The sequence below is a fragment of the Malus domestica genome, chromosome 16 (genome assembly GCF_042453785.1).
Source record: "Malus domestica chromosome 16, GDT2T_hap1".
Classification (NCBI taxonomy): domain Eukaryota; kingdom Viridiplantae; phylum Streptophyta; class Magnoliopsida; order Rosales; family Rosaceae; genus Malus; species Malus domestica.
Genome location: NC_091676.1, coordinates 23,799,071 through 23,871,159, shown reverse-complemented (window position 1 = coordinate 23,871,159; position 72,089 = coordinate 23,799,071). Strand labels below are relative to the sequence as shown.

The window sequence follows — 72,089 nt, the reverse complement described above, 5'->3', positions numbered from 1 at the left end:
AAGCAAAACTGTGTGTGTGGTTGCACTATCTAGCAGACAACTAACTTTCCCACTAGTCATACCTATAATGAAAAAATTAATTTGAATCGGTCACATGCATAAAACTTCGAAAAACTAATATCAATTCAAAATAATTTCATTTATTCAAGGATGGTAATTAATTAAAACTTGATATCCAAAAAAACAAATCACCAACAAATAATCCAAACATAAAGGAAAATTGTTCAAAAATCAACCAAAAACAAAAGAAAGGTTCGGCCACTAGGTGGAATTCAGCCTCATTGTCTTATTTCAACTAAAAAATAAGTTGTCAGAAACCTCCATCTTTGTATTCTCCAGTTCGTCCACTTGCATAAAGTTTGATTCAAACTTCTTACAATGAGAATGATATTCATCTACAACCTTCTTAGGAGCTCAGCAAACACAGGACCAATGGTCCTTTGAACCACAGGGATAACACATGTCCACATCCATGGTTTCAGGTGCTTCGCCCCTATTCTTGAAGTTCAGGGCCTTATGAGCAAGGTTCGGGCGCTTCTGGGCTTTGTTTCCTACCTTGGATGGGCCTTGACTCTGTTGACCTTGGTGGGATAGCTTCTGGCCTCCCCTACCATGCCTCTTTTGGCGTTTTGGACCTTGGTTTGTGCTATAATGTGTTTCAGGCATAGCAGTCGCCCTAGTAGGTTGAGCTTGATAATTCTTCATCAACAGCTGGTTTTACTTTTCAGCGAAAAGTAAAACAGAGATCAAATCTGAGAACTTGGTGAATTTTTTAGCTCTATATGTTGCTGCAGGACAATATTAAAAGCAACGAATGTCGAATAGGTATTCTCCAAGAAATCCTCTTCGGTCAAAGTTTCATTACAAAACTTGAGAAGTGATCGGATTCAACAAACTTCAAAATTATATTCATTCACAGACTTAAAGTCTTGGAAATGAAAATGCTACCAGTCATGTCTTGCTTCAGGCAATAATATGTCCTTTTGGTGATCAAAACAATCAGTCAAAGTGACCCAGAGTGCACGTGGATCCTCCTCCGTAAGATATTCAGTTTGCAAGGCATCATGGATATGTCTTCAGATGAAGATCATAGGAGTGGCTTTTTCAACTTCTCCAACAAGGTTATATGTCTCTTCTTCAATAGCAGGACACAAGTTCTTTGAAGTGAGGTGAAGCTTCACATCTTGGACCCACTTGAGGTAGTTCCTTCCAGAGACCTCCAAAGCGGTGAAGTCGAGTTTGTTCAAATTCGACATGTTCCTATCACAAAATAGATGGACAAGATGTGGTTAAGGTAATGGAGAAAAATCGATTCATTCACATAGGAGTAGAACATACAGGTTCTAATATACATGTATTGGTTTAATTTTGCATGAAAAAACTTCGGGTTTTCATGGGTGATATTTTTAAATGAAAACTTTAGGTTTTCAAACAAAGCATGTTTATAAGAAACTTCAAGTTTCAAAATAATTAAAAACTTCGGGTTCATATATTCATGCAGGCAAACACAAATATATATATACAGAAATATGCAACAAGAATATGCAAAATATAACTTTAGGTCTATAATTATAATTGAATTAATTATTTGGACTTCGTGCCAATTTAAAGTGTGGGTGAAAAATATAAAACCCATTTGGGCCTAAAATAATTAGGCGAATAAAACTCGGGACCCAAAAGAAAAACTAAGCCGCGGGTGGCTTAAGAAAAATGGTGATGTGTGACCTAGGCCTAAAAAATTGGGCTGGGTTTGTTCTCAGGTGGGGCTGCAGGCCCAACAGAGAGGGCACAGATTGGGTGCGGTGCAAATAGTGAAACCAAGGGAGGGGGAAGAAAAAACAGGTCGGGCTTAGGTAGTGGGCTGCTTCGAGTGAGCCCAAAAAAAAACCTTATGTTTGCGATAGCCCCTTCAAGCGAAAACTTTGTTTTTTCTTTTTCTTTTTTTCTCTCTTTTTCACAGGCCGGTCTAACAGCTTATGGGCCAATACAAGGGGCCCAAAAATTAGGGAGCAAACCGAGAGATGGAGTCCAATGGAGCTTGGGTTGGGTCCAAAGACACCTCAGCCGTAGTTGGGTGCGTTCGCAGGAGAAGAACGCCAGACTTGTCGCTCCTGGTAGCGGTGTGGTTTTGTTAGGACTCAGGTTGAGTCATGGTGGTCGTTAACAACCTTGGTGGTGAACAGAGACGATGTAATCTCAACGTTATAACAACCAAACCCTAGAAAATTTAAGTTGGATTTTTGAAAAAAATCTGATAAATTTAATCTAATCTCAGTCTAATTTCCGGTGAGGGACGACTTCTAGTCGTCAGCGACAGGAACCAAAGGTTCATGGCAATGGCTACAGGCCATGCCTGTGGTCGTTGTGGACATGAACACCATAAAAGGTGTCGAGTTTTCTGGGTTGTAAAGCTCGAAGCTTTTGGCTTCGTGGTGTGATAGTTCTCGGCTTGGCATGGAGAGCCCAGCGACATGGGTGAGGTCGGGGATTTGAAGAACCCTAGTTTTCCCAATCAAATTTTTTTTTTAAATTTATATAATTAAATTCAAAGCATATGCAATTCAATAGTATAATGCATGTATAGATATTTGATGCAATTCATGGCAAATATCAAATTCACATAATTCAACAATTATGAATATAATGCATGCACAATTTATGTATAATCTAAAATTTGAAAAATGTAAAGTTGGGCCATGCATTATGGTGAATGTTCATGTTATCAGGGCTGCAAAAATATCGAGATAAAAACCGTTGTTTTGAAAGAACCTGATTGCGTGATGATATGGATGAACTGGTTTGATGCAGAAAAATTCTTCAACGTCAGATTCCTAAGCGTAGCGGTAGGAGTGTGTTGATAACGTGTTGTGGTCTATTTTATCTGACAGGGTTAAGGGGGCCAGCGGCAAGGAAAAGAGAGAGTGAGACAGATGTGTTTGTAGAATTGTAAGGGAATGTGTGTTGTTATCCCTCCTACATTGTGCTTTTATTTATAGTAGTAAAAGGAGAGAAGATATTCCTTCTTCCCCAAGTAATACAAGTTGTAATAGGAAAGGACAACTAGAATCAAATCTAATATAAGATTTACACAATCACACTTAAACTAGGAATGTTTACAACATGAACCAAATATACGATTGACTGTATGTCATTCTTGCTCTCATAAGGTTCTCATTCTGAGGATATGTGAGGACCAAATGCATATTAACCACAAGATTGTATTATTTTAGATCTAAAAGTTTAAAATTTTGACAACTTAATAAAGCAAAACCAACTTAAAATCCATGTTAAAGACTCATTTTCTTGTTTTACTTCGTTTAGTTGTCAAGTATTTTGCCACGAAACTTAAACTTTCTTCCTTATTACTTGTAATAGGATTTTAGAATCTCCTTCAATATTGACATTATTACGCCCAATATTTTTGCATCCTCAAATTCTACTAATATTCTAATGTCAAAAGATTCAATACCTTTTGTATCAAAATTCATTAAACTCGTAATTTTCTTTCTATTTATAATTTCAAAGTCATTCATGCACTTAGAGCATTTCCAATAAGAAATATAAAATAACCACAAGCTGGTGGCCCAGTAGTAAAGGGCCGATTATGAGGCTTCCTTAAAATTAAAATTTGGAGGTCTTGGGTTCGAAACCCATTGCTAGTGTGGAGGCTAGACTTGTGGCCAGGGGAGGCTGAAATGCATCTTCTCAGCCTCCAGAATGGGTGGATAACTATAGCTTGCCACCAGTTGTCCCATTTTAAAAAAAAAAATTAAAAAAAAAAGAAATATAAAATGTCTTGAAATGTGTATTTATATTTTTTTTGTTGGCCGGAAAACTCTCCAATGAGAGATGCAAAAAGCTTGATTTATATCTTTTTAAACCCTTTTGGCGGTAGATTCCGCCATTTAAAGAGATGAAGTTAAATGTGATCTCAAATTTACATTTCTTACATCGGAGTAGAACTCCAATTTACATATGGAATTGTTATTAACCTTTCAAAAATCTCATTCTACACTCTTCACAAGTGTATTTTTCTTTCTAATTATAGAAAGTTTGGAGTGCATAATGAGATTTTTGGAGTGCTAATAGTATTTTCCATTTACCTATTCCTATTTGAGATGCTCTTCCTAAACCCTAACCCTATACCTATAAGTGTGGATGCAAATTTCGGACACGACTGATTTGACGAAATTCCACCTATAAGAGAACAAACACCGTTAGCCTAATTGACAAACATCCAGAAAAAATGGAGGTGTCCGCCAAAGGACCTTCGATGTCCAAGTTAGAAAGGTAGTAGAGGGAAAAATAGAACTTGAGAGGTTTTTGAGTAGTGAATAGGAATTACCATGTTCTTTGATTTACTTGACTATTTATAGGGAAGAAGCCTTAGCATGCGGTTGGAAAGGGAGGCTGTTGAGCATATTAGGAATTCCTTTATGATGCAGGCCGGTCTCTGTAGTCTTGCCAACTAACAATTCTAAAGGTCTTGTTGATACCATATTTAGGGCCTCGTATATTTGGGACTTGGGCCTTGTATTTGGGCCTCACACTAAAAGCCCATACTTTGTAAAAGAGGAGGAGCCCCTTATTCTATAAAAGGGGACTCCTCCCCTCATTCTGAGGGAGGAAGATAGCCAAGCCATCCTACAAGGCTCAAAACTCTCATACATTTAGAGAGAGAGTCCTCATACAATTCAGGAGGCTCTCTTTCCTTCTCCCCCACCCTCCTTTCTCCGAGGGACTTCCCCAAACACTTGTATCCATACACATACAGAGAAACAATATCAACTACAGTGTGGACGTAGCCCATACATTGGGGTGAACCACGATAACTCTTGTGTCATTTACATTTCATGCAGATTCACGGTCGGATTTACGTTGTACCAAGACCATCCGGTTTTGTGCATCAACATTTGGCGCCGTCTGTGGGAATCGACACGAAAAGCTATGTCGGTTCTCTTTCAATTTTTCACCTCCGACGTGAAACTGCAAAAACCAAACGGAACCTAAAGCTTTCCCAGAAAACCCAACGATTCATTCTCTCTCTCTACAAACAGCCTCCTCACCAAACACCTTCTTTCTCTCTCTAGAAATTCCAGTTCTCTTCAGACAGTAAGAGAGAAGAAAGAAGAAGAGGGGAGAGAGACAACAACAATGTCTCTCCCCCCAACGACCATAAAAATTTCAGATCTCTGTACCCTCGATGGCTCGCTACATTTTCCCTAGAAAATAGGAAACCCTCAAAAACATTTTATCGAGAAAATATGTCCGACGCTTTGATCAATGGACTCGTCGGAGCTGGCGGAGGGATCATTGCCCAACTCATCACCTATCCTCTTCACACTGTGAATGCTCGTCAACAAACAGACCGTGATCGGAAGAAGGAGAAGAAGAAGCTCGGAACTGTGGAGCAAATATGTCAGGTTATAAAAAATGGAGGATGGGAACGGTTGTATGAAGCTTTGACGTCATCGTTGGTGGGCATGGCAGCAGCTCAGCTGCAAGTCTACAACTCTCAGATCCCTCTCATGGCGGCCAAGGCCACGCCTTACTAAGTTCAACGAAGTCAACTCTCTTCGCCAGGGCCCCACTCAACTTCTCATTCTCCACCTTTGGAAAAGAATCGTTCTCTCGGAAAAACCTCGTGGTGTATGCTCAGAAGCTGTCGGGGTTGGAGGAGGCCATGAGAATCAAAAGAGGCAGCTGCAGCCATGGAGGCTGAGCCAGCATTCATTAGGAACCAACAAGAAGAGAGAGGTGGTGATGAGCTCCCTCCACAAGTCTCTTGTTAGTACATCGTCGTATCTGGTACCACTCTTACTAGAACCACCGCGGCAACTGAACGCATCTAGCAGCAGACTTTTGCGAAAACACAAGGCAAGTGACTTTTGCTAAACGGCAGGCAGGGCTGATCAAGAAAACTCATGAGCTTTCTGTGCTATGTGATGCCCAGATCGGCCTTGTCATTTTCTCAAGCACTGCCAAGATGTTTCGGTACTGCAGTGAGTCATCAAGTGTTCTTATACATGGTGCTCGACAATAATAACAAAGAGTTGCAGATGCCACCAACGCCATCCATGCCACCGTTGCCGGACCTACCAGCCACCTTCAGCTGATCGCCGAGCCCGGCCTCAACCTCCTCGGCTGCTGCAACGAGCTCAACGCCAGTTATGCTGCTAAAGGCTACGGGCGCGCCAGGAGGATTGGAGAGAACGTCGTTGCGTTCACTGTCGGCAGGCTCAAGTGTGCTGAACGCGATCGTCGTTGTGTGCAGCGAGAACTTGCCGGTCATCTGCATAATAGGTGGGATGAACTCCAACGATTACGGCACGAGCCGAATCCTTCACCACACGATCGGGTTGCCCGATTTCACTCAAGAGCTTCAGTGCTTCCAAACCGTCACCTGTCACCTTGGTAAGAGATTGAGGGTGGTACTGCAAACTATCGATCATGGCGACTCGGAGGGTCGGCTCGCTTTTGAATCGTTCCTTCACTTCTGCTTCTACATTTTCCGAAGAGATTTCAGAGCCTGCTGCTCTCTAAGTTAGGTCATTTGGTAATTTTATGTTAAGTGGAAGGGCAAACGACTAATGAGGAGCCTAGAAATTGGCTCTGCTTTTTGATTCTGGCATTTACTAGTGCTGCTCGGTATGATGGAGAAGGGAATAAACTTTTTGATCCAAGACCTCACACTGTGTCACTCTTGGAGTTTGGAGCAGTTGAGGACGGGACCCAAGGTGATGGGACCCTGCCAGGAAGTAAGATGCTGATGGAGATACCAAGAAAAGCAAAAGATGAGATCACTGTCTGCTGCCAATGATGAAAGTAGAGATATAGATAAGCTGTCTTATAACAATATCATTATTGTTCCACTTTGGCGTTTGCCACTTGCCAAAAGAGAAAAGAGAAAGAACAGGAGTGGGAGAAACAAAAAAAAAAAAAAACAAAACAAAAACAAGAAAGCAAAAGTAGAAAAGAAAAAGAAAAATGGAGGCTCTCCTCGAGAGCATATGGGGACAACGCAAAAGAAAAAGAAAAAATGAGATCTTACTAAAGCCAAAGAAGATGCTCACACTTTCATCATGCATGTTCCTATTTTATGAGAAAGCTACGGAAAGACCTAGAAGGAAGATAAAGGTTTCCTTACATTAAAGTGATGTAATTTATTTTTCTTATCTTTCGAAGACATATGTATAAACCCCATCAGAGGGTAAAAAAAAAAAAAAAAAAAAAAAAAAAAAAAAAAAAGGCAAAGCCCAAAATAAATGGGCTGGAATGTTGTGTGGAGGGCGAAGGCCCATAAGCCCAAAATAGCACCAACAAGGTGACCAAAAGTACGCCCAGTACTCCAAAATTATTTGGCAACCTGCCTCGATTATCACCAACCAGGTGACCAAAAGTATGCCCAGTACTTCAAGTCATACATGAGCATTACTCATGTCAATCATACATAAACATTTATGAGCATCACTCATCCAATCATACATAAACATTCATGAGCATCATTCATGTCAACATCCATGAGCATCACTCATGTCAATCAACATAAACATGCATGAGCATCACTCATGTCAAATCAGCTTCAAGGACTTCATTTACAGAGCTCTAGCTTCAAAAGCTTCATTTACAAAAGCTCTAGCTTTAAAAGCTTCATTTACAGAGCTCTAGCTTCAAAGCTTCACTTGCAAAGCTTCACTTACAAAGCTTCAGTGCAGGGTATACAAATACCACATCCGAACAACCGCCACTTCGGCCCATACATGGATTCAATTTGAAGTCTCCAGCCAACAGACTCTATTGACCGAAGACTTGGGGGACTACATTATGTACCATATATTGGGCCTCAACTGGGCCTCATGAAAAATACTTGGGGGACTCTAGCCCATTATTTATGTATTGAGGAGCGAGCCCTTATTCTATAAAAGGGACTCCCTCACCACCATTAGAGAGCATCGCCGCCTACTGAGCAACCGCCTCACCGCGAGCATCAACTGTAGCCCATCATTTATGTATTGAGGAGTGAGCCCTTATTCTATAAAAGGGACTCCCTCACCTTCAAACGCCACAAGCCAAGCCAACCAAGGCAACATAAGCTACAAGCAAAGCGGCCTCACAACATGTGCTACTTCTAGTTGAGCATCATTTCAGATTGGGCACCGCCTCATATCGAGCATCAGTTCTAGACAACATTTAGTTACTTCGGCCCACACATGGACTGAATTTCAAGTCTCCAGCCAAAAGACTCTCTTGACTGAAGACTTGGGGGACTACTGTTTATACCATATTTAGGGCCTCGTATATTTGGGACTTGGGCCTTGTATTTGGGCCTCACACTAAAAGCCCATACTTTGTAAAAGAGGAGGAGCCCCTTATTCTATAAAAGGGGACTCCTCCCCTCATTCTGAGGGAGGAAGATAGCCAAGCCATCCTACAAGGCTCAAAACTCTCATACATTTAGAGAGAGAGTCCTCATACAATTCAGGAGGCTCTCTTTCCTTCTCCCCCACCCTCCTTTCTCCGAGGGACTTCCCCAAACACTTGTATCCATACACATACAGAGAAACAATATCAACTACAGTGTGGACGTAGCCCATACATTGGGGTGAACCACGATAACTCTTGTGTCATTTACATTTCATGCAGATTCACGGTCGGATTTACGTTGTACCAAGACCATCCGGTTTTGTGCATCAACAAATTTCAAAGTCATTCATGCACTTAGAGCATTTCCAATAAGAAATATAAAATAACCACAAGCTGGTGGCCCAGTAGTAAAGGGCCGATTATGAGGCTTCCTTAAAATTAAAATTTGGAGGTCTTGGGTTCGAAACCCATTGCTAGTGTGGAGGCTAGACTTGTGGCCAGGGGAGGCTGAAATGCATCTTCTCAGCCTCCAGAATGGGTGGATAACTATAGCTTGCCACCAGTTGTCCCATTTTAAAAAAAAAAATTAAAAAAAAAAGAAATATAAAATGTCTTGAAATGTGTATTTATATTTTTTTTGTTGGCCGGAAAACTCTCCAATGAGAGATGCAAAAAGCTTGATTTATATCTTTTTAAACCCTTTTGGCGGTAGATTCCGCCATTTAAAGAGATGAAGTTAAATGTGATCTCAAATTTACATTTCTTACATCGGAGTAGAACTCCAATTTACATATGGAATTGTTATTAACCTTTCAAAAATCTCATTCTACACTCTTCACAAGTGTATTTTTCTTTCTAATTATAGAAAGTTTGGAGTGCATAATGAGATTTTTGGAGTGCTAATAGTATTTTCCATTTACCTATTCCTATTTGAGATGCTCTTCCTAAACCCTAACCCTATACCTATAAGTGTGGATGCAAATTTCGGACACGACTGATTTGACGAAATTCCACCTATAAGAGAACAAACACCGTTAGCCTAATTGACAAACATCCAGAAAAAATGGAGGTGTCCGCCAAAGGACCTTCGATGTCCAAGTTAGAAAGGTAGTAGAGGGAAAAATAGAACTTGAGAGGTTTTTGAGTAGTGAATAGGAATTACCATGTTCTTTGATTTACTTGACTATTTATAGGGAAGAAGCCTTAGCATGCGGTTGGAAAGGGAGGCTGTTGAGCATATTAGGAATTCCTTTATGATGCAGGCCGGTCTCTGTAGTCTTGCCAACTAACAATTCTAAAGGTCTTGTTGATAACATAGCAGGTGTGTCGGACAACCAAGGGGATACTCTAGAGAGCCAGTGGCCTACCACAATTGGACCGTGTATGGCCCGATGACAGAAGATATTATAGGCGGCCCGAAGAGCCCATAATATGTGTCATGGGCGGCCTAAAAAGTCCATCATCTATGAATGTCATAAAAGCCCAATTACTTTAGGGCAAACTACGTCTTATTCCCTTAGATAATTTTGTGGCCTACTCATGACATCAAGGGTAAAACTGTCATATCATATAGTCCATGTGCCATTTTCTTATTGGATGTGGTTAAGTTATGTCTCTACAATAGGAAGGAGTACATTCTGGTCAATAAAAACACAAACAAGCAATTAATAAATCTGGTGGTAATCCTTCTAACTTTTAAGTTTGATGTCTTTAAGTTCGAGTGTTTTGAATTGTGAAACCTGCTCGTTCATTTTGGATTTAGCGTAAACACCCTCTTGTCACAGTAAAATAATAAGGGGTAATTGACAGGGTTAAACACTAAAATTAAAACGTATTAATGAAAAGAGCTTCACACAAATTTAAAGTGAAAAAACAGTGAATTTTATTGATAACAAGGACAAAAACATGGGAGCAGTAGCAGCATCCAGTGCCACCACTGAAGAAAATTTATGAATAAACATTTGACGCCAGTTTTAGGAAGAAAGGTGCCACCAAACAGATGCCACATCGCCCAAAATTTACACCTTAATCACGATAGTGTCACCTCTTCTTGTCCATTAAGTGGTTTTGGGTTTGTGAGGCTTTTGTTATTCGATTTATGTTAATATAATTGTGAATTTATTTGATACACTCGAATGACTAAACAATTTTTTATTTGAATATTTTGGTTTTTTAGCCAAAATGGTCTCTAAGATTTACATAACTTCTTACTTTGATCTCTGAGATTTGAAATTAATAGAATTGGTCCCTAAGTTTGTTGACGATCAATCATTTTGGTCATTTCCTGAAAAATCTCCATAAAATAAGGATAAAATGATAAAAATACCCTCAACTTTTGTCAAATCATTTTACTTATTGTTTATTATATTGAGGGTAATTTTGTCATTTAGATCCTTATTTAACATAATTTTTCACCGAATAACAAAAATAATTGATGGTGGACAATCTTAGGGATTACTTCTATTGATTTCAAATCTTAGGGACTAAAGTGAGGAGTTAAGCAAATTGCAGGACCATTTTGACTAGCTGAATATTTTTGTAGGGAAGGTCTTTAAATGAAGATTAAGAAATTAGACAATTCCAATTATGAAATTTCTATAGTGAAGGTTTGTTATTTGTAAGTGAGCCCAAGGAAGGGAATGCAAGTCTTATCCTTTCTTTTTTAGTACAAGTGATATTATACAGTATTCTACCCTAAAGGAAATGGAGGAGGGTTTGAACCAGTGACGCAGTGAGTTAGGAATGTCCTAACCACTAGAGCAATCTACCACTTGTCTCTTTTTGTTTTTTACTTTTCATTTTTTTGAAAAATTAATACTTACAAACTAGTTTCTAATTTTCAAAAAATATAAAACAAAAACAAAATAGTTTTCAAATAGGCCTTAAACAGTCTATTCTCTTGTTAGCATTAATTTTCCTTTTGCTTCACGGACTCTGATACTAAAATGATTCAACTTCACACATATTTTCTTAAAAAGAGCAAAAGTGGCAAGATCAAGTTGCAGAAGTTTGTAGTACTATAATTTGTATAGGTTTTGTCTCCCTTAGATGATATGCAATGGTTGGGATAAAGCTTAAAATTTAATCATTAAACCGCCCCAAATTATTTACAATTATTGTGCCTTAATAAGGGCTGGTTTGGTATTGCTGTGCTTTGAAAAAAAACTGCTGTGAGAATAAGCGGCTGTGCTGTGAGAATAAGCGGCTGTGAAATAAATCAGCAGAGTGTTTGGTAAACTTTTTTGTAAAAGTGCTTTTGGAAAAAAAAGCAGTCTGATAGTGGATCTTTTCATTAAAGGAGCACTGTAGTTCTATGTGCTTTGAAAAAAGCCAGTTTTCCAAAGCTACAAATTGCAGCTTCAGCTTTTTCCTTTGATTTCAGCTTATTCTCACAGCAGCTTCCAAAATAAGCCATTTTTTTTAAGTTTACCAAACACCAAAAACACTCCCAGCTTTTTTTCATAGGAGCTTTTTTTAAAATCACCTCAACCCCAAACTGGGGCTAAGTCATAGGAGAGGAGGTAGGCATAGTTTCATAATGAGTTAGCAATAATATAGTTCAAATTCGTTTTTTGTAACAATTAAACCTAAAACCTTAGTGTAAATAATATTATTTGTTAAAAAATAAAAATAAAAATAAAAATTCATGGGAGAAAACAACATTTTGGGCAGATTCTCGACAATTTAAGTCAGGGTCAATTGAGCGGCCTACCATATGCGTACACGCACTAAAAAAATTGCCACCCACAGTAGCTTGACGTGCCACATAACCCACACATGACAAAGCTACAACACTGGGTCCCAATTGCTCACAAATTTGTCGGCCAGTCCATCAGAGCCCAACGACTCTTTCCTTCATCGAACAGCTAACATTAACTAGTCGTTGGTTCATCTAACGGTTCATATTCAATTTTTTTCCTTTTATAATTACATTTAATTGAACGGCTAACATTAACTAGTCGTTAACTTTCCTCATACAGTTCTCTTATTTTTTTTTTCCTTCTACCCACTTCCAAAACTATTTCTTCCTAATTCCGAAATTTTCAAAATGTCAAAAGATCATGTTAGAGGACCTAATTGGTCACACATGATGAAGTTGTTGCATTGTGCTTGGCATGGATTTCTATTAGCGAAGATTGTGCAATCGGCACAAATCAAAATAAAAAGGAGTTGTGGGGTAATATCCTTGACAAGTTTAATTCTAACTCCAATATCAACCGAATCTATAAAGGTGTTTACGATTGGTAGAAGACTATCAATAAAACGTGTAACTTGTGAAAGGGAAGCTTGGATAGAGTAGTGGTTAGTGCCGCTAGTTGGACGTAATTTCATGTGTTTCATATGTGTAGAAAGGGTTTTCCATGTCGTTACGTGACTTTCATGTTTCATGTGGAAACCCGCTACTGGTGTGGAAGTCAGACTTGTGGTCAAGGGGATGTTGAAATGTCTCTGTGAGTCTTTTCGGCCTCTAGAAGGGGTGGATAACCATGATTTGCCACCAGTTGTCCCTTTTTAAAAAAACAATGTGGTGCATGTGTATGAACTTTATGTTTAAGAATAGGAAAGATTGTGTGAATTTTAATTAGTTATCAGAATGGGAAGTGTACTCCAAAAATCTCATTCTACACTCCTCACAAGTGTATTTTTCTTTCCAAATATAAAAAGTTAGAAGTGTAAAATGAGAATTTTAAAGTGCTAATAACAATTCTCATCAGAATTTAAGTATTTTTAAGTTGAAATATCCATAAAAAAATTAAATTAAGATAATCTACATAAAGTTTATTTATGAAAAAGTTACCCAAAAAAAAAATAGGCTAAAACTAAAATTTTAAGACAACCATTCTGGATATTTTAAGGATTAACCCAGACCAATGCACATGGTCTTAACGTTCAATTCGATCCGCTGTAGCACAATCCACAAACCACAATTGTTTGAGTCGAACAACCAGGTTCGACTCTTTTATCTCCTGCTGCTTGACAATGAACATTCATTCAGGTTCTTATCTTACCCAGATCATTAAAATGGTCACACGAAAACCGGCCATTAACAATAACCTTCATTCCACTCTCTAGCAATTCCATTCCCTTCCTAATTCCATCTGGAAGTTTCCTTTTCTTATTGGTTTGCTTCCCACCATTGATCTCCGTTTGCTTTTCACAGTTGATTTCCATGTTTTCACTTTCTGATGTCTCCACAATGGCATCTGAAATCTTCTGAAACATTTCTTTCAGAGTTAGACCCTCCCTCGCAAGCAGACGAAGTTGGTCAGAACAAGGTTTCACTGTAAGAAGCGCTGTTTCCTTCTCGAGATATATCTTAAACTCTGACATGAATCTCTCCACAGTTGCCTCATTTCCAGAATCTAAAACATATGAAAGCGCTGCATTCTCCGGCACAAATCTCCAAAGCTCATTGCAACCTGTCCGAGCAGAAAAATATCCAAATGCTGTAATCGCCAAGTGAACAAATGCCCAATGATGTTCTCTCAACAGCATGTGATACAACTCGCACGGAGAAGAGATCTTGGCACTTTCATTAGTTTCATTGATTTCCATACGAGCCAGGCCTGCCATGAAAAGTGCCAGATTTGGTTTGCATTCATACAATTGTGTATCAGTAGCTACAGGTCCTGAGATAAACAGGTTTTCGAGCTCATAGATTACTTTCACCCCATTTTGTCAGATGCATACAGGTGCTTCATTTTTTAGATGATAAAGAATGTTTCACTCAAAAGCTTACAGTAGTGGTCCTTCATTAGTTTATCTGAAGAAACTTTGTAGTTATGAATGATGGACACTAAAAGCTTCAGGGTCTTCACGTCGTTATTGGATAGACTGATCTGGTTGCAGGAGAGGAAAAAGCTTTGTTAAATATATTGGTTCGTGAATGCTATTATGAAAGGTAGACAATAAAGTGCCAGGAAAAAACTTTACACAATTATGGAAATGGATAAGAGTAAATGATAGCTAGCACCCACAAAAGAATACAAAAAAAAAAAACCTTACTCACAATAAATGATCCAAGAAGCAACGGATACGACAAAGAACAAAGTTATTGAACTAAGAACAGACATATTCAAGAATGAGTCGAGGTTTTTAGTTACTTACAGAGACTGCAATGAAGCAGACAAAGCAAAAACTGGGACACCATACACACCAGAACCAGAAGATCTCATAAACTTGCCATCAAAATTTTCTATGAAGACATGGTAATCAGTAATGATTCTTTGAGTTGTAATACTTCTCAATTGTCTGAGAGTAAATTCAGTGGAAATCCTTCCTTGAACAAGGCTAGACGCATAACTGACAATGACTGAGTTCCCTCATCACTAACAATGGACAAGCAAACCTGGTCTACCATAGATCGTGCGCCAAAAGTAAGAAGCATGCTGATTGATCTTGCCAATTTTTGCAGAGCAGAACCAGGTACAAGAACTGATTCAGAAGATGCCACTAACTTCAATAATGAGCACAGTTTACCAATGATGCCACTCACCGTCCCTGGCTAAGCATACCGCAGCATAAAGCACCAAAGTTCCATTACAATCTCCCAGCAAAGGAAGTGAGGATGAAATATATTCTCAAGAAGGAAAGCCTCCAACTCCCTCCAAGCAGGACTAAAAGAGACCACAAGCATGAAGAATTCCAATACATTCAAAAGCGAAGAAAACATAGGCTGCCAGACAATTTCCACGGTTTCTCCAGAACCATATAAGACGGGAACTTGCAAAAGCAAAATGGAAGAATATACCTCTTCATCAATTAATATATCCAAGAACCAACCAAGCTTTCTCGTAATCCCAAATATTACATCTACTTCAAGACAACAGAAAATTTCAACAAACGTTGAAATAACGAAACCCCACCAAGCAACAAGTCTTTTTCTCCAGACACTGCTTCCCCACAAAATGAAATGATTTCATCCAATGAACTTATCTTATTAAATTTACTCACATCTCCAGAGACAGCATCTGTGCAGCTTCCTCTTTTGAACAGAGAGTCTAGAATCTCAACCTTGCACCGATGCTTCACTTGAGATGGATTCAGTAACAAAAATAGTAGATCCAAGGATGCTTTCTCCAAGAGTTCTGTGAAAACTTCAGTGGCAATTTTTAACAGGCTTTCATTGCTCAATGAAATTTTAAAGCTTGAGATCATCAGGATGCAATTTGTTATCTCCCTCCGTACCAGATATGCTTGAAATGGTGATACATGGTAGATCTTTTTATTGCATTAATCAGATAAAACTTTACTGGAAGAAATGTCTTTCTAGCTTCTGTCATGGAGATGGTTTCATTCAAAGATGATGACCAAGCCTCAGCTGCACATCTTAAAGATTCATTGACCAATGAGACAAGATTTGGCTACATTCACCTTTGTTGCGCATACCCCCTCACCAATCTGAAGCAAAGTGACTACACCTTTCCACGAAAAATTGAGGACCTTTACCAGACTGCCCCCATTATTAGCAGCAACAACGCCTATCTCACACATTTTTTCTGTTGTATACTTTATTACATTAATAACGTGATTCATATTACTGACCCCTTCAAATTCCATTCCAGATTTATCCATCTCAAGCTTTTCTTCCCAAGACTCCCAATCTACAGCTCGAGCATATGCTCCACATAGTCTTATTACAGCATCAATGACCTCCAATGTGACTTTTCCTACTGATTCAAATGACTGAATTCTCTGCAATTAGATGTTAGAAAGCCCCATGTGAGACATAAGCGGTGTTTTAAAATATATAATAATTTGTTTTAAAATATAATAATGTGAGACATGAGCGGCGTTTTAAAATCAATAAAACTGAATATTTTAGGTTCAATAAAACATAAATATATATTGCACCAGCATGCTCACATGTCAGTGAAAGAAATTAAGGCAGTTAAGAACTAGCATTCTCCTCACTCATATCAAAAGTTCATAGACGAACATCAAACTCATTCACACCATATGCACAAAGAGATCAGTTTTCGATAAATAACAATATACATGCACAACATTTTATGCTTGAATTGTTTAGTCATGGCCCATTTATCGAATTTTCATTTAACAAATTAATGAAAATGTGCCTTCGATTGCATATGTATCAGTCATGCACAAGTGCTCAATGTGCCACTGACTTGCATAAGTTCGTGCCTAGGAAACCATAAGGTTGGATCAGATATGAGTAGGACATGGATTATGGACAAATTCAAAGACAATGAAATACAGTATGACCCATTTTAAAAGCACGGGGTCCATTTGAATAAATATACATTTAGAAAATTAAAAGAAAAGTCATATTTCAAAAACCAACAAATAGCTATATAAAATTATTTATGGAATCCATACGTATAATTGAGCTGAATCTCTAATACCCAGTAAAGATTCCCAGGCACTTCATTGGATGTCAATCTTAGCTTCTTTCCTTGTATTAAACATCAGAAATTCATAAGTCCCGACTCACGAAGTACTTAGCAATAGTGGATTTGGCAAAGCATTCTTTGGTTATTACTAAAATTCATTCCACAAAGAAAATATTTGATTAAGTAATTTCTGTATCAAAAATATCGAAAAGAAAAAAGTGAAGTCGCCCTTTTCATTAATCGTTCTGTAGCATCTCAAAGTTGTGACATCTTTGAATACAAATTAGTACATAACATATAAGATCTAGTACATAAACTAAGTATTAAATACTTATATCAAATTAATTATCATAAAAATTAGCACTGGAAACACAGTGCAATTAATAAGTACCTTAATCTCTGATATTGAATCTTTGATCAAGTTTAACTGTTCCACTAAGAATTTCTCAACAGTATCCACTGACAGCTTGTCGACAGAAACAGGGAACCTTGCCCTGAGAAACTAGCACCAGAGAAGATCAGAAGATCCAGAAGCAGCTGCAAAAATGAGTACAATATGAAGAAAACTGAATTTTTACAAGACAGTTGGTGCACCATGCAGCAGACAAATGGTGTAAGCAGTTCATGCATATGGTATGGCGTGTTATGGGAAATATCAGCAACTAAAAGAGCGAAAAGTTACGCACGTCAAACATGTCAATGAACTTCAGAAAAATAACCCTTTAAGGAAATAAACACCAACACAGACCCTCCAATAAAAGGTATGGCTTGGTTCAAGAGAAAAGGAGAAGCTACTTGAAGACATTCCTCAAAGAAAACTAACAGTGTCCACCACTATTTACCTCAAAGAACAGATTGCCGTGCTCTTCCGCTTGAGACTCCTCACTTGACATAAGAGTCATTTTTACGTGCTTACCACACCATATGCTAACCTGACAGATAAATAATCCTCAAAAAGTTAGAATTTAAGATACCAAGGGTTCCGTTGAGGTATAAGAAACTTACACCCTGGCTTTTAATACAGGCACACTGCACGAAAAGACATATTACCTTGATCCTGAGGGCAAGGAGTTGTGATAGAACATTGGATATATCAGATTCTACGTATTTTACAGCCACATGTAATATAGCCTTGTTTAACATGCACTGGTTTACGTCCAAGCAAGTATAGTCCTCCCAGAATGTCAAGCTTGTTCTTAAGAATAAAACAATGAACAATAAAACCATCGCGAACAGGTCACGAGAAGATTGCATATCGAATTATGACCACTTGCAAAAGACAATCATGTCCTACAACATAGCATCAAATTAAACTTACAGGAAACCGTAGGAGCATTGGAAAAGAAAAGGGCAAATAAAAAGTAATTGATCCTTATGCATGACAAATTGGACAATCCGATAATAAACACCGCTAACGAACATTATAGAAATTAATCCTCAGTTTCTCTCTGAATTTGGGCCACGCATGACTATGGAGTGTGCCTGAAAAGTAAAGCTCGTTCAAAACAAAATTTGAGTACATCTCCCTTGCAATCCTTTCTTAATTTCTCAAACATCAAACGGTATAATAAAACCTAAACAGCATTGAATTGGATACTGTTAGACATTCCGCAAGGGATGCCGATTCAGATTTCTCTGATATGTTCAAGTCACCAAGCTCCCTGACTAGTTCAATACGATTCTCCACTACCTGCAGAACACACGATTTCGAGCCATGATTAAATAAATAAATAATAACGTGAACTTAAAAAAATAAAATAAAATAAAATAAAATTAACCTCAGCAAATCCTCAAATTAATCGAAAGAATAAAAATCCAATATTTCCCAAAGAAATTGAAACAATCTGAGATTTTATAAAAATCGAGTTCAAATTTCCGTCACGTTACTACAAGAACCCTAGCTGAACACAGTGCAGGAGAAAAAGCACAAAGTGAGAGAAACGAGATTGGAGTAGAAAATGGAAACCCTAATTAAAGTTAAAATTGAATTCACTGAAATTGGGGAAATTGAAATGGAAAACTGGAATTACTTACATCTGAAGATCTAATGGCGTCTTGTATACTCTGCAATTTGTCACTTGAGCTCCCTCCTTCCATCTCTCTCTCTCTTGTATACTCTGCAATTTGTCGCTTGAGCTCCCTCCTTCCATCTCTCTCTCTCTCTCTCTCTGAATTTTGGTTGCCCGCCTTTTCAAAAATAAGAGGCAAACAGCTAGCGAAGAGGAAGCCGTATCGTTTTAAATTTCTCAAAAAAGGCAAAAGACTGTTACTACCCTCAAGTTTTAAAAAGGCAAAAGACTGTTTACTACCCTCAAGTTTCATGGTTTTCAACATTTAGTACATCAATTTTTTTTCATCCCAGAGTTATACCTAAAGTGTTAATTTTGGGACAGTCTCATACATCCGTTAGTCAAACTATTAACTTTACTGTTAAATGATGATGTGGCACCCACGTAGACAATGACTAGGTGCCACGTGTCATTAAAAAATTTAAAAATAATTAAACTATTAAAATAATTAATAAAATGAAAGTAAAAAATAAAAAAAATAAAAAAAAACCCCAGATCCCCATTGTCTTCCCCACCCCGACCCCCCATCCCTTCTTCCTCTACACATCCATCCTTCCCCTCCCCCTTCTCCCCAGATTCCCTTTCATTTTTTCTCTCGTTCCTTCTGCATAGGCCTAGTCCTGTCCACTCCCTCTGCACATCCAAGAACCTAGCCATCCACTCTGTCGAGGTCCAGGAACCCGACAAGTCCCTTGTCCTCGGATGGAAGCACGACGACCCTCTCTTCCACAGAAATCTCGCCTAGCTGCAAAGATTCAAGAACAACAACCAACCAACCAACCAAATCTCAATCAAACAACCAATCAGTCAATCAATCAATCCAAATCCAAAAATTCAAATTGTAGAGAGAGAGAAAAAGAGAGGGGGCGTACAGAGATGGCTCTGGGGATGGCGTAGGGAGGGCGGAGCTCCGGTGAGGAAATCAGAGAGAGAGGACGGGAGGGAGGGAGGGTGGTTGGTGTGGGTTGTAGAGGAGAGAAGAGAGGGAGGGAGAATGGGTGCTTGCAGAGGAGAGAAGAGAGGGTGGGGGTTGCAGCAAGTGCCAGAAGGAGGAGTGGATGGAGAAAGGGTGGCTTGGGTAGGCAAGGGGTGGGTGATAGGGGTGCTCGGATGGAGAAGATGAAGGGGGTGGATGGGATGAAGGGGGCGGAGGGGATGGGGGAAGGATGGATGTGCAGATGGAGAATGGAGGGGGGTCGGGGTGGGGAAGACAAAGGGATCTGGGGATTTTTTTTTTTTAACTTTTAATTAATTAATTATTTTAATAGTTTATTATATTTTTAATGACACGTGGCGTCCATCATTATCCACATGGGTGCCACGTCACAGTTAACGGGAGACTTAACAGTTTGACTAACGGATGTATGAGACTGTCCCAAAATTTACACTTTAAGTATGACTCTGGGATGAAAAAAAATTGATGTACTAAATGTTGAAAACCATGAAACTTGAGGGTAGTAAACAGTCTTTTGCCCTATCAAAAAATGGTGGTGCTTTTGGATTTTAGGGCTTGAATAAGATGACATTTAGATTATACGAAACTTTAATGAAAAATTCTCGTACTGTTCATTTTAACGAAAAATCATATTTTTACACTAAAAAGTTAATATTAATATTATTCACTTTAACCTTTATTATGTCCTTATCGTTAAAACTAAAAGTTTTTAAGCCATTTTTATTAATTTTCCTTATATTATAACACGAAGAGTTTTGTAATTCTAAATTTGATCATTCTTTTTAAAATACACCATTAGTGGTAGATTTATGGTGAAATGTAACTGTATTCCAGCCATGAACGAAATGCTATTGATTATAGGAGGACTATATTAAGGAGGATGATAGACCCACTCACGATCTACTAAAAGGCAAGTAACTTGATTGGTTTGAATCCTGCACTAGTACAAAAACACACTTGCGCGATGGCAAATTGCGCAACGAAGCATATTACGTTGCGCAAAAACGTTTCACACAACATTGATAAAGAAGCATCACACAATGACGTTTTGCGCGATGGGCCATTAGGGGACGAAGCTTTCCGTCGCGAAAATATTTTAGCATGACAAAGGCACACATTTGTTACGCAATGTTTGAAAAAAAGGCGGTAAAATAAAACTGCACAACGAATTAAATGCATCGTGCAAAGGGTTTTTGCACGACATTTTAGTTCATTGTTAAGCAAAAACCCTTTGCGCGATGCAGTTGGTCCGTCACGCAATTTTCTAGCCCCAAACCAAGATTTTACCGCCTTTTTTCCAATCATTGAGCGACGAATGTGTGCCTTCGTCGTACTAAAATTATTTGCACGACAGAAAGCTTCGTCGCGCAAAGTCGACGAGTATTTTCAGATCACAAAAGCAATATGGGAGGCAGAAACTGCAAACCAAATTGCAGCGGTTGCCTCCCTCCCTTATCTCTCTTGAAAACCTTCTCCAATCCCTCCCTTGCTCTTAAATTTATCATACAAATCTTCCATCTCTCTTCTCCTCCTTCACCTCTCCCTTCCTCAATCTATCCTTATCCGATAAGCGATTTGATTTTGTATATGTAACTTTGAATTAAGAATTCAAACAAAAACAATTAAATTTATTTTGTACAAGATTTTTGCATACAAATATCATTGAAGAACGAATTTGAGGATATTTTCTTCGCTAAAGTAATCTTTATTAATTTTATCTATTTTACTTAGTTTTAGTAATTACTGTGATTTAATTTATTTGTATGCACATATTTTTGTATATCACAGACAAATTGTTTTGTGTTGTATGAAGTTAATACTACTTAATTTTGTACACTATTTTCAAGAAAAGCTTAGTTTCCTGTTTGAGAATTAGTTGGATTTCGTGCATGGATGCGAAAGCATGATTGCGGTCCAATTAATTCTTGAATTGTCCCATTTTTTGGACAGTTTGGGAATGCATAGTTATGTGTCGTAGTTTACGGTTCACGGATTAGGTTTCAATAGTGGGAATTTTGGTAACATTTCCTGATATTCTTCGAGTGCACAATAGATATTATATATCTATGACGTGCACTTGAAGAACTGTAAGGAGATGCTGCCGAAATTTGCCCACATCGAAATTTAATCTAATGGAATCGTAAATTACGACACATAACTGTGCATTCCTAAATGGGATAGGGCCCTTACCGAAGGCATAAGGTGACAAGACATTAGTTGAAGTTGTTGGGATTCTTGTATTTTTATTGTGATTGCAGACAAATGGACAGACAGTGGATACAAAATCAGAACAGATGTGTTGTTGAGTACTTGGATGGAATATATGAGTTCATTGAATTCGTAAGTAGGCACAACCTGGGTTCAACTCATATTCGGTGTCCGTGTAGGAGATATAACAACTCAATGAGGGAGACATTAAAAAATGTTCGATTTCATTTAGTAAGAAATGGGATGATGGAGACCTATACTACTTAGAATCATCATGTGGAATGATTAGACCATGCTTTGTCTTCATACGTGATACGAAGGAGACTGTTGAATCTAATGTGGATCATAATGAACAAGTTATGGATATTCTAAATGACGTTTATCCATACGTTTCGCCCAACACCAATCAAGAAGGGGAGATAACGCCCTCCAACCATGGATAGTAAGTCATTAAAAAACTATGAAAAACTATTGAAAAATGCCAAGCAAGAATTATATCCGAGTTGCGAGAACTTTTCATTGCTCACGGCAACTGTGGAGTTAATGCACGGCAAGATCAAGTTTTGTATGTCAAACAAGTGTTGTGATTACTTTTTGGGAATTATCAAGAGGATGCTTCCAAAGGACAATTGTTTACCTCAAAATCATAAAAGTGCCCAAAAAGTGTTGAAGGGTCTCGGATTGGGGTATAAAAAAATTCACGCATGTGTAAATAATTGTATATTGTTCTATAAGGAGAACAAACAGTTGGATAAATGCCCTGTATGCAATGAGCCAAGGTTTAAAATGACATCACATAATAGAAAGACCAAGATTCCACAAAAGTAATGCGTTATCTTCCACTAAAGCCAAGGTTGCAACGATTGTACATGTCGATGCATACCACAAGTGACATGAGATGGCATAAGGAATGATAGGTAAATGACGATGTTATAAGGAGAGTTATGGAAATAATTCGATCGGATATACCCTGATTTTGCAGCTGACCTACACAACGTCATATTAAGACTTGCCACTGACGCATTTAATCCGTTCGGGGTTCTAAACCAAATCCACAACACTTGGTCGGTCGTTGTGTTTCCTTATAATTTGCCACCTTGGAAGTGCATGAAAAAAGAATACATGATGTTGACTCTATTAATTATTGAAGATCCAAGAAAGTCTATTGATGTTTATTTGCGGCCATTGGTTGATAAGTTAAATGATTAATGGGAAAACAATGTTTGTACATACGATAAGTATACTGGGTAGATGTTCACCATGCGAGCAGTAGTGATATGGACCGTAAACAATTTTCCCGCGTATTGCAATGGTTTCCGAATGGCATCAAAACGGTAAAGTCTTCCACGGCACAACAGAGACTTGCCGAAGAGCAAGAAAATGGTCCGATGATGAGATTTTGGATCAGTTAAACCATTTAGATTTTGGTCATTTTGGCAAAGGGGACCAACTACATAGTTGAACTGGACACACAAGAGTATGTTATTTAAGCTCCCATACTAGTCAAAGTTAAAAATGAGCCAGCCTCGATGTTATGCATATTGAGAAAAATGTGTTTGATTCTTTGGTCGGGACAATTCTAGACATTGAAGGAAAAATGAAGGACACGATCAAAGCTCGACTCGATTTAGAACAAATGGGCATTAGGTCATCCTTGTGGATGAAGAGAATCAGTAGTATGCTGAAGAAAGGCCATCCATTTTTATAGTTAAACTAGAAAAGTTTTTCAACTTTATTTCTCCTATAAAGTTTCCATATGGGTATACTTCCAATATTTCACATTGAATGTGAGGGTATGTAAATTTTCTGGAATGAAGAGTTATGACTGTCATGTGATACTCCAACGCCTTCTTCCGGTTGGTATACGACACCTATTGCACCTTAATGTGGTGAAACCAATCGTGTTGTCGAGATTTTTTTCGCAATTGTTTGCAAGGTGTTTGCGGAAGTTGGATGTTAAACAATTGTGGGATGACATTGTGAACATCCTATGCAAGTTCGAACATATATTTCCTCCAGTTGTCTATAAATTTTGATTCACATGATGATTTACTTGCCAGATGAGGCATTGCTTGCCGAACCAGTCAACTGTCGATGGATGTATCAAATAGAAAGGTAATTAATTAGGCATCCATATATATAATAGATTCATGATCAACGAACGCTTTGAATAATTTGTACCATACCTTTTATTTGTGCAGATCTTTTGGTGAGTTGAAAAAGTGTGTCTGAAACAGGGCAAAGCTTGAAGGATCACTTATGGAGGCATAGGTCACATATGAGTCGCTTACTTTTTGTGCAATGTATCTTGAAGATGTTGAGATGGCTTTCAATCATCCTTAATGCAATAATGATAGTGGTGTCAGAAAAGAGAAACTGTTTGTTTTTGCCCAAATCGTGCAACCCTTCGACGATCATGTAAAAGGTGAATCATTTACCAAAAACGACAGAAAATCCCAAGGAGACGAAGGCAACGATGCGGCATGAGTTGTCAGTTAGTATTTTCATTTTTAACCCTTATCATTGTTTTAATTTTGTTTACAAATTTTATAAACAAAAGTATATTATTTTAATATTATTAAATTTCTTACTATTATTTTATAATTTTCATATTTGTAGTTCAATTATAATCTTAAGGACATATCCCCCGAGGCCACCGTCTACATAGAGGAGAACTTAACAACCCGGTACAAACATTGAAAGTGCAAACTCCACGCACATTTTAAGAAATGGGATGATTTGAAGATTGCTAGTCTAGAGGGTTGCCCAATGTTGTTGTTGGAGCAACCCAAGGATGGGGAGTGGCTCTACAAACATTTTACGGACATAAAATTTGTGGTAAGTATGTACATACAACAACAACAACAAAGCCTTTTCCCACTAAGTGGGATCGGCTATATGAATCTTTGAACACCATTGCGCTCAGTTATATGGCACGTCTTCTGTTAGATCCAAGTAGTTCAAGTTTTTTTTTAGAGTCTCTTCCAAAGTTTTTCTAGGTCTTTCTCTACTCTTTCAACCCTGAACCTATGTCCTGTAATCACATCTTCTACTTAGAGCGTCAGTATGCCTTCGTTTTACTACAGCGATCCTTGCTCACTTATCACTATGCTCGGGCCACACAGAGTGCCACTAACGGGTGATGACCTAGCTTTAGAGTAATTTCGTTAAGGATTCATTATCATAAGAATTCAACGTAAGATAAGAGTGCCGGCTGTCGACTACCTGACACCTTCCCCCTCCTCCTTTATCCGGGCTTGGGACCAGCAATGTAAGATAAGTATGTACATAATATTTTAATAATAATTTATTATTGTTTTAGTTATTTTTTAAAACTTTTTTAATAATTTCTTTCAAATAGTCACACTAACATGTATATTGTGGATTTAACAAAAGAAATTTGTTGCTGGCAAGAAAGCTCGGGAGTCAAAGACACTTTTCCACCATTTCGGTTCAATGCCCTTCTCCTATAAGGTTGAGGCACGATGTTAGGTGAAAGTATATTGATTTTTAAGTTTTATACAATTTCTTCTATTTTTTAATTATGATTAATAACATTTTCTTAATTTTTTTTCTTCAAGAGGGTTCTAAGTTCTAAAGCTCGACATGTTCAAGGACGTTTATGTTCAACTCAACGATGAGACCGCTGAGTAGCCCCATGTAAGTATATGTAATTATTATTATTATTCTTATATTTATGAATTGTTCAAATATTAATTTCATTTTTATTAAATATTAAATGTTTTTCCTTATTATTACAGGTTACTATGGTGGAGAAGAGCATGCGGCATTGCAGCTTCCCCCGGAACCCCGATCGAGGACGTCACTGCACCCGAGAACGCAAGTCTTTAGATCATGACTGAGACCCTGGATCAGTGACACGCCCTGATCCTGGTGTTCGAAAGACAACAGAATGGCCACGTGTTGGCCGACACCAGAGGGTGAAGCAAGCCATTTCATGAATGCATATGCCGAGAATTTGTAAAACATGTATATAATTTTCGCACGTAACAACGCAATATAATATCCAAAAACAAACCTTAACAAAATAATAGTAATAAGGTACGAGTCGCTAGACCAAAGGAGAATATTCAATTGCCAACAATTAAAAAGTGACAATGCGTGAACATGTTCAGAGTATACTACTAATTCAAAATATAAGCGGAAGATATTAGAAAGTGCAATTACAAGAGATGTCCTATGCCGAGAGGATGACACAAATTCACTAATATGGAAATGCCTCGTAGCTCAGATCGTATGCCTCATTCCTAGGTCTTAAAGGGGGCGCTAAACAAAACATGAGCAGACCAAGTTGATATATATATGTAATATTAAAACAATTACTCTTCAAACATACTAACCCCCAGGGTTTGGAAACACTCATATAGTATAATAAGAAGTAGGTTTTCCCAAAACCCTAGCATGCCATAAAACCTTCGTAAAACATATATCATATATAGTGTGCTTAGTAGTGATATCTTAATCGCCCGAAGGCACATATATTATCTACCTGAAGGCACATAAATCTTTCGCCCAAACATATATCATCCGCCCAAAGGCACATTGCATGAATATCCACTAAGTAATCACAAAAAATCATGAACATAATCTTTCCAAAATATATATCATCGAAGCTCAATAGTACAAACATCATATCATAAATCCATAGGAGCGTTCTAGCTCAAATCATCATCATAAACCATGTTCATAAGTAAATATATTCATAAATATTTCAAAGGACATAAATTCAATAGAGCATGATATTTCATAAAGCGTAAATTTGATAACTCAATACAGGTTTCATAAAACATAGTCATAAAATCATGCTTTTCATGTATGGATTTCTAGTAATAAAATCATGCATTTTAGAAGGGGTCTACTCACAGATACTCTGTCACCGAAGAGCTGTTTGAACTAGGGAGGATGAAAACGCCACTAACAAACATACCTAAGCCCATAAAGGGACCAGTTAATAAAACTCTACTAAAATGATTGAATTTGAGAAAACGGAGAGCGGATTTGAAATTTGGACGTTGAAATTAGTCTAGGAGGGGACCCGGGCGAAACCTGAAAAAAAAGTCAACAAAAAGTCAATGTTAACGGTCAACAGCTGACTCAGTCGATCCAAGCTGAACCGGAGCCGAGCCAAGCTGAGTCAAGCTGAGTCAAGCCGCCAGAGCTCACCGGAAATTGGAATTTTTGGCCGAAAGTTTGGGTAAATTTCAAAACTTCGTAACTTCGTCGTTTCTTAACCAAATTCGACCCATAGTATATCAAAATGAAGATAGGAAAGTGTAGAACAGGATTATACCTATTTGGAAGCCTCATCGTTGCTGGAGATGACCAGAAAATGGCTAGAAAGGTAACTGGTCCATGGGAAATTTGGGAAACTCGCTAGAAACAGGGTAAAATTTAAACGTTCATAACTTTTTCAATACTCAATGAAATTGAGTGATTCAAAAATAAAGATCATACTTCTCGATGAGACAAAGAGAATGATACATTTCTCGACAGCTAACTCATCGTGTTTTGGCCGAAAAATGACTTAAAAGTAGCTATCTTCGCCGCAAAACTAGGGAAGCTTTCCCCGTGAGTTTCTTATGTCCAAACATCACCAAAACTTCTCAAAACTACTTTCGAACATATAACAAGACATGATCTATAACTTTTGGACAAGTTTCGAGGCTTACCTTCGCCGAAGAAGGTGGAAACTCACCGGGGAACTCGATGAATAGTGAAATTGCACTATGCAGCAATGGAGAAGGTGTTTGGGGGGTTTTCTGGGTTCGTGGGTTCACAGGTAGGGTGGTGGCGGTGCCATGGTTATTGTTGTTTGTTGTGTGTTGCTATTTGTGTGTGTAAAGCCCTCGAGGGGGGTTGGTTCCAAGGAAAACCGAGAGGAAGAGAGGGAGAGAGGGTAGAGAGATGTGAGAGTTAGAGAGAGAGGCTGACAAAAAATGAAAGGGGAAGGGGGGTGTCACTGGACAAGGGGAAAAGCAAGGGGACAAACTTTCCATTGTCGGTCTCAGTGGCTCACAATTTAAGGTCACTAGAGATGAAACGTGGAATACTCGAAAAACGTTCGACGTTTCGAAAACGTAAAATCTTCGTTATAGCTCCAAATTCAAATTCGTTCACGCCCACGTGTTCATGGAGATAAATACAATAAAAATAAACTAAGAAAGTTAGTCATAAGAGTTTTGATGAGGTGGTCAACTAAAGTCAACATTCTTGCCACAAGGGCATTTTGGTAAATTCACACTATTTAATATTACAAAAATGTTAAATTAAGGAAGGGGTATCACAATCAGACGTACGGTTGTCGTCATGGCAAGGTTGTTCAGGGGATGAGGAAGGCGCTGGTTTGTAAGATGGGTGCCTCCTCTTCCAGACCGACCACGAGACAGGTTGTTGCCCTGATGGAAGAAGTGGCAACCCTGAAAGATAGGATTGCGGCCTACGAAGCCCAAATTGCAGCCTAGGAAGCCTAGATTATGGCTTTGGACGAGAAGATGAGCATGATCTTACAGGCCTTCGAGATGTCTGGCCTCCAAATCTTGATACCAGCACCTAATCCTGCTCCACCTTCGACCTCCCAACCGCTTCATCTAGTCGATACCCAATAGCCTGATGCATCAAACTCAGATGACTATATGTTGTAGTTATTTTTTCTATTCGGACAGCTTGTACATATATTTTCATATATTTTATAATTAAATACTTTTTCTTGGTTTAATAATTATTGTTTATAGTTTAATCAAACTTTTTATAAAAATTAAATAAAAAATATTTTGTCAAAAAAATAAAACAATAACTTTGCGTGACGATGGCGTAAGCTACGTTGCGCAAAATAGATTTGCGCGACAACAATAACCTACGTTGCGCACCTATCTTTGCGCAACAATGAGAGCAAGCTGCATCACGCAAAATATTTTGCATGACGCATGTTATTGTCGTCATGCAAATCCCTTTTTGTGAGACGATGATGTAAGCTACGTCACGCAAACCCTTCTTTCACAACCTTTGTGCGACAGTTTCCACGCGACGAAGGTTTCGTCGTGCTAATTTTCAGGCGACGTTTTTTGTCTTTGCGCAACAAACTCTGCTTCATCGCTCAAATTGTTAATTGTAGTAGTGCTGGGGGGGGGGGGTTGCTTAAGAAATCCTTTCTTTCTCGTCCACTCAGGGGGTGCAGACACACCTGTGCAGGTTACAGGTGACAATTTTTCAAAATTTTTCATTCATATGATAGTTTTGCATTGTATATTAGCGTAGGTACCTAATGTAGGTACATTCATTAGACTAGGTGCCATTGTGTAGGTACAATAGTCTAGATACAATATTTTCCTTGTTAGGTACCTTAATTAAAGTATGCTGTACGTTTAGGTGCAATGAATTAGTTTAGGTATCATAGTGTACGTACAATCATACTTTTGTAGAATTCCTCTTATGATTGAAACATAATAGGTTTTCACATGGATTGACATAGTGATCCGAATATACAGTGGGTTAAATTTGGATGGAGGATCAAAAATAGTTTGGTTGATGCTCAATTATGTGAAGTTCAATTTAATTAAAACAATAAGAAATGAAGATATAAATGAGATGTTAAAAGAGTAACGTTTTTTTAATGAAATTAACAAATTTTTGAAAGTGAATTGTAATGTGAATATGAATGCTGACATAAACACAGAGTCAAAAGATTAAATTTAATTTTTAATCTTACACAAAAGATTTATCAAAATTTGAAACTTTACAAGAATTATAATACAGTTCTAAAAAATGAATGGCCTCGCAAACTTTTTTATTTATGACCCCAAACAATGGACAAATCTGAAACCTCTTGAACAAATCTGAAAAGACTAACATTTAATTAAGTGGTCATAAAATGATTTTGAATTTCGATAAATTTTGCAAGAATAATATTGAAGAGAGAAATTTTAAAAATTAGACTGTTTAAATTATTAAAAAACAATAAAAGAACATATTCCATAAGGATGTTACTCAAACAAACCTTTTGAAGCTTCCCTCATAATCATCGTTAGACTGAAGAAAAGTAGGACCAAACATGTACAGGGCCACGTTGGAACAATAAACTTTCTGGTCTGATTTTCATCAGATTCACGGACCCTGTCCCATGCATAATGGTCAAGCTTCAACAATTACAATCAAGTCAGTACTAACAAAAACGAGGTCGTCTGCCCTGCCCTCACGGGAGTTACAGTCTCACAGATTTACATGGTGCCATGCATGCAACACATTTTCTTGTATTTTCATTCAAAGTTCATATTCTTATATAAATGCATTACGTTTGCCAAGTAAAACACTATGTAAGCTTTCTTATTGTAGGCGGCCGGATGAAAGCAATGGCGACAATTGTGGTGGCTACAAAAGTGGTGAAGAGGGCACTGGAGTTGCGGGTGGGAATAGACTTCAACAGGACAATAAGTGTGATTTTGCAGGTACTGGCCGAGGAGATGATTGCTGTGGCTGTGGAGAAGGGAGTGATAGTGATTTTGGTGGCAATGGTGGAGGTGGAGGTGGTGGGGGTGGGGGTGGGGGAGGTGGAGGGGATTCGGGTGGATATGGTGGAGGTTTTGGTTTTGGGAACAGTGGAAGAAGTGGTGGTGGCGGCGGCGGTGGTGGCGGTGGTGGAGGTTGGTTGGCTAAAGAGAGAGTGCTCATGTTGGTCATATACCTGTAAAAACTTGTAATAATTCATAAAAGAATTGTGGCCTTGTTTCTAGGCTGCATTAATCCAAAATAAAGCTTAATTCCCTTATATTATTTTCTGTAAATTGACTATCTGTTGATTGATTTTTTATAGGGTTCTTTAGATATAAGTCCATGCAACATTTATTTCCTTGACAAAAACCCATTTCATTGTAAACATCCAAATAAAACCCAAATTTGAAGTAGACTGCCATGTAAACAAATAAATACCTATTATTTTCAAACTATTTACAATTGTGCCACAACACTCTAATTATGTTAATGAATTTAATTATCCACCATAATTCCTTTAAACAAAAATTATCCACTTTAATTGTGAGAAATAAGTGCCTTATTATTATAAAATTATCTACTTTGTACTTCTCTTACCATCATATATTTCATTTCTTTTATTTGTTTGACAATCATTGTAGGTAAATTATTTTGCAGTATGTATTAGACACATTTTGTTAAAATTATATATATGCGTACAAATAATTTATCTATATTTTTATGTAAAATAATATGTAATTAATTAATTTGAATCAATTGGCAAAAAACATTTATTTATTTTGTAGGTAAATTATTTTTCATGTGATATTACATATGTACTAGCCACATTTTGTTATTTATATAGAGTGTGCAATCAATCGACATTCTTTTATTTTGTAGGTAAATTATTTTGCATGTAGGTAAATTGTTTTATATATATATTTTTTTTGCAAAATATTGGTATTTAATTAATTTTGCATAAAAAATATTTATTTATTTTGTAGGTAAATTATTTTGCATATATGATTACATAATTTACTAGGAACTTATATTGTTATATATGTGGTGCAAAATAATTTACCTATGTTACATTTAAAATATTGATAATTTTGAATAAATTAACTTTTTTATATTTGTATGATATACTAATTTACCTGTTAGCATCATGTGAAAACAACCATATAAGGAACATTTGTATCATGTAAATATTTGAACATTTAATTGAATGAAATAATGTACAATAAATGGAGATAATAAGTGAGAGAGACCCAAAGTAAGTGTTATTAGGGGTAATTTAGACATCCAAAAATAAAAATTTTGCCAAGTCAAACTTAATTATGGATACTGCTTAGTTGGAGCCTAGTCATTGGGTTTTTGTTAGAGAAATTTATCATGATAGGTTTTAATTAAAGAAAATTGAGTTTCAAGGGGTGTACTCATATTTTCAATTTTTTATACTATGTCTATGTATATATATGCAGTAATGTAAAACATTTAATGGATTTACATAAACATGAAATCTGTCTGATCATTTCATGGGACTTCCGATTCTATCCAAGAAATTTATTAGTAACGGTATACATATTATGTTGAGTAATGTTGACACAGTATATATCGTTTCAAATTTCGACTCATGTGCCAGTTCCAAAAGACAACAGTAATTTTCCCGAGGTAATAAAGAAAAATAAAGAGTTTGAGGTTGGAATGCATGTTCAGCATTTCTTTGGAAAAGTAAAAAAGAAAGGAATTGTTATTAGCATTCAAAAAATCTTATTTTGCACTCTAAATTTTTTATAATTAGAAAGAAAAATACACTTATAAGAAATGTATAATAAGATTTTTGGAGTGCTAATAACAGTTCCCAAAAAGAAAACATCACATATACTACACTGCATAGCTTTGAGATCGTTGATAGGGTCCAAAAATTTCATCAAGAAGTCCAATTGTATCTTAAAGCTCAATTATTGCAAATATGTCAGAAGCTGCTTAAATTCATGCAAAAGTACGAAAATGAGAGGTATGTAAATTTACAATCACGCTACGTCAATAAAATAATAATTTACCAATTGAACATTTGCATAAACGTACCCTGCCCATGCAAAACATGTGTATTTATATAGTGGAAATTAGGTTCACATTCTTCTTTTTGTTACTCCATTGATTAAAATCCTATTTATTTTTAATTTTAAGGTCCTTGGGTATTAATAACATCATTAATTATTTGATTAATAAAATATTTTTATTTTTAAATATATTCCTTTAGTGTTAAAAATGTTACAATTAGTATATTTATATTTATGGCTAAATATTTTATCATATATTTTTATTTTTAGTTTGTACCTATTTTTAATTTGCAAATATTTTTTAATTTGTACCAATTTTCTTTTCATTTTTAATTTGTACGCATATATTAGTTTCTTTTTGTGCCCATATTTTCTAAAGTTTTATTTGTGTTTGTACCCATGTGTATACCGTCACGTGAAATTGTATATTTAATCAATGATAGAAAATTTACATATGGTATATTTATGTTTTATGCCTAAACTTTGTATCATATATTTATATTTTTAGTTTGTACCCACTTTTAATTTGCAACATTTTTTTTTTTAAATTTGTAGTATTTTCTTTTTAGTTTTATTTTGCACCCATGTATTAATTTCTTTTAGGGCCTATATTTTTAAAAAAGTCATTTTACTCATAATTTTTTAATCTTTTATATGTACCCTAATTTATTTATAATGTACCCATTCTTCTTTATTAATGTACATATGTGAAATGTACCAATTTTTTTGTAAAATGTACCAATTTTTTTAACACTATGGATACATTCTTTTGCCATTTATTATTTCTTATTTTTACATAATTTTTATCCATTTATTCAATCAAAATGTTTGAATTATTTTATTGTAACCGTTTCTAATAGTATTATAATAAGGGATTTTAAATTTATAGGATTATAAATCTCATAAAATATCAAACAATTAATGTCAAAACTATAAAACTATAAATATTAATAGTAATATAATGAGGTGTACAAAGTCAAGGGACTTTGATCAAACTTTGAATACCATTAAGGTTTTAATCAAAGAATGTTAAGGATTAGAGACCACATCCAAAGTATCCCATTTATATATCATGCCAACCCATGCTATTAACGTTATAAATAATACCAATCATGCTACATGCTTGAGTGGGCCCAAGCCACATAACGGAGCTTGCCATCATGGTGTGGATGGTTACGAAAGTTTATTCGGTCTACGTAAAATTAGGATTGTGAAGGATTTTGGACTACTTGGAAGCACCAAAAATCCAAGTCCATGATTTTAATTTCATATGGGAAAGTTTGAGAGAGAACCAAAGACACTTGGGAAACAACCAAAGCCCAGAGCTGACCAGTTCGAACCCAAAACGAGATCACGTTTTGACCTAGAGTCGCATGCCTCTTTAATGAGTAGAGAAATAGCTTTCCCCTTCCAAGCACATACAGGAAAATGAGAGATAAAATAGATAGGAGCGTTGCCAAAGATGGAGTCTTGATGTGGGATTTGGTGCAGAAAAGGAGGAACTCTGGGCAGTGTGTTCAACCAAGGCTTCACGAGGCTAGCAACCCTCTGCGGTGTTATACCCAAGAAGAACTTTGTAGTTGTAACCATGGAAAGGGAAAGAGAACTTAGCAAAATAGGGAAAAGGGAGGAAACCAAGGGATTCCCCTAACTGGAACTTGAAGGAATCTGTGCACCTATAAACAAGAGAAGTCAGTACGATGAAAGAGGACAACGATGAAAGGAAGGAATAAACCAGGATAAAAACACATCAAGTAGAGCAAGCTTCCTCTAAGTCAGGAAACCCTAGTTCTTGAGGGATACGCTTTCCTTTTATTATGAGTCTTCCCTTAAGCTTCCTTAGTCTTTGTAAAATTGTGAATTTATGAGAAACCTTAGATTAGTCATCCTTAAATCATGCAAGCAAGCACAGGCTCTCTCTCACACTAAACCAGTGAACTTTTAGCTTTCACTCCACGCTTTACTCAGGCAAGTCACAATTTATTGTAATCATTTAATCATTGTTAAACAAGAGTCATTGATTCATTTGGAACGATTCCAAAGACATGCTAATTCTTTCAAAGTATTTTAGAACTTGATGTCAAAAAAGAACCAGAGAGCTGAGAGTTTCCATCGAAGTCCAAATCCAGCTCGATGAAAAGGTCCCCAACAATCGTAAAATCATATTTTTTTTGAAAAAAAATTCAATGAATAGAGAATCTTCAAATGGTAGTGGAAAGCTAAAATAATTGATGACTCCTCCAAATGTTTTTTCTCTATTGTATTTGGGATAATACTTAAGTACTTACTAATGAATACTCAATTTCTATTTTGTCCAATAATATTTTAACACTTGTTTTATTGTTTTAAAAAAATAATGAAAATTTATGTTATTTAATTTTTCTTGATTTTTAAAAATAAAAAATACGTGACATTTTTTTATTGAGCTAAATCAGAAAATGAGGAAGAATACCACTAAACCATAATACAAGTGAAGAAGAATACTACTAGATCATAATACTGAATTGGCATGATCTCATTAATTATACAGACATATGCCCCTCTGCATGGCATGTCCAAGCCGTACAGGTGGTATCCATGCAAATGGAAGTTCAGTATAGATCCATTAATATTAGTGGGAGCACCACTGCCAAGATGAAGAGACCTAGACAAATTAGTTGAGATCAATTAAATTTATTTTTTCTTTTTACAAATGAGGAGGTAGGAGGATTTGGATTCGAAACAAATAATAATAATAATAATAATATACATTAAATTTATCTAAATTATGAAAAGTGCAAGAGTTGAAACCTAAGACTGGTGATTTGAAAAAAAAAAAAATCTCTATCATCCCTATTCACAGGGTAATCCAGATCAATTTAATTTGTTCCAAATTATAATTTCCTCCACAAATTAATTAATTAATGTATAGCCAACAAGACATGAGATGACATGAAAGTGTACATCTTCTTAACCTCAAGATTGTGATATTTTGAGAATGGTCACTTGCCTGGCATTTATCTCATGAAAAAAATGAAAAGGCCGTTTTTGTTATTTGGAGTTGGTATCATAATCTGTGTTGAGATCATATTATGCTTATAATCAAAATTATCAAGTTTTCATTTTCCTTTTATAATCAATGATGGACTAGAATCTGGATAATATATGATTTCAAGGACAAAGATTAATTTCCTTCAACCATAATTAACTAGAAAGCACTAGAACTGAAAGCAGATACATTCATAATTAAGATCGATGCATGTCATAGAGACAAGCCAACAATCAAAGTACGGGCTAGAAACCGACAGTGACAAAAAGTAGAAACTTGAAACAAGGACCAACCACTAGTTTAACAAAAAGATCAATCTACTAATTGGATAGCTAGCTATGCATGCACGCAAAGTCATGAAACCCTCGACAAATGATCAAGGATGTGGAAGAAGGGCACCAGCTCCACTACCAACGCCACTGCCAGCTGCACCACCAACGCCACCGCCAGCTGCACCACCAAGACCACCAAGACCACCAGCGCCACCAGCACCGCCTAATCCGCCAACTCCGCCAACTCCGCCAAGACCACCACCACCAATACCTCCTACTCCTCCTATTCCACCAACTTTACCAATCCCTCCACCAATTCCACCAACTTTACCAATACCTCCACCAATTCCACCAAGAACCGGCATCACCCCGCCAACTCCAGCAAACCCTCCCATCCCTGCAAACCCACCAACGCCGCCAAAGATGCACTTCTTGTCACGAAGGCCAGTAGGTGACTCTGCCGCTGGTGCACTTGCATGCACAACCATTGTGTGCTCAGTTGTGCTGCCATGACCATCATCACCAGGCACCTTGCGTGCACTAGTTGCATGCAGTAGCGCTGATGAGAAAGCAAGCACCAAAATGACACGCCACATCTCCATCTTTGGCAACTCTGGATCTCTCTCTCTCTCTCTTTCTCTCTCTACCTCTTGGTGGTTTTTCTCTCTGTGAACATATGGTTTATATAGGGGTTGTGCGCCGAGTGGTGAAGAGGTGTGAAGGTGGGGGGCGGTTGAGGGTAGTAATGAAGGGTTAGGGTTTGTAGTAAATGACTTAATGGGGGAAGAGTTTAGACTTCTTGGACGAGTAATGCTATTCATTCCATGTTTTTGTACCACATTTCTATACCATCTTAGGTGGCATCTGATGTGGACAACTACATCATTTGAAAAATTTGCAAAACCTAAGGAAATGAAGGAGAAAGACTCCTCGTATACTACAATCATCATTTATTTAATTAGTTTTTCTTAATTATTAGTTTATTAAATAATGAACTAAATTTAAAAATCTGATTAATTCAAATGATGTGGATGTCCACATCAAATGCCACCTAAGATGGTATGAAGAACATTACTCCTTCTTGGATCTTTAATGGTCTCGAGAAAGGAAAAAGCAAAACAAAAAATGAATGAGGGGTTTGAATTTTCGGATCAGAAGCATGGATAGTTAGGTGGAATGAAAACAAGAAAAATTGAAGGAAGTGAGTTGAGATTCCATGACATTCTTGTGCATTGCCAAATTTGGTTCGGTTGTGACTCATGTGAGCCTCCGAGACGAGGTACACGAATTTCTTTTCTATGAGCTGGTATACAATAGTTAGGTGGATTATATTACTATACTAGTCCAAAAATGCTTTCTTACCAACAAAATACAGAGTTGTATGACGACAATATATCGTTTATGCTCTGGAAAGGTATTTTATGTGTGTGTGTGTGTATATATATGTATATAATTGTTCGGGCCCAAAATATAAGTTTGGGCTGAGAATGAGTAATTTGGAATGGGAAGACCTTATATTTGTTTGGGCCCAACATTGATTCAGTAAGTTAAGGGTGTTCCGGCCCCAGATGACATCAGCCCAACTGAGTCCTTATGACTGAAGAATTGTGAAGAGATCACATTTGAGTAGGGCTCGGTCGAGTCCTAGATGAACTAAAACTATTAATCATTGGTAATTGAATTTGATAAGATTAGATTTGTTCAAGGGATCAGAATTCATGCTTAATCGGATAAGAATGAATTAAGTTCAGAAAGTGACTAGGTTCAAATGGAGGCTGAAACTGGATGAGGTTTAAGTTTCAAGTAAGAGAGGATAATTTGGAATATTTAGGTAAATACTGAGGAAGCTTAGTCTTATAGGACTCTGCCTTGGCAAACATGTTTACCCTTGAAGCCTTGCCTATAAACAGAAGAGGTTTTGCAACGAGAAAATGACCTTCAACTCAACACACAAATCAATGCTCCATGCGAAACCTTCTCACACCTTGAAAAAATACTAACTGCTCTAACCCCTCCCCTTTGGCATATATTGAGTTTGGTTAAACATCATAGGGTCAACAACTGGCGACATCTTCTGTTTGGTTAAACAGCACTGGAGCCGTAGAACCTGCCAGGCCTAGGAGACCTTCAGTTTGGTTAAACCAACACTCTCCTATCCTTGTTGGTTACCTATCCAAGTCTTAGTCAGTGAAGAGTTTGTTATTCTCTTGCTGAAAGAGGTTACTTGATTAGCCTTCTGGCGAAGTGAGGTGTTATATGATTGCTTACTCTCAGGCAAGGTATAAAATATCGATGATATTGGGAATATCGGTAGTCCAAAAACACGGAAATTTCGATGGAAATATCGGGATATTATCGATATCGATAAAAATTGAATAAAAACCACAGAAATTGTAAGAAAAACTTGGAAATTTTTATTGAAACGTTGCAGGATGTTTATTTAGTCAATTATCTATTAGTTTATCACAAAAAATTGGAAGGAAATGCATTGCATGATAGATATAACTGATTTAAGTTGATTATATAGCGAGCTGGCAAACATTGTGAGTGTAGAAAATATGTAGTAATTAATGAAAGAAGTTTAAACACACCATAATCATTTATATATAATGAATTAGTACAATATTTTACACTTTATACATTGCATGGTAAGATACATGAGTGACTTAGCAAGGTCTAAAATATCGATGATATCGGAAATATCGATAATCCAAAAAAATATCGGTAGTCCAAAAACATAGAAATTTCGATGGAAATATCGGGATATTATAGATATTTTAGACCATGCTCTCAGGTACATTTCAGAGTTCGACATTCATCTAGCCGAACAACCTTCACCATAAAGGCACTCATTTCCTTTGATTATCTTTGTTGTTACAGCCTGATACCGATTCGGCGCACTTATATGTTCACATATATAGTTGAACTCGCTGAACCCAATGTTGAGGATACTTCCTTGATTGTAGTCGCTCAGTCCAGAAGTTAGCAGCATGATTTGACACCACCACTACTTTCATCTTACTCGCCCGACTCACTTCGGTGGCAAGTTAACACGCCCGCATCCACCAGAAGAAGGATGTAGTTAGTTCTTATTTACTTATTATGCGAGTCACGTAGGCTTGTAGTTTTTAAGGTTAACGATAGTATAAGCAATTTGTCACTACTCCAATGTAGAAATTTTCTATTCTTCAATAATTATTGCATTTTTCTCATATCTGCTAGGTTATGTTCATGTAATGGTTTGGCCATGAAAGTTAAGTATCAGCCTTCTTATTCAGGTGAGTCGAATCTTGTATTTCAATTGATCAAATGTATAATAGTAAGTGCACGGTTGACTTTCAAACTGTGGATGAAAAGGAAACTAAAGTTTTGACACATAAGGTTTTGAATCATTTGGCATTAAAATTTTAGTAGAATTGGAGGATGCATAAATATTGGGCATAATTATGTGCATGAACCTAATTAAGGTCTGCTCGTAATCCTATAAATACCATCACCATCTCGGAAGCCATATAGCATTCCAATCACCATCTCATTATCAAGAACTTAATCGTTCCAGAAGCCATAGCCATTTTCTTCTTTACACTCGGTATGTAGTCAATATATATGTTTGAGCTTTAATTTGTTGCATTTTTCTTCTCGTATGCACCAAATTAAATTCCTAATAATTATTTCTATTTTACAATTGTTTTTCGGTACGCCCTGAAGGACAGTGCCGGGGAAATGTGAAGATTGTCTTGATTACAGTACCTTTTGCACGAGAGTTGGTTTTAAAGGAGGAAAATGCTATCCACCACTTTTTCAATTTTGTTTGCCTTGTGTATTGAGGGATGGGCAGGGACTGGGAGAAGGGATCCCATTATAATTTCTATTGGGCTTGTTATATTAACACCTTATATATGTTGAATACACTTCATATACTTAATACACCCCACATTTACCTTTTCAATTAAAATTCATATTAATACACCCCACATACATTCTCATAATACCCTCACACCCCATACTCTCAACATATACCTTACATCATACACCCCACATTTTCTACATACATACCACACTCTTCACATTATTAACAGTAATGTCAAAAGCCAATGCACAATTCACATCCAGTAGATTTTTAAAAAAGAAACAAATCTTATTAATCATTTAACATGTAGATTCCAATACAATTACAATTTTCCTTCTTTCTTGGCTATGGCAGCCCTCAATATGCACGTAAATAAAATAACGAAAATAGTAACTCTCTAAGCCCTATAGACTGAAGATCAAAAATGAATTTAGCCTCCGTTTGCCCCTTTTCCCGAACATTGTAAAATCCTTGAATTTCTTTTCATCATCGGCACGAAAATGATCATGTCAAATCTCTTCATGTTCTAGTCACTTATATCATTATTATGCCTCAAGCACAATATGATCATTTGAAATCTTAGGCTGCAAATTCTTCACTTTTAGTCTTTTACTCAGATTCTTCAAAGCAATAGGAAAGTTCCCGACATCATTTTCATCTCACAGGCAAACTCCTACTACAATTTTTTATAATAGTGATATACGATTTGATTATCGGATTAAATGAATTGAAGAAGATCAATGATCAAACTTAACAAGGGTGAGTGATATACGATTTGACTATCGGATTAAATGAATTGAAGAAGATCAATGATCAAACTTAACAAGGGTGTGTGAGGTAAAGTGGGTGTATTGGAAGTAAAAATAGGTGTGTTAATAGCACTTTCCTAGTGATAAAAGTCAAGTTATTGATGTGAGACGGATTAAAAATAGGTGTGTTAATAGCACTTTCCTAGAGGTCTCGGGTTCAAAACTTGTTGCTGGTGTGGAAACCAAACTTGTGGCTAGGGGAGGCTGAAATGCCCATGTGAGTCTTCCCGACTCCTGAAATGGGCGGATTACCGTAACTTACCACCAGTTGTCCCCCCTTTAAAGAAAAAAAAAGTCCCCTTTTAAAGAAAAGAAAAATTTATTGATGTAAGACAGATTAAAAAAAAAAGGAGGTTCTACATTCTAGTTTTATGTAGATAATGCATGCATATATTTCACAAAAATGTGAAATCAAAAGGAGTAGTTGATACTAAGATTTAAGTAGTATTATTTTGTGTTTGTAAGTGAGAAGTTTTAGATTCGATGTTTTGCACGACGAGTTCGATATTAATTTATTCATCCACCCCTTAATTGTATAAAAAAAAAGGACGTAGTTGATAAAGTGATTAGTAGACGAAGAATGAAACTAATAAGGAAATATATTGTTTCTAAAATTTACCTTGACAATATATATGCCTTATTTGCAAGATGGAAATGGAATGCTACCCCCTTCAACAAACTTTACCGATCACAAGATCAAAGTTATCAGAGCTATAAGCAACAATGTCAAACAATTCAATAACATCCTTCTTCACAAACCGTATGCAATTTATTATTTATACAAATCCAAAAAAAATTCATATTCCCGCAAGAACAAATTTCACTATCCTCTTCAGATGACAATCAAATCACTTTCATCTTTTCAATGACAATAATAGTGCCACATCTTTAACGAGCCACCTCATATATGCCTTCAATTTATTATCCACAACCCCAAATTTAAACGCCATTTGATCAGGCATCGAAACAACCCTAAGGTAAGCTTCTTCATAAATTGCATCACACATTCTATCATCAGCCTATCACTAGTTTTTAACTACGTTATCTTTAGTTCTTTTTTCCTACAACTTACATAATCAAGCTCCAAATTCTATTAGCTCTAAAAATTACAAGACCTACGTGGCCCACATGCTGTAAATATAGGACCTAACTGCGTCCTTCAAGAATCTGATTTTAAATGTGGGCGTGCCAATACACGGTCGAGTGGTCAGCATATACTTTGTTCTGAGTGTGCGTGAACCAAATGTAATTTCGATAAGATTATTGTTCTTCAACTTGGTCGTTGAATATGCCGAATTGAGACAACTGATTAAAATTTTGATTAATCATCATGAATGATTGGCACTATGGATCTCACCAGGTGTGCTAAAATGTAAATCCTACAAAATTACAAGACCTACTTGGTGTTGAATGTGGACGTGTCAATACGCGGCTGGATGGCCAAACGCATACTTCTTTATGGGTGTGCACAAACTGAAATTCTAGTACAAACGATCACAGCGAAGGAAGGAACCTCTCGGCCTTGAAAACAAAGTTGTTCTCATAAAAACTAGCAATCGGCACACACACTCCACATGTGCAACTAAATTTATTTTTATTATTTTACTACAACTTATCATTAATGAGCATGGATGATCACTCAAAAAAGAAAAAGACGAATAAAAAAAGGGAAATGAAAAGGTAGTAGAACGTGGGGAATGTAGGGAGAGGAAGAGGAAGTGAAAAGTGAGGTTTATTTATTTAGTTTTGAATTTTTAAATAGGATATGCTATATTTACATGGCGATAGTATAAAAAACAATAATATTTGTGTTAGGTGTAATTGCTAAATTGTCCGCGCTTTTTATTTTTGTTCAGTTATGATGAGAGGGTTAGAGTGGTAATTTACTAGAATTTTGGTGACAAACAGAGTTTTATTAATATGTAGTTTAGATATATAGAACACCAACTTGCCTTAGAAAGCAAGCAAATGACCCTCTAATATAACGAAGCACCACGGTCTGAACTTCTTTTGTAGGGAATTTCATCGTCGATTGTAGACTCTGATGAGTACAACGTACCCTTCAGCTTCACCTTAGTCGGAGATGTCGGTTGTCGAGTTAGGTAGTTTATAAATACCACAAATGGGGTAAATGATTTATTTATTTATTTTATTTTTTTGGGAAAACTGGACATTATATTACAGGGCCCAAGGCCAAACAAACATACAAAGAGGTCCACAAACTACTTAAGTACAAAACAAAACAGTGGACCTGAACAATACACACAAAAGAGCCCAAACCAAATTTTGGGCCCTCGGACACAGACAGATAAAGCCACAGAACTTCCTAGAACCTTGCAGTCCCCTCCGTTGTCGGTAATGTCGAAAGCCACCAACGCAAGCCGTCCAGCACGCCGACCAACCAAAACCCCATGCATGAAAAAAACCAGTGATCCAACAACGCAGAGCATCCACACCAACATAAACCAACGCCCTGAACCGGCAACAAGCAGCCAAACTCCTCCAACTTGCAACAACCCACATGTCGATCACAACCAATCAAAGAAAGAAACCAGTGGAAAATCCACCAACAATAGTGCTAATAAAGGCAAGTAAACGGAAGGTGGTGGTGTCACATCCCAACCCGGGCCCCCATCACATCCCAGGCTCGATTCTGCCGTAGCATGATATTGCCCACTTTGGGCCCCAACCAAGCCCTCATGGTTTTGTTTCTGGGAACTCACACGAGAACTTCCCAGTGGGTCACCCATCCTAGGAATGTTCTCGCCCAAACTCGCTTAACTTTGGAGTTTCGATGGAACCCGAAGCCAATGAGTTCCCAAAAGGCCTCATGCTAGGTAGAGATGGGAATATACATATAATGCTTACAAAATCCACTCCCCTAGACAATGTGAGATGTTACAATCCATCCTCCTTAGGAGCTCGACGTCCTCGTCAGCACACTCGCACCACACGGCAGAGTGGCTCTGATACCATTTTGTCACATCCCAGACTGGGCCCCCACCACATCCCAGGCTCGACTCCGCCGTAGTACGATATTGTCTGCTTTGGGCCCCGACCACACCCTCACGGTTTTGTTTCTGGGAACTCACATGGGAACTCACATGAGAACTTCCCAGTGGGTCATCCATCCTAGGAATGCTCTCATCCAAACTTACTTAACTTCGGAGTTCCGATGGAACTCGAAGCCAATGAGTTTTCAAAAGGCCTCGTGCTAGGTAAAGATGAGAATATACATACAAGGCTTATAGGATCCATTCCTCTGGGTGATGTGGGATGTTACAAGTGGTGTGTACACCCGAGTAAAAACTCTACACACCTTCCAAAGAAAACATAGCCGAGTGCTGTGAAGAGAAAAGGTTACAGATCGGGAAAGAGGAAGCAACAAGGAAGGAAGAATCCAACCCGAAATGAGACTGGAAGTAATTGGGAAAATAGAGGAAGGGGGAGAGATGAGAAACATGGAAGTGGAAGGAAATCTGAAGGGAGGGAAGAGAGAAGTGGAAGAAGGGAGGAAGAAGGAAGAAGAACAAGGAAGGAAATAGAGGACTGCCACCGACCCTTGCCAGAGCTCGGGCTAGTGGCTAGGGAGAAAAACTGACAATGAAAAACTCACACAGAGAGGTGAGAAATGCTCTTAGAAGAGAGAAAGACTCTCAGAAAGACAGAAGGTGTGTCGACTTGATTTTGGAATTAGATATCTGTGATCTAAACTATTATTATGGGGCAAATGATTGACAGACACATAGAGTGTGAGAGTGATTTGATTGATTGGTTGGTTTGACACACAATATCTTGAATTATTAGAGGGAAAGGGATTTCCTCCTAATCCATCAAATCAGAGGAATCCGTGCTGTTAAAATTTGATCAAACGACTAAAATTATTATAACTTTTAAAGTGGGCCCCTGTTTGTAGTCGTTGGATCAAATTTTAACGGCGCAGATTCCCTGATTTGGTGGATTAGGAGGAAGGGTCTCCGGATCCCTTTCCTTATTAGAGCACCATGTTACTTGATGGCGTGATCATTTTGTAGAGTCCAGCAATCCTAACTCGTGAAATATCATCTTGACGGAGTAGGATTCTCTCTCTTCTTTTTTTTTCCCTTTCTTTTCCTTCCCTCCTATTTGAACGGTCACAGTTAAGCCACGTCAACATTTTATATTAATTTTTTATTGAAAGAGAAAAATAAAATAGAGAATGTAAGAGGATGGGATAAAAAGGGATGGAAAGAGAAGAAGAGATAATCCTAATCCCGACATGTTTGAAAATTATCTTCACTTCAGAAACTAATCAACGAAAAGCCTCCCAAGACCAGATAAACCACGTGGCAATAATATCTTCCCAAGCTTTATCCGTTGCAACTCCCCTTGGTTTTTCCATGCATATGCAATCCATGCGTTGTTAATTTTGTTCACAAAACTCAATCTGATCTTGGTTGTAAAGTATATATATCCACTAATATCCAAAAAGTCCCCAAGTTATAAAATCGTTAAGATAATTGTCACATTCCACCTCATTTTCCATACATCTAACGGCGTACAATCGGCCGACGAAGGGTGCAAAATTGGGTCCAAACGGTATGCAAGGTGCATTATGAATTTAATTAATAGGGCTGAAAATTAGAGTACGTACATAGAACAGTTGAAGAAACATAATACAAAACTATGAATTTTATAAAAACAAAGGAATGCTACGAATTGTACAAATTCAATTTCTTTAAGTTTCTTATTCTTTTGTTTATTACCCTCTAATTTTTAACTTGGCATCAGAGCAGGTTTAATCTTTAAGGGCTTGAATTGATTAGTTTGTCCATTGTTCTTTGTCTCTTCTGCTCGAGGTTTTAAAAGACGCAAGACGCTAGTCGAGCGGTAGGCTGAGACTAAGAGGCTAGGTGGATTTAATTAAATTTATTAAATAACATATAACTAAGAAAAAACGTAAAATTAACTTAAGCCATCATGGCATTGGATCATCACATTAACACAGTAAAAATAAGAAAAACTCAAAACCCAAAACCAAATTTGAAAATTCAATAAGAAATTGGCATTATCTTTCATCATAGATTAATCAATTATTAATGATTCAATGAATAAATATATGTAAATGTGATTGTGCATCTAAAATTCAACATCATTCAATTGCACATCCACGAGTCAACGCCATTGGCACAGTCAAAGTTGGCACGAGAGGAGGCAAAAGAGAGAGAGAGAATGCATCTATGCGAAGAGACAAAGAGGAGAAAAATAATTTGGGTTCTTTTTGGGTAGGTAACCAAAAAAACCTTTTAATTTAATTCAAAAAACAATGAAAAACAACGAAATTGCCTATAGCTACTGCCTACCACCACCTAGCTATTGCCTACCACCACTTGTCCTGCCTAGCCCTTACCCGATTTTCCTCCACGGCCTAAATCATATTGGTCCCAGCGCCTAAGCTGATTTTTAGAACAATGTTTATGCTTCTCCATTGTTTGTTTTCTTCCATTTTAAATTCATGTAAGTTGTTTGTTTTTGGTTTCATTTAACGTTTGTTAGATTTGAGTTAATTAATTCAAAATCTTCTTCATAATTATTACATGTATTACACAAATGTAATTTTCACTAGTAATTAGTGTAGGATTCCTACCTAAATAAGGATTGATAAACTTCATACACATCAATATAAGGAGTCATATTTTTACATAGCATCAGAGTAGGTTGTGTTGAATATATCATTCCAACTCAACAATAGTTAGTTAGACAGTTGAGAATGTGGCTGTGTTGTTATAGTCGTTATCGAATTAGTTAGTTAAATAGCTTAGGCTGCAAGCTAGTCATGATGGCTATATAAACTGTATTCTCATAGTTGTAAAGATAAATTGAGTATCAATGCAATCAATTACTTTCTCCCTTTCTCTTATTCCCTTCTCTCTCTTCTTTTTTGATACATGCTCTTTCTGCATTTATGTGTTTTTCTGCATTTCTGTTAATATGGTATCATTCGCCCGAACAATCCTTGGTACCATCGTCTTCCACTGAAGGTTACAAACTGGTGATCTTGTTGGGAAGCTTCGATTTGTGTTTCTTCATCTGGGTTTCGATGTGATACTCCTTGCGATTAGTTGAAGTTTGATGATGGTTGAAGTTTCTTGGGGTTTTTTTTCTGCTCAAAGGTCCAGATTTCCATTCGTATCAGGTTCTTTCTTTTTGATTTCACAGTGCACACCATCTGTTTGCGTTATGTTCTAGTAAAAAAATGTCTGCTATTTTTCTGAAAGATTGAAGGCCAATAGCCATTGTTAGATGATTGAAAAGGCCAATAGCCATTGTTGAGCACATCTGAGGCCGATAGCCATTATTTGATTAAGATTTGGTGATTTTTCATAAGTTGTTTCATTGACAAGGGTCAATAGCCAAAAGATAAGACGGGTAGTATATTTGGTTTTCAAGAACAAGTCTTGTTTGTCTGTGGTATCATTTTCTGTATCAATATTATATGTGTTATGGTTCTAATGATGGAATCTAGTGTTAAGATTGAAGGGTTGCTTGGTACGCTCACTGTGAAGCTTTAGGATGATAATTTCGTCAAATGGAGTTTTCAGTTTCAGTTTTAGGATGAATTATGTGTTAATTCATGTATTAAGGCCGATTGCCATTTACTGTTTTAGAAGAATATGAAGGCCGATTGCCATTTCTTCTAAGAGAAAGATTGTTTAGTAGGATTTGAAGGCCGATTGCCATTGCTGAAAGATTGCTGAAAGATTGATTCTTTGATTCATTGTTGGGTATTGTTTGGTTGTTTGAGATTTGTGCCCTCGAAAAAGGCCGATTGCCAAGAGTGTGTTAAATGCCATTTGTTTCCTCCATAAGGCCGATAGCCAGAGTGAAAAGTTCTGTCTCAGATATTGTATGTTACTCCTTAAAGGCCGATAGGCCGATTGCCGGAGTGCAGTTCTTGTTCCCTTTCTTCATTGAAGCTCGATTGGTGAAGAGGGGTGTGTTTCTTGATTTCTGTGATTGTACAGCAAGTTCGAAAATGAGCAGTGATCTGATGAACCCACCTGGACTGGTCGTATCAACCACCGAACTCATCCTCGCATTCCTCACCTCAAGCTTCCACAAGCCCACACCTCTCTCTTAAACACCTTATATATGTTGAATACACTTCATATACTTAATACACCCCACATTTACCTTTTCAATTAAAATTCATATTAATACACTCCACATACATTCTCATAATACCCTCACACCCCATACTCTCAACATATACCTTACATCATACACCCCACATTTTCTACATACATACCACACTCTTCACATTATTAACAGTAATGTCAAAAGCCAATGCACAATTCACATCCAGTAGATTTTTAAAAAAGAAACAAATCTTATTAATCATTTAACATGTAGATTCCAATACAATTACAATTTTCCTTCTTTCTTGGCTATGGCAGCCCTCAATATGCACGTAAATAAAATAACGAAAATAGTAACTCTCTAAGCCCTATAGACTGAAGATCAAAAATGAATTTAGCCTCCGTTTGCCCCTTTTCCCGAACATTGTAAAATCCTTGAATTTCTTTTCATCATCGGCACGAAAATGATCATGTCAAATCTCTTCATGTTCTAGTCACTTATATCATTATTATGCCTCAAGCACAATATGATCATTTGAAATCTTAGGCTGCAAATTCTTCACTTTTAGTCTTTACTCAGATTCTTCAAAGCAATAGGAAAGTTCCCGACATCATTTTCATCTCACAGGCAAACTCCTACTACAATTTTTTGCAACAAATTCTGTTCATAACCGTCTTAGAGAAGCTCTTCAAAATCACTAACGTTTCCCTCTAAATCAAACCAAACACTACTTATTCTTTGAGAGTTACAGTATTTCGAAATAACACTTAAGCTTATTTGATCAAACACCACCCTTTCAGTACCTGTTTGAGCTCTTTCTAGTTTTACTGATGTCTCTTTGTAGTTTCATTAGTAGGTTTGTTCTACAATGGAGGGTGAGAATGGTTTTGAGAGTTGAAGAAGATAAATAATCTTCAGATATACAAGTTAAAAGTGATTTGGGGTATTTAGAATTTATTTATTTATTTTAAACTTTACGAGGTCGAAATTGGCATTGCATATTAGGGTATATAAATTATTTAATATTAAATTTTAATGTGAGGTGTATTTAACATTATGTGAGGTGTTAGTAGAAAAAGCCTTTCTATTGTTGTAATAAACTCCCTTTGAATAAAAAGTAATAAGTATCTGTAGTGTTTTCTTATTTTCATCTTTTTTCTTTTTTGATATAGCGATATGCATTTGCTTATAATTTACAATAATATTATCCTTACCATTTATTTGTACCACAATTTTATCCTATCTTAGCCAAATTTTTTTCGTGGTCCCTGTGGTGACACGACACTTTCAATGTGACCCACATGGTGAAAAAGTTATTAATTAAACCCTCGTAGTAAGCCTTGTTAGCAATTGAGGTCCAATCCAAACTTCCATTAAATAAACTCATGTGACTATCACATGAAGGGGTCAAATTCGTCATTTCATTTCAAATTACATTGTATGCAGTGGACATCTAGTATGACTTAGGGTTTAACTGAAATTAGATTTTACAAAAAAAAAAAAAAAAAAAAAAATTAAACTTCAACGCAATGAAACTAAACCTATAAAACCATGTCAATGGCTAGGAGAAGAGGTGAATGTGAAGTTGCGCCTAATTTCTTAGGTATGATTTCGTTTGGAAATCCTAATACTTTTAATAAACTATTCTTTTTTCAATGCCAACACGTCTTTGATCATGAGTTAATTAGAGACTTAGTCTTATTTGAATTTTAATTCTTCTATTAATTTGTACCAGTCTGCATATATGCCTTTCAATTTTGTCTTTAATTCGTAGTGTGGTTTGATGCAGGTCGTAGTCTTGCAGTACATAACCTTTCAATGCACCTTGGAGACCTCCTGGAATGACCTCTACAATATCATCAAATGCTAAAAGTCCTTGGAGACCTTCTGGAATGGCCCCAATGCACAACATGCAAAATCAACAGATGAAAAAGCACAATACCTTGCAAAAAAAAAAAAAATGATGAAGCGAAGGGAATTGACTTTGTTTTGTGAAAAACTAGATTATTTTTTATTTTGTGGAAAGCATTTTTAATGACTTTTTGTTATGATGAGCCACAATATATTGTTGAAGACTTACTTTTGTCTTTGTTTTTTTTTTCTTTTTTCTTTTGGGTTGGATATATGCTTGTCATTAGTGTGCAAAATACATTATGGTATGAGAAATGATGAAGTTATTTTTTTCTTTCGTGAATGGTTAATGTAAATTATCTCCCATTTCTTTCAATTTGCTTTGTACACTGGAATCAGATGCCAACTCACAAGAGAAACAAGTGCATGTCATAACTCACCCAGAAAGAACACACATATACAATATACCTAAGTCATGCTAGATGTCCATGGAATATGATGTAATTTGAATTAAAATGAAGAATTTGACTCATCCACATGATAGTCACGTGAGTTTATTTAACGGAACACTAACGGAAGTTTGGCTTTAGATCTCAATCGCTAACAGGGCACACCACGAGATTTTAATTAATAACTTTTTCACCACAATCACATTGAAAGTGCCGTGTCACCACAGGAACCAAGAAAAAGTTTGGCCTACTATATATCTTGGATGGCGTCCTAGGTGGACATCCACGTCATTTAGAATAAATTAAAAATTTTAGTTAATTAAAAAAAATTAAAAAAAAAACAAAAAGAAAAAAGAACAGAGAAAACCCTAAATCCCTCGGAACCCAAAGTACGTTTGTCATTGCCTGCTCCTCCCGTCCTCCTTCCTTCATCTACCTTCTCACAACCACTGTCTTTCCCACAACCTTTCAATTAACGCTTGTAGCGACACCAAAATTGCGTAGGAGTGTTTTTACTTCGATAAAACCAATTACAGAAATTTTTGGATGAAACAAGCAAAAAACTAGTCTGCAATAATGGGGAGCAAATGACAAAAAGGGGAATACAGACCAATTTAAGGATTTATGAAAAATAAATGACAAATGCTTGTCAATAATCAAAACAGAGAGTGTGGAGCGCCGATGAATCCTTTATGGGGAGGATGGTGACTGTGAAAGGGTGGGAGACTGCGGGACGAGACGGTAACAGAAGAAAACGTGAAACTGGGTTTCACGTTCCTCGCTAGATTTTAGGGTTTGTTCTCTTCCTTTGTTCTTTTTAACTCTATTACTTTAATAAAAATTTCAGTGTTATAAACTTCTTATTTAAGTGTGATTGTGTAAATTCCAAATTAGATTTGATTCTAGTTATTCTTTCCTATTAGGACTTGAATTCCTTGGAGGAGAAGAATTTTTTCTCTCTTATTACTATAAATAAAGGCACTGCGTAAGGGAATAACACATCCTCTACACAACCCTACAAATGTCTCTCTCTTTATTTTCTCTGTGCCGCTGGCCCCCTCTCCCTATCAGTTAAATATAGGTCACGATACATTATTAGCACGCTCCTACCGCTGCACTTAGGAATTTGACATGGAAGTTTGCTGCATCAAACCAGTTCACCAATATCATCACGCAATGAGGTTCTTTCAAAACAACGGTTTTTATCTCGATATTTTTGTAGCCCTGATAGCATGAACATTCACCATAATACATGACTCAACTTTACGTTTATCGAATTTTAGATTCTGCATGAATTGTGTACACCTTATATCCATAATTGTTGAATTATGTGAATTTGATATTGCCATGAATTGCATTAAATTATTTGAAGACATATGCATTGAACTAATTGAAGAAAAATTGAAACATAATTCTTCTAGGGTTCTTCGAACCCAGGACCCGAGGCAACCCTTTGGAGCCATAAGCTCTACCCGGTGAACGAACCAAAACGACGTCGTCCCTGGCGTCGTCCCAAAACCTAGAAAACCCCCCCTCGCCGTCACGAGCTACGGCTTTGCCGTCTTCTTTTCTGGGCAACCACGACCTAAAGTCGTGTTCTTGGGCTACTTTCATCATCTTGGACAAATATTGAACGGAATTCCAGAAGAATTCCTTCGAAATTTTTTTTGAATCTTTGGTTCTGAATCCCTTGATTGAGTTTGGACACCAAAACCCGAAACCCATATTGGCTTGGCCTACTAGGCCTGCGAAAAAAAAGAAGAAATTTTCTTTTAACTCGGCTCACCTAAAGCGGCTGAACACCACGGCTCGGCCTAACATGTGACACCAGCCCGAGGGCTATGGTGTCCCACATGCACGCGTGGCATTGGATCCAACCTCATGTTGGTGCATCTGTGTTCCCGCATGCACGCGATCCCAGCTTAAGCTGGTGCATCAGTGCACTTGCACCGCGCCCCATCTGATCAGTGCCCATATGGGCCTCTGTTTTGGACCCTATTTTTGCAGCCCGTTTGTTGCTACTGGGCTCGCAGCCCAATTCTTTTTGACTTGATCAGCCTGTGTCCACCACATCGCATTTTTGGGCCTGGGCTACACGGCACAAATTTGCTCAACCCGCACGTGGGTTTTGGCCCATATTTTTGGGCCCCCGAGCTTAATTGTTTATTTTTTTAAACAATTTGGGTTTTATAATTTTTTCACCCGCACTTTAATTTTGGCCCAAAGTCCAAATAATTAATTCAATTATAATTTTAGACTTGAATATATATTTGCATATTTTCTTGTTGCATATATTTGTATATATATTTGTGTTTTTCTGTAGGAACATATGAACTTGAAGTTCCTAATTTTTTTTATGAAACCTGAAGTTTCTAGAAACATGCCTTGTTTGAAAACCTGAAGTTTTCCTTAAAAACATCACCCATGAGAACTCGAAGCTTTTTCATGTAAATTTAAACCAATACATGTATATTAGAACCTAAATATTCTGCTCCTATGTGAATGGATTGATCTCCATTACACTAACCACATCTTGTCAATTTATTTTGTGATAAGAACATGTCGAATTTGAACAAACTCGACTTCACCGCTTTGGAGGTCTTTAGAAGAAACTACCTTAAGTGGGTCCAAGATGTGAAACTCCACCTCACTGCAAAGAATTTGCGTCCCGCCATTGAAGATGAGACGGACAACCCGGTTGGCTAAGTTTTTGGATTTGAACTCTATTTTACTTCTCTCTGAAAAGCAGAATCTATTGTTGATGAAAAATTATCAAGCTCGACCTACTGGGCCACAACTATGCCTAAAGCACATTATAGCACAAACTAATACCCAAAACGCCAACATAGGCGTGGTAGGGGCGGCTAGAAACCACTCCGTCAAGGTCAATAAAGCCAAAGCCCATCTAAGGGAGGAAACCGAGCCATAAATGCCCTAACCTCGCTCCCAAGGCCCCCAAACTTCAAGAATAAGGGCAAAGCAGCTGAAATCATGGATGCGAACATGTGTTATCGATGTGGTTCAAAGGACCATTGGTCCCGTGTTTGTTGTGCTCTCCAGAAGATTGTAGCTGAATATCATTCTCGTTGTAAAAAGTTTGAATCAAATTTTGTGCAAGTGGAAGAACTGAATAGTACCAAGATGGAGGTTTATGACTTTCAGGAGGATACCACCCCTATGGAATATTAGAATCTTAGACATGAACTATTTTTAGTTGAATTTAGAACCCTGAGGGCCAAATTCCACCTAGTGGCCAAACCCCCTTTTGTTTTTTGGTTTAATTTTGAACAATTTCCTTTATGTTTGGATTATTGTTGGTGATTTGTTTTTAGAACTTTTATCCATGTGACCAATTCAAATTAATTTTTATTTCTAGGTATGACTAGTGGGAAAGTTAGTTGTCTGGCAGATAGTGTAACCATGCACACCGTTTTACGTGAACGTATCTATTTCACTAATTTCATACCTAAGAATGCACGTCTAATAACCCTCTCAGGACCATCCAGCCTAATCGAAGGATAAGGTAAGGCACGTATAATGTTGTCTAATGGTACAATTTTGACCATTGATAAGGCACTTTATTCTCTGCGTTTCGAAAGAATGTTATTGAGTTTCAAGGACATAAGAGATAATAATTACCACACTGAAACCTATGTAGAAAATGGAGTTGAATTTAGGTGCATAACTTCCTACGAATATGGCAAAAGCATATTCTAGAGAAGATGCAGCGTATCCCGAATGGTCTGTATACTACAACCATACGCCCTATAGAAAACCACTATATGGCCGGCCCTACTTCTAGGATTACGCATGAAATTACACTTTGGCATGATCATTTGGGACACCCTGGACGAACAACGATGCGTCGTATTCTCAAATCATCACATGGGCATCCATTAACCTGAAGTTTAGGTTTGATTCAAGGAATCGCATGTTAAACCTGCTTCATGGGAAAGCTTATTATTAAGCCTTCTTATGTGAAGCTTCGCTTAAATCCTCCTATTTTTCTACAAAGGATTCAGGAGGACATTTGTGGACCGATTCATACTCCATGCGGACCATTTAGATATTTTATGGTTTTGGTTGACGCTTCTACACGTTGGTCACACGCGTGCTTGTTGTCCACAAGAAACACTGCGTTCTCCAAACTATTGGCTCAAATTATCAAGCTCAGGGATCACCACCCTGATTATCCAATAAAATCTATTTGATTGGATAATGTTAGAGAATTCACATCTAAAACTTTTGATGACTATTGCATGTCGGTTGGGGTTGAAGTTGAATATCTAGTACCCCATGTTCACACCCAGAATGGCCTGGCAGAGGCATTCATTAAGTGCTTACAAATGATTGCTCGATCGTTGGTTATACGTACCAAGCTCTTAAATGTTGCTTGGGGCCATGCAATATTGCACGCAACCATGTTGGTTCGCATGAGGCTTGTTACGACCTAATCATATAACGTCATTCAGTTGGTTACCAAATACGAACCCGACATATCGCATCTGCGCATTTTTGGTTATGCAGTCTATGTGTCGATTTCGCTGCCTTTACGTACAAAAATGGGCCCTCAGCGAAGGATGAGAATCTATGTCGGACATGATTCTCCTTCAATCTTCGTTACTTAGAACCTTTAACAGGGGATATGTTTATCGTTTGTTTTAAGGATTATCACTTCTATGAGACAGTCTTCCCATCGTTATGAGGAGATAAGAACGTCAACGTTCCTGAAGAATGACGGTGACTATCGTGGACGACTCCCACTTTGTCTCATTTAAATCTCAGCACCTCTCAGTCTGAGACTGAAGTGCAACACATATTAGATCTTTATAACGTAGCTCAGAGCATGCCAGATGCTTTCATCATCTAGCACGAGTGACAAGACCACATATTCCAACTGCAATTGTGCCTACAAAGATGGATGTACCAAATGTACGACGAAATTTCCTTTTGGAGGCCCAGGACGCCATTTTGGCCGATCCACATACATTAGTGGCTAACCAATCATCTGCCCCTAAACACAAGTATGGTAGACCACTTGGTTTAAAAGATTCACACCCCCGGAAGAGGAAACCCACGACACATGCCCCTGAATAGCCTACAGTGAATTCGACTGTCGTCTATTTATTCTATCCAACTCATGAGAAAATTTTAGATTATGGAAGTGTCCTTGAAGAAAAGAATCCACCTCTCGAAAATCGTGATATTTTGGTCCATTATGCTAGCTTGGATGATGTTTGGTGTAGAAATGAGATGATCGTCGACGGTGCATTAGCATATGCAGTAGCTACGGAGATCATGTTGAGCAATAACATTAAACCCCGTTCTGTTGATGAATGTCAACGTAGAACTGATTGGTCAAACTAGAAACAAGCAATCCAAGTTGAACTCGATTCGCTTACGAAATGTAAGGTGTTTGGACCTATAGCTCCTACTCTTCCGCATGTGAAGCCCGTTGGTTACAAGTGGGTTTTCCTTTGGAAGTGTAATGAGAAGAACGAAATTGTACGTTACAAAGCGCATCTTGTTATGCAAGGCTTCTCACAACGCCCCGAGATTGACTATGACGAAACTTATTCACCCGTTATGGATGTGATTACTTTTCGCTACCTTATTAGTTTGGTAATTTCCGAAAAACTGAGTATGCAGTTGATGGACGTAGTAATTGCGTATCTCTATGGGCATTTTGATACAGAAATTTATATGAAAGTTCCCGAATGACTTACATTAACTGGATCAAATACTGCTAAACCCTGGAACACGTTCTCAATTAGGCTGAGGCGTTCACTCTAGGTTTGAAGCAATCCGAAAGAATGTGGTATAGCCGTCTGAGTGAGTATTTGACTAGTCAGGGATATGTGAACAATAAACTAAGCCCTTGTGTGTTCATTAAGAAGTCACATTCCGGTTTTGTGATTGTTGCAGTATATGACGATGACATGAATTTCATCGAAACTCTTGAAGAGCTATAGAGAACTGCCACACACCTGAAGTCGAAATTTGAGATGAAAGATTTAGGAAAGACTCGATATTGTCTTGCTCTTGAGATAGAGCACCGTTTGGATGGAATCTTAGTACATCAATTGAACTACACCCAGAAGGTGTTGCACTGCTTTAATGAGGATAAAGTAAAGCTTTCGGGTACTCCTATGGTTGTTCGATCATTAGATACAAAACGAGATCCCTTCCATTTGAATGAGGATGATGAAGAGATTTTGGAGCCTGAAGTTCCTTATCTAAGTGTGATAGGCACTTTATTGTACTTAGCTCAATGCACTAGACCTGACATTTCCTTGGCTATTAATCTTTTGGCAAGATACAATAATGCACAAACACGCAGACATTGGATTGGTGTTAAAGACATCTTTTGCTACCTTAAGGGTACCACAGATTTGGGCTTGTTCTATCCCTACAGATCCTCAAGTGATGCCACCCCCTTATCTCGAGTCAATTCTCGCCTTGTTGGTTATACCGACGCAGGATACTTATCTGATATGCACAAGGCGTGTTCTCAAACAGGTTATGTCTTTACCGTTTGGTAATCCAAGTTCCATCAATGTGTTATAGATTGTAGGCTCCCTTCCCTTCTACTCCAACGACTTTGTATGGTCTTTCCCAGTTTGCTTCAAGTTTGCCTTCTTTTGGTACCTTGGTGTTCTCAAATACTTCACTTAGGACTAGATCTCCAATTTGAAGGCTTCGAGGTTTAACACCTTTGTTGTAGTACAACCGGATCTACTGTTGGTAGACGCCAAGTTGGACTTGGGTGCATTCTCTGTGTTCTTAGGAAAAATGGAGCTTGGGCTTAAGGATTTTGGCATTTTTCAATACGGTTCGTTCTCTAGTATACAACTTTGACATCACGATAACTTGGACTGGAATGATGGCTTCTATTCCATAGGCCATGAAGAATCCAAGCAACTCCTTTGGCAACTTGCTTTTCTTCTCAAGCCTCTTTTTTAGTCACTGCCGGATAGTCTTGTTTGATTCCTTTGCTTGCATGATGCCTTATGGGTTGATAGGAGCATATTTATGCGACTTAGTTAGCTTGTTTTCTTGCATTTTCATAGTTTTTTTGTGTTTATTATAGTGTTTTAAGCTATTTTCGTGTGTTTGTAGGTCCATATGACAAAGTTGGCAAGAAAGTGCATTTTGGAGCATTTTTAGGCAGTTTTGGGCACCAAATGGATAGCTTATGAATGGAGCAAGATGGATGGATGAAGTTGAAGTTCAAGAGGCTAGGAATGTGCTGAAAAGAGTGAAGAAATAAATCCAAGTCAAGGAAGATAAGAAATCAGCTCAAAAGAAGGAACATTATTCAAAACCTTATCCAACCTTATCTTATCTTATCCTTGCCTAACCTAACCTTATCTTATCCTATCTTATTCAAATCAATTTGTGCCTTAATTCCAGCTATCTCTAAGGGATAATTATGCATTTAAACTATATATTTCAGATTCTAGAACCTTTATCCTTCTAGAACCTCTAAATTGGTGCTAAAACATCTTTTCTAGAAGCACCTAAAAATCTGGCGCTTAGACCCTTTCTAGAAGCCCTAGAACCTGCAATCCTTTTCCCTTAGGATTGTGCAATCCTTTTCCCTTCAGATTTTGGTGAACCCTAGTCCTTTTCCTTCATGAATTGTGCCAAATACACATTCCTTTCCTTCATAAATTCGTGGGTTTCTCTAGCCCTATAAATACAAACCTCTGTGCAGCAATTAATCCACCACCCTCTACCATAAATCACCTACATCCATCCACCACAATCCTCTTGTGCCATAGCTAAGGAAGGAGAAGAAGGAGCCATATGGAGTGTTTCTAGGTGTATTCTATCTTTGTTTTCAATGTTTAATTCAAGTTATCTTTGTTTAATTGCGAACATGAGGAACTAATTTCTTTATAGTTAGAGGGGAATTCGAAACCATGATTATACTTGTAATATGAATTGATTACTTTCAATTGCAATTTGATAAATTGTGAATGCAATTCGCTTAACTGTTTTACTCAAAATTTATTCTTGTATGTTGATTAAGGTGGCCAACTTAGTTTGCATGCATGAATTTGATGCTAGAATATAAGGGATTTTCACCTAATCGTTATGAACTTATATTCGCAAGTAGTGAAGGTTGCTTGTCACAATCGTGTTAAGTGAATTCTTGGCATAAGTTTCATGCAATTCATAGTTACAAGTGCCTTGTCAATGCTTATTATTTTCATAGAACTTAATGATCTTTGCTCGTATCTCTATTATGCAATTCATGTAGGGAACTTGTGGAGAATAATTTGGGTTGTTGTATGCAATCATCCAATTCAATGAAAATAGGAAAATCTGAGGGTTAATTAGTGCAATTCATGGTTAATCTGGGGCGTTGAGGTTCATGGTTTATTGAAAAGCAATTGGAGATTGATTTGTACGCAAGTGTGTCATGTGTGGATAAGGACCTTCTAGCTAGACCATCACCCATCCAATTTCCCAATTTCGTCCAAAATCTGTTTTAGTCTTTAATTTGTTTGTTTTACTTTATTTTCGTCCAAAACCCAGTCCCCATTTACTTTGAAGTGTTAGATTAGTTAAAATCTGTTTTGGTTTGTGTTTTTAAGTGTCTTGAGTCAAGTTTAAACCAATTTTCGTCCAAATAACTCCCTAGAGTCAGTTTTGAGTTTATTTGGTTGTTTTGTGCTGTTTTGAGTCTTTTAAGTTTGTTTTGAGTCTTGTGAGTCTTGTTAAGTGTTTTTAAGTTTATTTTTGTGTTTTAAAGTCAGTTTCAATTAGATTGGCAATCCCTCATAATCCCCGGTCCAGAACGATCCCTACTTATACATATACTACAACTGTCAAAAGAGGGTTTAATTTGTGTGCTTAACTTTTATCACATCATGGGTATCGAGGAGTAGAGGTAAAACGACGAATGACGAATGTCGAATTCCTTATACCAGTCTGTGGCTTCTGAGCTGCTAATTTGTAGCCTATTATCTGTAAGTATGGTATGGGGAATTCTGAAATGACAGATGATGTTTTTTCGAACGAAGGACTTGACGACTGCCAAAGTGATTCTAGACAAAGCCTCCATCTTGACCCACTTTGAGAAATAATATGTTGCCACTATCAGATACTCATTATTTCCTTGGGCTTCCTTCAACGAACCGATGAGATCAATGCCTCGTTACATGAAAGGCCATGCTCAGTCAAAATGCTATGCTTTTATGCATGTTGATGATTTATAGGAGTGTACCTTTGGTATTTATCGAAAGTCTAGGCATAATCCAAAACGTCATGTCTAATTGTGGGCCAGTAGTATTTAGCCGTTAATGCCTTTGTTGTAAGTGATCTTCTGCCGACATGGATTCCACATATGCTAGAGTGGATCTCACTGAGGATTTGTAAGATTGTCTCTAGAAGTGATGCACAGTGTATGAGGTTCGGAGTAGGAACACATGTAGAGATTTTCGCGGATGATGGTGTATTTTGAAGCTTTTTGGACCAGTTTTCTGGCCAAATAGCGATCTTCGGGTAATTTCCTATCTTGGATGTAGTCAATGATTTGTCCATCCAATTTTCCATAGTATTGATAATAGCAACCATGTTTGGTTCTGGCTCGTAAATGCTTGGGGCTTCATGGTACTCAAAGGGAATCGTTCATTGGAGCGAGTAATCAACATTGGATGCGATGTTTGCTAATGCATCAGCATGTGTTGTTCACATCCCTTCAAATTTACTTGATCTCGTACCTTTCAAGCCTTTCAAGTAGTGCGTTGGCTTTTGGTTAAGTAGAGTCCTATTATGGGATTATGAGCAAAGTAGTTTTTTCTAATTGGTTGACTATTGGCATAAAATCATAATGAATTGAAAGTTCTTTAACTTGGAGCTCTGTTACTACCCTGAGTTTGGCAAGCAGCGCATCGTACACCACATTGTTGTTGCTTACCTGGAATCCGAGTTCCAATGCTCCTTTAAGTATGGACCTGTCTGGCGTCATCAAGACCATTTCTGCTTGTGCTATGTTCACATTTGACGATCCATCCATGTAGAGTTTCCAAAGAAGAGGATTCTCGATTGATTTCTATGGGTCTGTGAAGATCGTGACATTTTGATTTGCTGGAGTAAACTATGCTAAAAAGTCCGCAAGCACTTAAGTTTTGATCGAAGTTGTTGATGCACAAAATCAGTGGGGACTTTGGTACAACAGAAAATGTTAAGTTTGTGACCTTCGCTAGATTGTTCCGGTCACTAGTGTGGATAAGTATGTAAATAGATAGAGATAGGGAAGCAAACACAAGATATATGTGGTTCACCCAGATTGGCTACGTCTACGAAGTAGAGGAGTTCTCATTAATTATGAAGGGTTTACACAAGTACATAGGTTCAAGCTCTCCTTTAGTGAGTACTAGTGAATGATTTAGTACAAATGACATTAGGCAATATTGTGGGAGAATGATCTCCTTTTATAGAAGAGAGTTTCTAGCTTTGTTTTGACATTGACACGTGTCGTGTTGTGATTGGCTTCTGATGTTCACACGTGTCGTGCTATGATTGGCTTCTGATGTCGACACGTGTCGCGCTATGATTGGCCTCCTGGTTGGAGGGAAACTCTTTTGGGTCCTTGACGGTATAACGTTGACCGGTGCTCAGTAGTTTCGGGATTGGTCAAGTATGGTACAAACAGAAGTCTTAGGCCGATAAACAATTTCATGTTGCCCTAGGTAGATGATCTATTTAGCGATTTTGGATGAAGCGTCGAGCCTGGTCAATTCAATGTTCGCTGAACAGATTGGGAAGAGCATGGAAGTTTACGTTGATGATTTGCTAGTCAAGAGCAAACATGCTGACCAACACATCACCAACCTATCTGAAACTTTCACCATTCTGAAGAGGTATCAAATGAGGTTAAACCCCAACAAATGTGCCTTCGGCGTAAGCTCTGGCAAATTCTTAGGCTTCATGATTAGCCAACAAGGCATTGAGGCTAATTTGGAGAAGATCAAAGCAATCATCGACATGAAGGAACCGGTAACTTCAAAAGACATCCAAAGCCTTACTGGCAAGGTGGCAGCCTTAACTAGGTTCATCTCTAAGGCCATAGACAGATGTGCTCATTTCTTCAAATCACTTAAGAGAAGTAAGAAGTACATTACATGGACTGATGAATGTGCTGAGGCATTCAAGAACCTCAAAGACTACATGAGTAAAGCCTATCTGCTCTCCAAACCTGAGGTTGGTGACACTCTCATTATCTATCTGTCGGTATCGGCTTCAGCAGTAAGTTCCGTTCTCATTTGAAATGATGGTAATGTCGAACAGCCTGTCTACTACGCTAGTAAGACCTTACTAGATGCGGAGACACGATACTCCAACATTGAGAAATTGGCTCTAGCATTGGTCATGTCTGCTAAAAAACATCACCTTTACTTCCAAGCACACTCTATCATCGTGCTTACCAATCATCATCTTCGACAGATACTCCAAAGTCCTGACACTTCCAACCAAAGTCCTGATCAAATGGGCAATAGCATTGGGTGAGTTTGACATCTCCCACCAACTAAAGCCAGCTGAGAAGAGCCAAGCAGTGGCAAACTTCATCGCCGACTTCACATATCCTGTTTACATTGTTTCAACGCCTAAAGAAGTGGTTTCATTACCTTCGGAAGCTCAGAAAATAGAACCAACAGCCCCAGCATGGAGTCTATATGTTGATTGCTCGTCCAACCAACAGGGTTGTGGAGCAGGACTAGTCCTTACGACCCATGACAAAGTGGCGATGGAGTATGCTCTTCGTTTCAAATTTAAGGCGTCGAACAATGAGGCCAAATATGAAGCCCTCATAGCAGGCTTAGGTTTGGCTAAACACCTTGGGGTTAAACGAATTGATATCTATAGTGACTCCCAATTGGTGGTTAACTAGGTCACCAACAACTTTGATGCTAAGGATAGCTCTATGGAAGCATATCCGGTATAAACACAATTGTTGCTCAAGCATTTCCACTACCAGATCACCCAAATTCCCCGAGCTGCAAAGAGTCATGTAGATGCTTTGGCTTGCCTCGCCTCAGCGGTGGAAGACAAGATTGGGAGAAAAATTCAGGTCGAATTGTTGGCAGCACCAAGCACCATGGCTACGGAAGTGTGCAACTTACAACAGGGGGATAGTTGGATTACCCCGATTTATAGATTCCTTACTCATGGCACCCTTCCAAATGAAAAGTCTAAGTTAAGCAGATTCGATACAAGGCTACCCGTTACTTGATCATTAATGACCAACTCTACAAGTAGGGTTTTAACCTACCATACCTAAAATGCCTTACGCTCGCAGAGGCGAAAACTGTCATTCAGGAAATACATGAAGGAGTCTGAGGAGATCATGTTGGATCTCGATCCCTAGCACACAAGGCTTTTCGCCAAGGATATTACTGGCTAACACTCCACCAAGATGCCATTAGAATATCCCGCTCATGTGATAAGTGTCAACGCTACGCAACTATTCTTCACTCCCTTCCCGAGCCGCTCACTCCTATAATCAGCCCTTGGCCCTTGGCCCAATGGGAACTTGATTTGATCGGCCCAATGCTTGCAGGTAAGGGCAAGGTTCGCTATGCAATCGTTGCAGTTGACTACTTCACAAAGTGGGCCGAAGTAGAACCCTTGGCAACCATTACTAAGGCAAAAATAGAAGACTTCGTATGAAAGAACATCATTTGCAGATTTGGCATTCCCAATGCAATAGTCACTGACAATAGGCGACAGTTCGACAACAATAAGTTTAGGATGTTCTGCTCTAAGTTCAACATCAACTTATGTTTTGCCTCCCTAGCTCATCCCCAGTCTAATGGACAAGTTGAAGCTATCAACAAAATAATCAAGCGAACTTTGAAAACTAGCTTGGACAAGGCTAAAGGTTGTTGGCCAGAATTTGTACCCTAAGTTCTTTGGTCATACCGCACTTCGTATCGGACATCAATAAGAGAAACCCCATTCTCACTTGCCTTTGGTACAAAGGCAGTTATCCTATTTGAGCTTGAGCAAGTAACGTTCTGAATCCAGAACTATCTGCAAAGCGAAAATGACAAACAACTTACCCTCAACTTAGATTTAGTTAAGGAACACAGAAACCAGGCTCACCGGGGGAAAGTTGCCTACAAGTAGCGCATCTCCAACTACTATGACTCAAGGGTCAAATCTCGTTCTTTCAAAGTAGGGGATTGGGTATTGAAGAAAAGATTACTCTGCGACAGAGTCTTGAGTGAAGGAACACTTAGTCACAACTGGGATGGACCGTTTGAAGTTGTTGGCATTAGTCGCCCTGGCTCTTACAAGCTTAGAAGCTCTGATGGCAAGACCTTTGGCCATCCATGGAATGCTGATCACTTGAAGTACTATTACAAGTAAACTCACATTGTACAAGTGTTAAGCTTCAGCCGTTCGGCATCCTATGTAACGAAGACTATTTGGCATGAATTCAATAAAGAGGCGATTTAGACAACTTGGTCCTAATCCTCTTACATTCCTAGCAATGAAACACTCGAGTTCAAAGCTTCAACATGAATGCTTCCAACATGAAACAAAGTCTAAGTATATGTCAACAAGACTATACAAATAAATGAACAGCTTCACAGTATATTCGTTCAATCATACATTCTCACACATTCATACATAAGCCAACTGTGCTTTGAAAGGGTTCAACATACTTTGTGTCATTCGACACTTGCTACAATGTGCCTAGACACCTTGCCCTTATTCTCACCAACCAGGTGATGAAATGCGAAGAACGAACTCATCTTCATGCCACCAACCAGTTGATGAAATGTACAACCCGTACTCTAATATCATTTGGCAACTTGCCACTCATGCCACCAACTAGGTGAAGAAGGAACTCATCTTCATGCCACCAACCAGGTGATCAAATGTACAACCCGTACTCTCTTTCATGCCACCAACCAGATGATGAAATGTACAACCCGTACTGTAATATCATTTGGCAACTTGCCATTCATGCCACCAACCAGGTGATGAAATGTACAACCTGTACTCTCCTTCATGCCACCAACCAGGTGATGAAATGTACAACCCGTACTCTAATATCATTTGGCAACTTGCCACTTATGCCACTGATGCAAAATATATAAGCACACAAATTAAGCCCTCTTTTTATCAATTGTAGCAAAGTATGTAAGTAGGGATCGTTCTAGGCCGGGGATTAGGAGGGATTGCTAAATCACTTGAAAACTGACTCAAAACGTAAAAAAACAAAGTTTAAAACACTAAACTAGACTCAAAGAATGCAAAACTAAACTCTAAAACACTAAAACAAACTAAAAAACTCAAAACAGCACAGAAACACTCAAAACTGCCTTAAAAACACAATCTGGGCAGTTTTGAACACAAAACACAATTTTGGACGAAAATAGGTTATAACTTGACTCAAGACACTTAAAAACACAAACTAAATTGATTTCTAACTAATCTAACACTTCAAAATAAAGGGGGATTTGGTTTTGACGAAATTGGAAACAAACAGAAACTTTGTAAACTAAACAGATTTTAAAAACGAATTTGGTTAAAGTGAATGGATGGAAAGTTAGCTAAGGGGTTCTTCTCCACACATGTCACACTTGCATACAAAACGATTTCCAATTGCTTTTCAATAACCCGTGAATTCTCAACACCCCAAGTTAATTAGATACACTTAAATTAACTTTCAGATTTCCCTTATGTCAATGAATTGGATGGAAAAAACGCATCACAATCAAATTATTCCTCAAAAGCTCCCTACATGAAAGCGTATAATAGAGATACAATCAAAGATCATTACGTTCAATGAGAATCATAAGTATTGACGAGGCACTCGTAACTATGAAAGCGCATGAAACTTATGCCAAGAATATACTTAACGCGATTGTGATTAACAACCTTTACTACTTGTGAATATAAGTTCATAACGATTAGGTGAAACTCCCTTATATCCTAGCATTAGATTTATGCATGAAAATTAAGCGTGCACTCTCAACCAACACACACAAATCAGTTTAATTCAAATAGATATGCAAATTGAATCCACAACTTATGAAATGCAATCGAAAGTAATCAAATCACATAGCAAGCATAAACATGGTTTCGAATCCCCCCTAGCCAATGGGGGGTTTAGTTCCTCATACGCACAAGCAAAGATAAATAAATTTAAACATTGAAATCCAAAGAAAGAGAACACCTAGACACTCCAACTTGGACAGCAGGTGCATCCACGAACTTCCCCTTCCTCCTTGCTGCGGCAGAGAGTTTATGGACAGGTTTTGGGGTTATAAATGGTGTAGAATGGATGGGGGAATGGTATGGTAGTGTTTAGGATGGATGGGTGGTGCGACAAGGGGTGGTTTTTGGCATGAATTATGGAGATTGGTGATGAAAGGCTGCGGCAAAGAGGGTTGGTGAATTTCTGGCGTGAATAATGTGTATGAGAGGTGGTAATTCGGCCAAGGTTGAAATATGAGTATATAGGCACCTAAAACCCTAGGGAAATCAGATATGGACTTGGAGAACCCAAATCCATCAAGAAAAGGGCTTAAACAATTAGAATTCTAAGGGGAAAAAGTCCAATAGGTGCGGCAGGTATGGATAAGAAGGATAAGGCTTCTAGAATGCCTTGCAAGGCAAGGAATTAAGGTCTTCTAGAAGGGATAGGCACGGTAGGTATGGGGGAAAAAGATAGGACTTCTAGAAGCCCAAAACCAAAGGGAAATAGGACATAACCCACGACATGGATAAGGAAGTGTTCTAGAACCCTTCTTTGTGTCAAAAAACAATTAGGAAACCACCAATGTTGCTGAAACTTAAGGCCATCTAGATTTAGGAAAGCTCAATCCAAAATAGGAAACTTTGGCTTAACTTTCCTACTTCAAGTAGGAAACCTTGTTTGAGTAGGAATCTTCATTCTTCTAGGAATCCATGTTCAACTAGGAATCCTTCGTTGATTAGGAATCCTTCTACAATTAGGACTCCTTCTTGGATTAAGAATCCTCAAATCTTCAATTCTTCAAATTTGTCCAAACCTTTTGTTCCAAGCATGTGCTAGTCAACCCAAGCTCACTTTTGCTCCAAAAAGCTCCAAATTGCATCGTTTTGTATACTTTGCCCTTAAAACCTGAAAACACACAAAAAATAGCTTAAAAGACTACTTTAACTAAGAAAACACCATGGAAATGCATAAGAACTAGCTCACTAAGTCGCATAAATATGCTCCTATCAGCCACCAACCAGGTGAAGAAGGAACTCATCTTCATGCCACCAACCAGGTGATGAAATGTACAACCCGTACTCTCCTTCATACCACTAACCAGGTGATGAAATGTACAACCTGTACTCTAATATCATTTGGCAACTTTCCATTTATGCCACCAACCAGGGGAAGAAGGAACTCATCTTCGTGCCACCAACCAAGTGGTAAAATGTGATGAAAGGTGACGAAGGAACTCACATTCGTAACACCAACCAAGTGATGAAAACAACTTACCATTCATTCCACCAACCAGAGGACTAATGATACAACTTGTACATATGAACTCCTAGCATTCACAAATAATAAAAAACCCTTAATCTTGACAACTCAACTAGGGGAGCACTTATGCCCAACAAGAGTTATAGTCACAAACAAAGCCTTATTGCACGCCAACAACAACTTTAGTGCATGGCATACGAAGATCAAGCTATTCAGCCCTCTTGCATCTGCTTCAAACATTTCCCCACTGTAACAATGCAAACACTACAACTCGTAGAAAACTTCACACACTCTTGATCAAGACAGTGTGAAGCAAAATCAATTTATGGTGCCAACAAGAGCTTCATTAATGGAGGGCAACCACAATTCTCAAAAGCTTCACACACTCTTGATCAAGACAGTGTGAAGCAAAACCAATTTATGGTGCCAACAAGAGCTTCATCAAAGGAGGGCAACCACAATTCTCAAAAGCTTCACACACTTTTGATCAAGACAGTGTGAAGCAAAATCAATTTATGGTGATAACAAAAGCTTCATCAATGGAGGGCAACCATAATTCTCAAAAGCTTCACACACTCTTGATCAAGACAGTGTGAAGCAAAATCAATTTATGGTGCTAACAAGAGCTTCATCAATGGAGGGCAACCACAATTCTCAAAAGCTTCACACACTCTTGATCAAGACAGTGTGAAGCAAAACTAATTTATGGTGCCAATAAGAGCTTCATCAACGAAGGGCAACCACAATTCTCAAAAGCTTCACACACTCTTGATCAAGAGAGTGTGAAGCAAAATCAATTTATGGTGCCAACAAGAGCTTCATCAATGGAGGGCAACCACAATTCTCAAAAGCTTCACACACTCTTGATCAAGACACTGTGAAGCAAAATCAATTTATGGTGCCAACAAGAGCTTCATCAAAGGAGGGCAACCACAATTCTCAAAAGCTTCACACACTCTTGATCAAGACAATGCGAAGAAAAACCAATTTATGGTGCCAACAAGAGCTTCATCAAAGAAGTTCAACCACAATTCTTAAAAGCTTCACACACTCTTAATCAAGACAGCGTGAAGCAAAACCAATTTATGGTGCCAACAAAATCTTCATCAATGGAAGGCAACTACAATTCTCAAACCTTCAAAGCAAATTCATGACCATTCGAAGAAAATTCAATTTATATGGTTCATCCAAACCTTCGACTACTACAAGGTGTGGCTTGCATCACAATCTCTTGCTCAACAATGTGGAAGCAAAATTTGTATATGTTGTCTCTTCCACATTTTCAAATTTCTAGTTTCCCAAAAAAAAAAAAAAAAAAGGAAATTCAACAAAAGCTTTAACTCCAAAGCTTCACCAACAAAAGCTTCATCAATGGAGGACAACTACAAATTCTCAAAAGCTTCACACTATCTTGATCAAGATAGTGTGAAGCAAAATCAATTCATGGTACCCAACAAAAGCTTTAACTCCAAAGCTTCACCTACAAAGCTTCAACTCCAAAGCTTCACCTACAAAAGCTTCAACACAAAAGCTTTAACACAAAAGCTTCACCTACAAAAGATTCACCCATAAAAGCTTCACCCACAAAAGCTTGATCCACAAAAGCTTGACCCACAAAAGCTTCGCCAAAGCTTCACCTACAAAAGCTTCAACACAAAAGCTTCAACACAAAAGCTTCACCTACAAAAGCTTGACCCACAAAAGCTTGACCCACAAAAGCTTGACCCACAAAAGCTTCACCTACAAAAGCTTCACCTACAAAAGCTTCACCCACAAAGCTTCACCTACAAAGCTTCACCTACAAAGCTTCACCTACAAAGCTTCAACACAAAAACTTCACCTACAAAAGCTTCACACTATCTTGATCAAGATAGTGTGAAGCAAAATCAATTCATGGTGCCCAACAAAGCTTCAATCTCAAAGCTTCACCTACAAAGCTTCAACACCAAAGCTTCACCTACAAAGCTTAAATATATATTTTCGGAAATTCGAAAATTTAAAAATTTAAAAATTCGAAAATTCGAAAAAAAAAAATTTGCCTAGGCATCCTCTTCTTTAGGCCTAACAACTTTCATAACAAATATATATGAAGGAGGAGTTTTAGGCTACCACTTAGAAAGGAAATGCCTCATTCGTCAACTCTCTCGACTGGAGATTTGGGGGACACCTACCATAGGCTACTGCACCTTGATACTCAGAAGTCTCACGACCACTCAGTGACTTGGATTTTTCAAGTCTCCAACCAAGAAGTTTTCCTCACTCGGGAAATTAAGGGAGCACTACCTCAACATACATGCTTCACTCTCAAAACTTCAACGTACAAGCTTGAACAAAAGAAAAAATTCAAAGAACTTAGTGAATAAGGCCTTGGTGTATTTAACATAATACATTGAAATGAAGGAAAGCTTGTTTATTGATATCTTCGATAAGTTACAAATATGTACATATACATGAATCAAAATAAACAAACAAGAGGGAACCTTCACAAAGGTTGCTCATGAGAAGTCTCTGCAGTCGGCAGAGCCCCAGAAAGAGTAGGCACTGAAGGGTGATCATTCGGAGCCTCAGTACTAAGCAGAACCCCAGAAGGAGGCACCGAAGGTTGATCATTCGGAGCTTCATTACGCGGTACAGCCCCAGAAGATGAAGGCAATAAATGCATTTGGAACAAACCCACAAACCTCTGATGACCAAACAAAATCTGACCATCAGATTCCTGCAGCTGGTCGAGCTTCCTCTTCATGTTTGTAGCATAGTCATGTGCAAGCCTGTACAACTGTTTATTCTCATGCTTGAGCCCTTTGATCTCCTATTTGAGACTTATCACTTTAGCCGCCAATGATTCAACTTAGCGGGTTGGAGCAAATAGGCGTTGGGCCATATTAGACACAGAACCTGCACACTGAACACTGAGAGCCAGAGAATCCTTAACAGCCAACTCATCAGACCGTTTGGAAAGTAGTCTGTTACCTTTGGGAGTGAGAAGGTTCCTGGCCACCACCGCAGCGGTCATATCATTCTTCATCACATAGTCCCCAACGGTAAGAGGACCAGTAGGGGATAAGAAGGATGGGTGCCATATGTTGTCTTAAGAAGGCATGGTTGCCTCTTCACCAAAGTTCAAGTCAAAACGATGGTCGGGATGGGCCAGACATTCTCAGAAATAATGAAGGAGAAATGAGGTGCAATAAATCTCTGAAGTAAGGGGAAAATTCCTACAAGCAATAACTCTTTGAATGTACTCCTTGCACACAATTGGTGCCCTTATAAAAGAAAGGGCAACAGGGCCGTTGGTTCAAAAATCGAAGAGGCACCACTCTCTGGATTTTGAAGAGGCACCATTCTCCGGATTTCGAAAAGGCACCACTTTCCACATGCAACATCAGCTCCCCGGGTACCACATATAACTTTGCCAAAGATTTCTAACAAAGTTTAGACACATAAATTTTGAAGGTCCAACTACCCTACTATTACCCACAAGGGTAAAGGAACAACACCACTGCTTGATAACTAGAGAGTTCCAATGTGTGTCAACCTCCGTGCTCCGTGGCAAGACAGACTGGCAAAAATACCCAACCTTTACTCACATTCTAGAAAACACTCCCAATAAGATTGCTTGCCCAAAAATCGAAGAGGAACAACTCTCCGAATCTCGAGAGCCAAACTCCCAACAGGATTACTTTCTCAAAAATCTAAGAGACACTGCTATCTGAATCTCAAAAGTTAGACTCCCAACATGATTGCTTTCTCAAAAATTGAAGAGGCACCGTTCTATGAATCCCGATAGCCAAATCCCTGACAGGATTACTTGTTCGAAAACCGAAGAGGCATTGCTCTCCGAACTTCGAGAGCCAGATTTCCTTGGATAAAGCTTGTTTGCAATCTTCACATGCAACATCAGCTTTCCTGATACTACAGACCACTTTTTCAAAGCGCTCTGACAAAGTTAAAACATGTGAAACTTGCAGCTCCCATTACATTGCTATGACCAAGAAGGGTAAATGAATAGCATTATTACTTGCTCAAAAATCGAAGAGGCACCGCCCTTTGAATCTCGAGAGCCAGACTCCTAACAGGATTACTTTCTCAAAAATCGAAGAGGCATCACTCTCCAAATCTCAAGGGCCAGACTCCTAACATGATTGCTTTCTCAAGAATCGAAGAGGCACCGCTCTCCGAATCTCGAAAGCCAGATCCTCGACATGATTGCTTGTTCGAAAACCAAAGAGGCATTGCTCTCCGAACTTCGAGAGCCAGATTTCCTTGGAATCTTCACACGCAACATCAGCTTTCTAGATACCATCACTTTTTCAAAGTGCTCTGACAAAGTTAAAACACGTGAAGCTTGCAGCTCCCACTACATTGCTACGACCAAGAAGGGTAAAGGAATAACATTACTACTTGTTGTTAGGGAGACTCCTATATATGTCGACCTCCATCCTCCACGGACAGGCAGACCTGTAAAAATGCTCAACTCTTCCTCATATCGGAGAGGGCACTCCCAACGAAGCCTCTCGAAATACTAAGCTTTCTCCCCCCCCAATAATACCTATGCAAACCAGCCACACCAGAGCAAGAGTATCTCATATCATCAGGGTTAAAAGTAAGAGTATCCCATATCATGTTTTTTCCCTGTCTTTTCCTTTGCCCTTGTTCTTACCTGGAAGACAAGGAGAAAGAGAGCAATCAGTCAGCACTTGGAATCAAGCTTCCAGTCAGGAACTGACTGCCTGGAACCCCTTGCCTGATTACTTAGCTGGCATTGCTCTCGAGTACTCATCTTCAACATCTTATGCTTCCAAAAAAGATACCACATCTGCCTGAGGAACAGATAGGGCAAGTGAGAAGGATACAAGGAAGCATGTGGAAACAAGCGCAATAGAACACATGCCGATTCTTCTATTACTTCCTCAACAACAAAAGTATCCCATATCATCAAGGTCGAACGCACTCTTGATTTGATGGACTTGTTTTGACCCTCAAATTCTTGAGTCGGCCTTATACTCTGGAGAAAACCAGAAAATCCTCCATCCCAGTTCAAGAATAAGCCTGTGGAAAGTTACTTCTTCAAAAGAAAAAGTATCTCATATCATCTCTTCTCCATTTGCTTCTCCTTATCCTTGTTGCTGTTTACGACACAAGGAGAAGAAGAACAATCAACCGGAAGCCGAAGTCGAACCTCCGATCCAGGTTGTTTGCTTGGAAGTCTGATTGCTTACCTTGTCTGTTACCTCTTTTGGAAAATCTCCTAGCTCAGCGACTTGGGGGACTCCTACTATAGGGTTTTGTATCGCAATTGACCAAGCCCGAAACTACAAGTAAGTTTCAAGTGAAATTGATACATTACCTTATGCATCTTCATCGGTTAAAGATACCACCCCTGGATGGAGGAAAAGTACTTCCAGAGAAGATGCCACATCTACGTATGAGACACATAAGGCAAGTGAAAATGTTACCACACTTTGGTACTTAGAAGTTTCGTGATTACTCAATAGCTTGGATCTTGCAAGTCCCCAACCAAGGAGCTTCCCTTACTCGGGAACTTAGGGGAGCACTGTTTGTACCATACTTGATCAATCCTGAAACTACTGAGCACCGGTCAACGTTATACCATCAAGGACCCAGAAGAGTTTCCCTCCAACCAGGAGGCCAATCACAGCGCGACACATGTCGACATCAGAAGCCAATCATAACGCGACACTTGTCAACATCAGAAGCTAATCACAAC

The 72,089-nt window shown here is 38.0% G+C and overlaps 2 protein-coding genes and 1 pseudogene across 2 annotated transcripts; 1 reads left to right on the top strand and 2 right to left on the bottom strand.

Moving 5' to 3' along the window:
• Window positions 1–13,069: 13,069 nt before the first annotated feature.
• LOC139193076 (uncharacterized) lies at window positions 13,070–18,921 on the bottom strand (annotated as a pseudogene).
• A 16,774-nt stretch (window positions 18,922–35,695) lies between these two features.
• LOC103402336 (glycine-rich cell wall structural protein 1) lies at window positions 35,696–36,562 on the bottom strand. The gene has a single exon (XM_008341073.4). The coding sequence runs from the start codon at window positions 36,397–36,399 to the stop codon at window positions 35,902–35,904; it is 498 nt and encodes a 165-aa protein (XP_008339295.3). The 5' UTR covers window positions 36,400–36,562; the 3' UTR covers window positions 35,696–35,901.
• Window positions 36,563–55,880: 19,318 nt separating this feature from the next.
• On the top strand, window positions 55,881–56,417 carry LOC139193075 (secreted RxLR effector protein 161-like). The gene has a single exon (XM_070816034.1). It carries the CDS (start codon window positions 55,881–55,883, stop codon window positions 56,415–56,417), a length of 537 nt encoding a protein of 178 aa, XP_070672135.1.
• Window positions 56,418–72,089: the final 15,672 nt, after the last annotated feature.

Bases quoted from the DNA above. Each gene is read 5' to 3' on its own strand.
- LOC103402336 (XM_008341073.4), bottom strand. From the start codon at position 36,399: ATGGAGATGTGGCGTGTCATTTTGGTGCTTGCTTTCTCATCAGCGCTA.
- LOC139193075 (XM_070816034.1), top strand. From the start codon at position 55,881: ATGAAAGATTTAGGAAAGACTCGATATTGTCTTGCTCTTGAGATAGAG.